The sequence below is a fragment of the Podarcis pityusensis genome (genome assembly GCF_964106645.2).
Source record: "Podarcis pityusensis genome assembly, chromosome: 16".
In the NCBI taxonomy this organism is placed as follows: Eukaryota; Metazoa; Chordata; class Lepidosauria; order Squamata; family Lacertidae; genus Podarcis; species Podarcis pityusensis.
This window is the reverse complement of record NC_138041.1, coordinates 2,172,616-2,244,488: the sequence shown is the minus strand read 5'-3', so window position 1 is coordinate 2,244,488 and position 71,873 is coordinate 2,172,616. Positions and strand designations below refer to the sequence as shown.

Here is a 71,873-nt window from a genome sequence, read left to right as displayed (position 1 = left end):
GCAGGGAGCCCAAAGAATTGGCGTAACCAGAGTCAATGAGAACCAAGGAGTTCTAGTTTTGTCCCCATCCTCCCTGTTCAGTTCTACAAGGGCAACATTGAAGCTAAGCCAATAGCGGCTGGTGCCCATTATGACAGGTGGGGCATAAAGCAGGGAGACAGTAAGGTAAAGGGACCCCTGACCATTAGGTCCAGTCGTAGCCAACTCTGGGGTTGCAGCGCTCATCTTGCTTTACTGGCCGAGGGAGCCAGTGTACAGCTTCCGGGTCATGTGGCCAGCATGACTAAGCCGCTTCTGGCACAACCAGAGCAGTGCACGGAAACGCTGTTTACCTTCCCGCCGGAGCAGTACCTATTTATCTACTTGCACTTTGATGTGCTTTCGAACTGCTAGGTTGGCAGGAGCAGGGACCGAGCAACGGGAGCTCACCCCGTCACGGGGATTCGAACCGCCGACCTTCTGATTGGCAAGTCCTAGGCTCTGTGGTTTAACCCACAGTGCCACCCACGTCCCTTTAGGGAGACAGTAGGGGGAGTCAGAAAGCCAATGGCAGGTGGAACCAAAAGTCTTTCTTTCTTTCTTTCTTTCTTTCTTTCTTTCTTTCTTTCTTTCTTTCTTTCTTTCTTTCTTTCTTTCTTTCTTTCTTTCTTTCTTTCTTTCTTTCCTTCCTTCCTTCCTTCCTTCCTTCCTTCCTTCCTTCCTTCTCTCTCTCTCTCTCTCTCTCTCTCTCTCTCTCAATTGCAATTATTCCAATGACTACCATTCATGCCGCAAAGCAACTTGCAACCACTTGCAACTTTTTTCAACTGGACTTTAAAAGCATATATCACTTTAATACCAGGGCCCTGTGGTGGCAGGGGCCCATTGGGGCTTGTAGGGTGGAAGGCAGGGAGCCCAACAGTAGGGAGCACCAGAGAGCCAATGGCAGGTCACACCAGCTAATTCTAATATTGTCCCCATCTACCTCCCTGATGGGTTCAACAAAGGCAACACTGAGGCTAAGATGCTGATAGTCTGGGCAACCACTTTGGACTGGTTGCAAGACAGAAGGCTTCATCTAACCCAGTGCCCTATAGACCACAATGATCAGTGATGTGCCTACACAGGAACCAAAGAAGATCCCTGCAGCATCCTGTTCTCACAGTGGCCACATAACCCTATGATCCTAGGAATCTAGATAGTCTGCCTCTGGACTTGGGGATTCCATAAGAACATGAGAACCATGATGGATCAGTCCAGTAGTCCATCAAGTCCCACATTCTGTTCTTACAGTGGCCTGAGTGGAACAGCACTCTCCTCACTAGTGATTCCCAGCAACTGGAATTTTTCAGAGGCATCCTGTCTCCAACAGTGAATGGAGAATATAGCCACCATAGCTGATAGCCCTTTGCTCAATGAATTTGTCCAATCCTCTTTTAAATCCAATCAACTACGGAGCGAGTCACTGATAGCTACTGACAGATCTCCTCCATGAATGTGTCCAATCCTTTTTCAGAGCCATCCAAGTTGGTGGCCATCACTACCTCTAGTGGGAGAGAACTTCATAGCATGCACTGTGTGAAGAAGGCCTTCCCTTTGTCTATCCTGAATCTTCCAACATTCAGCTTCATTGTATATCCATGAGATACAGTGGTACCTCGGGTTAAGTACTTAATTCATTCCGGAGGTCCATACTTAACCTGAAACTGTTCTTAACCTGAAGCACCACTTTAGCTAATGGGGCCTCCTGCTGCTGCCACGCCTCCAGAGCACGATTTCGGTTCTCATCCTGAAGCAAAGCTCTTAACCTGAAGCACTATTTCTGGGTTAGCGGAGGCTGTAACCTGAAGCGTATGTAACTTGAAGCGTATGTAACCTGAGGTACCACTGTAGAGAGAAAAACATATACCTATCCACTTTCTCCATACCCAATCAGCTGGTGACGCAACCTCCAGTCCTGAGGATGGGATATTTGCACCCAACATTCCCACTCTTGGAGGGAGTGACCTCAGCTTCCAGGTCTCTAAGGGCTGAACCCTGATAGACATGAAGTTGGCAGTCCTCTCCACAAGGGATACACCCAGATTCTGGAACTGAGTGGTATACATGACATGGAGTTGATCTTTAAGCATCATGGTTAAGAGATGAGAGACATCTCCTCTTCCTTCTCCTCCATGAACCTGTCGACTCCTCTGTTAGGATTGTCTAAACTGGTAGGTACTCCCAGCAAGATATGTCAGCCCTCTACTGATGGCAGCCATCAAGAATCTCTTAACAATAGAAACAGTAGTCTACTTACCCAACACGGTCCACTGAGGATGATGGAAGAAGGCAGAAGCAGAAGACTGGTTGGTGAAAGCTGGGAAGGGAAGATCTTTTATAGGTCTCTTGACCACTGCAGGAAAGAGATGTGAGTCTCCAGTGATTTAAGTCTGACGTGATGTGACTCTCCAGTGATTTAAGCTCATATCCACCCCGTTGTCACTTATAGAGTTTTATGAGAAGGATATGTTTCCTTTCCTGAAGCAAACACCCTTTTCTATGAGAATGTTCCCAATTTTATGAGAGAGCAGAACCTGCTTGCGAGAGGACAACGGATGAGGACGGGGTCTGGTCATGTCAGGTGATAATGCTGCAGCAAACTGCCATGGCTGACTTTTGCTGGTATCTGAAATATTTGGAGTCTTGTCCCCACAAGGTTACCTGCTAAAGGATGCCCATCTGGCAGAGGTCTTCTCCAGTGCTGGCTAGCTGAGATCCTTTTAAAATTTGATATGCCACTGAACGGACGTAGTACCATCTTCCTGGGCCCTCAGAAATCATATTGTAGAGTTGGGGAAAGAAATTACCAATGACTCCCTGATGAGGAAAGGTCACATCATTTGGGACTTTTTAGTTTAGAGTAAAGGCAAGTAGGATGCGGGTGGCGCTGTGGGTTAAACCACAGAGCCTAGGACTTGCTGATCAGAAGGTCGGTGGTTCGAATCCCTGCGACGGGGTGAGCTTCCGTTGCTCAGTCCCTGCTCCTGCCAACCTAGCAGTTCGAAAGCACGTCAAAGTGCAAGTAGATAAATAGGTACCGGTCAGGCGGGAAGGTAAATGGCGTTTCTGTGTGCTGCTCTGGTTCGCCAGAAGCGGCTTAGTCATGCTGGCCACATGACCCGGAAGCTGTATGCCGGCTCCCTCGGCCAGTAAAGCGAGATGAGCGCCACAACCCCAGAGTCAGCTACGACTGGGCCTAATGGTCAGGGGTCCCTTTACCTTTACCTTTTAAAGGCAAGTAAGATGTAACATGATAGGAACTAATGAAACCATGTTTGCTATGGAGGGAGAACTCATAGACATTCAGTGAAGCTGAACCTTGGAAGATTCAGAACAGATAAAAGTAAGTCATTTTTTTATACAACACATGAGGACCACCAACTTGGATGGCTTTGAAAGAGGATTAGACAAATTCATGGAAGGCAAGGCCATCAAAGGCTGCTAGCCATGATGACTATACTCTGCCTCCACAGTTAGAGGCAGTGATGCTTCTGAATTCCAGTTGTTGTGACTGGACAGTACAGGTGGGCAGAGTGCTGTTGCATCTCAGATTGGGCTTGCAGGCTTCCCAGGGGTATGTGGCTGGCCACGGTGAGAACAGCATGCTGGACTAGCTGAACCTCTGGCCCATCCAGCAGGGCTCTCCTTATATGCTCTTGAGCCAGACCATCTAGCTCAGTATTGTCACTGGCAGTCATTCTGCAGGGTTGGGGGCGGTGGTGGAGAGAGAAGGGGTTGCAGGAAGAGAAAAAGGAAATGGGTGACACATAGAGAGAAAGGGGTGGCGGAGGGAGAAATGGTGAGAGACAGAGAAGAGAGGAGAGAAGAGAGAGAGAGAGAGAGAGAGAGAGAGAGAGAGAGAAGAGAGGAGAGAAAACAGAGAGGAAGGAAGGAAGGAAGGAAGGAAGGAAGGAGGAAGGAAGGAGGAAGGAAGGAAGGAAGGATCCTGCTTACTTTTATTCTTCACCATTTTGGGCTTTAATCCTGCTTATTATTACCGCCAGGGCATAAGAACACGAAAGGTTCTCAAATCCTTTTCTGAACTAAAAATGCCTGAATACTGCAAGACTTGGCACTCTTAAGTTCTTAAACAATTCATTTGCTCCCTGGAGCAGTTCCACCACTTCCAACAGACTGCATCATAGATTTATGTATAAATGCATGAGAAGGCAGGCAGTTTTATTCTGAACTCTGCTTCCCAAGCTTGGGCAAACTAAAGACGTCTTCCCTAACTCAAGCACTCTGAAATGGGACAATTTTTGCCCCAGACAGCACCCAGCAGCTATACTCTCTCAGGGTAGTCTCCAACTAGGTTCTGCTTAGACTAGGCCCACTGAAGTTCATGAACCTCAGATTCATCAGGTCTACTCTGAGCAGGACTAGTGCTGATTTCATCCCTTACTCCGCACCCCACCGCAAGCCACACACTTTGGGAGTAGTCCAGTTGAATGTAGCAAGTTCCTTCTTCTGACAGCACTGGGATGGTTCTTCTGCCCATGAGTCCTGTGCCAGACAGGATGGCGGGGTTGTAAATCCTACATGTGCCCTTTCTTCAGGGATCTTTCAAGACATGAATTAAATTGGACATGTTGTTCTTGCAAAGGGTGGTGCCCCTCGTTATTCTTTTCTTCTTGGAAAAAGTAGAGAATCGGGTGGAAAAGGCCCTGACAATGTCAGAAGGGTGGATTCTCCATGTGTCAATCTCAATTGACTTGTAGGACCAGCGTCATCCTCATTTCCTGATGAGACGGTGCTTACAGGGCCTATATAAAGCCCTTCTTTTTCTCACTCAGAAAAGCACCCAGCTCTCCTTCTCAACTCACCTGTGTTGGCATATTGTCAGGTAAGTTGGTTCTTGGCTTGAATTTACCCCGTGCTGATAAGGAAAACTTTTCAACAGCTTCTTCTTGCCATTTCATGGAAGAAAAGAGAGCATGGCCACTATGCCTATGCTATGTTTGGAGGAAGCATATCAGTTTCTGAAACTTATGCCTTTCTGAATCTTAATCTCAGGAGAGAGAACAATACCACTTTACTTAGTTGTGGTTACTCCTAAAACAGAGCATTTACTTTTCAGTAAGAATGAGCCTGTAATTCTCCTCCTCCAAAATTTCTCCCTGGGTTTATTTATTTATTTTTAAAAAACATGGATATACTGCTATTTCATAGAAGTAGAAGAAGCAGAAATGAGCTCAGATGTCTTCTTACTTGTCTGCATAGGCCGGGTGGAATAGGAAAGTTCTCAACAGGCATTGAAAAGTTGAAACACAATGCCTTAGGGATAGATGAATATTTCATTTTCGTTTCTCTGTTTCTCATCCCTCCCCCCTTTTCTGCACCAGTTTGAAATTTTGTTTCGTTTAAATCACATGGAAATCCCTGCATTTTCCGGTGTGCATTTTTCTTAATACGTCAATTTTTGTATGCAGGTATTTGCAAGCATTTTCCGCCAATGTAATGTTTTTTTCATATCCTATTTTTACCAAAATATTTCCCTTGTGTACATTTATTTACATTTTTGTACACATTTTGCTGTTGGAGATCTTGACATTGCAAAATTCAGAAATGCATGAATTGTAAAGGTTGGCTTCCTTCCGGTTTAATAAGCAGTTCCACTTCTTCCCCCATCCCTAGAATTGGTTTCTGAAGCTATGCTGCTACATTGCAAACCCACCACTGTCCTTTTCGCTTGTTTGATTTGGAAGTTCTGAATTTTGCACAGAACAGAGTAATCCAACCCATCGTACAGCATCTACTTTGCATGCAAAAGGTCCCGGTTCAACTTGTGGAGTCCCCAGCAATGCCTGGGAAAGACTCTCAGCTTGAAATCTTGGAGAGTTTCTGCCAGTCAGTGTGGATGATGCTGAGCTAGACAGTGCAGTGCTCTAGCTTGATATAAGGCAGCTTCCTACAGGGCCGACTTACCCATAGGTGCTAGGGGTGCGGGGCACCCAGGCGCCGGGCTCTCAGGGACGCCAGGCCAAGAATCTGGGGCCCAAGAGTTGAGTCCAGGGAAGAATCCGCCCATCAGTCAGAGCGCTGTGGCAGGTTCTTCTGCTGCGGGTGGCTCTGCGCCGCGAGTTTGGGGGCGACCAAGCCAGCGAGATGCTGAGGCAGCTGGCCAGCTCTGCCCTCCTGCGCGCCTGGGACTGGGCAAGCTGGGGGGGGGGCATCTGGCAGATCTTAGCACCCCGGCGCCACATATGCTTAAGACAGCCCTGCCTTCCTATTTAAATCAGCTCCTTTTTTCAGAATCTTGAGGATTAGAACCTAACAGGGCTCCAAGAGCTTTTCTATGTGCCCTGTCACTCTGCTTGGAAAACCTCACTCTTTGCTGTTGAACTGGAGCAAACGTCATTCCGCAGAAAACTTGACTGTTGTTTGCTCCGATTCAGTGGTAAAGAGCATGTTTTCATAAGGAAAGTGGTGGGGCAAGTGGAAGTGTGGGTGAGCTTTATTTTTCAGGGAAAGACCATAGCTTGCTGATGGAGCACCAGCTTTCAATGGAGAAGGTCCCTGGTTCCACCCTTGGGCCTCTGCAGCTTTGGCAGATGATTTTCTGCTGAGTTATGGCCCTTTACAAATGTGTGGCTGGGGGGTCACTGTAAACAAAGATAATTTGATTTATTTCAAATAACCCAGGCTCACTCATTTCCTTAAGGAGACCCTTAGTTCCAAGGTGACTTATGTCAAGACATAGATCACTGCCTGTGACTGAGCGCTGCTGGAACTTACAATCTGGTTTCATTTCAGGTCTCCCAAAATCAGCAGAAGAAGATGTCACAGCAGTGTAAGCAGCCTCCTTCCTGCCCACCGATCTCCTGCGGGCCTCCCTCTTCAGGGTGCGAGAAGACGGGCCAAGTGCCAGCGTGCCAGGGGCAGGTTGAACCTCAGTGCCCTGGGAACCCATGCCAGGGGCAGGTTGAACCTCAGTGCCCTGGGAATCCATGCCACGGGTCCGGTGGTGGAAGCCAAGGCCACTGCCAGTCAGCCAAGGATGGCGGCTCTCATCACCAGCACCACCAGCACCACCAGCACCATCAAGACAGCCAACAAGGGAAACAGTGCTGAAGCTGTGGTTCCTGCATTGCGGGTGGTTGGACTTTGGGTCCGTCTCAGCTCTACAATTCTATGATTCTATCCCTCATAGCCAATGCAGTCTTCCAGAAATGAAAGCATATCAATAAAATGCTTCCTGGAGTCAGCTGCCCGCATCTGTGTCTCTTCGCTCTCTGTGTCATTCTTTGCATTCAGCACAGACCTATTTTCCTTCTGCTAGGTCGATTTCATGTGCATGTTATATGGTATGGTATGGTTTCATGTGTATGAAACCCAAAGGGCTTCTGAATTTCAGGGGCTCATTCTACACTCGAGTAGGACACTGGCAGAGACACATGCCAGACTGGCATGTTCCCTCCCTCCTGGTTGATCGTTCGGGAGCTTCAAAAGCTTTCTTCAGCCCGAACATCACAGCGACCGATGCCAACAGACACCGGCACACTTAGGGATCCACAGAGTCTTCACAACTTGCGTGACATACCTCAGCAACTCAGCATTTTGGCTAATCTACTTTATTTACATATAAACACACACGGAGCACTGCAACATGGCTCCCTCTCTCTCTAGCATCAGACAGCAAAGAGAAAAAGAGCACAACAGTCCCACTTCGCAGAACACAGTAATACAAACATCCTGTCTCCGTCACTTCCCACTCTGTGGAGTCAAAAGATATACTGTCATGTGAAAGACAACAATCCCATGACTGCAGTCATGGAGCAGGAATTCTAACACTGCAGACACACCAAAGGACTCTTTTACGCACATCAAAGGGCTGTTCTAGATACAACAAAGCACTGTTCTAGAAACATTATAGGGCTGTTCTAAACATACCAGGGGGCTTCTCTAGCCATACCAAACAGCTATTCTAGGCACACCAAAGGGATACTGTAGCCACACCAAAGGACTGTCCTAGATGCACCTAATGGCGGCTTTGGCCACACCAAAAGGAAGCTTTGGCCACACCAAAAGAGCTACTCTAAACACGCCAAAGGACTTAAGGGCACCCCAGACCCAGAAGGATCTTTACATCTTATTTGTCAACACTCACACCCAATCCCACAGTTCCTCTGATTCTGATCCACTCCATCAGCATTCGTAACAAAGCTAGGTCACTGACTGAACTGATGTTAAGTGTCTGCCATTTAAAGGTATTTCAGACCTTTTGAACCATTAGAGGTTTCAGCTGGAAGCAATGTGTGGAGACTTGCTAATAAGTTTTACTGGTTTTATTAATTATTATTATTATTTTAAGAAAAAGCAACATTAGAGCCTTGTTGGATCAGACCAACAGCTTGCCTAGTCCAATGTTAGGAAAGGGCTGAGGCTCAGCTGTAGAACATCTCCCTTGCATGCAGAAAGTCTCAAGTCACAATCCCAGGCATCTCTATGTCTGAAACCCTGGGCAGCCCCTGCCAGTCAGTGAAGGCAACACTGAACGAGATGAACCAATGGTCTGACTTAGTATAAGGCAAATTTCTATACTGCCATTGCAGCCTTGCAGTGCCAGCCCAATGCCCAGGGTGGCTTAACACCCAATCCCTCTTCAGAGGAATCTTTGCGAATTGTAGCACTGGAAGAGAAGTTTCCTAGTACCTCTCAGCATGCTTAGCAAACTATAGTTCTCATTATTTGTGGGAAGCCATGACAGCTTCAAGAGGTATCATCGTGCTTTAAATCCATGGTGTGAATGTGGCCTTAGCTGGACTTCAAGTCTATACCATTCTCCCACTCTCCCCTATTATGTGAAGGATCAGGTACTACACATGCTCCGGACGTGGGTGGCGCTGTGGTCTAAACCACTGAACCTCTTGGGCTTGCCGATCGGAAGGTTAGCAGTTCGAATCCCCACAACAGAGTGAGCTCCCGTTGCTCTGTCCCAGCTCCTGCCAACCCAGCAGTTCAAAAGTGCAAGTAGATAAATAGGTACGAATGCGGCGGGAAGGTAAATGGCGTTTACATGCGCTCTCGCTTCTGTCACAGTGTTCCATTGCACCAGAAGCAGTTTAGTCCTGCTGGCCACATGACCCAGAAAGCTGTCTGTGGACAAACACCGGCTCCCTTGGCCTGAAAGAGAGATGAGTGCCGCAACCCCAGAGTCGCCTTTGACTGGACTCAACCGTCCAGGGGTCCTTTATCTTTTGCACATGCTCCATCCATTTCACACATTCCTCACATCCCAGCACCCAACGATGTGCAGTCAGAGATCCTAGAATCATGGAGCCAGAAGAGTCCTCAGCAGTCAACTGCACTAATGCCTTTCTAATGCAGGAAATTTACAGCTATGTGCCAAATTTGGTGCCCAAGCAGATAGTAAACTATAGACACACTGGAGGAAAGAAGGTATACGTTTATGGGGCAGGGTGGTGTCCGTGGGGAAACGTTCAGGGTACCTGAAAGCTTCCTCTCTGTTCCAAAAAACAAAGTGTATCTGAAGAAGTGTGCATGCAGACGAAAGCTTATACCAAGAACAAACTTAGTTGGTCTCTAAGGTGCTACTGGAATATATATATATATATATATATATATATATATATATATATATTCCCGAAACACAAAAATTGCCTATGAAAATTCTGTAAGCTCCATAGAATACAGACATTATTTCAGCCAGTCAGTGAGTTAGTTTATTGTGTTTTAGCAGATAACAACAACAACAATAACAATAATAGAGATTTACATTCCTGCTCCTTTATCTTTAAAGGATAAATCCAGTGCTTTCCCCCCTAAAAATAAATGTTAAGGGTACTCTCATTTTGACTCAAGAAAACCACCATTTTATCGCTCAAATCCGGAAAAATAAATACAGTAAATGGACAAAAGCACCAAGATTCACAAAATGTTTAGGGGTATGCATACGCCTGCGTCCCCCCAGGAAAAAAGCACTGAGTAAATAATTTCCCATACCCGCTTTAAGTTTTATAGCACGGATTTGTAGAGGCTTAGCAATAAATCTAGATATTCTGAAGGATATATACTTCTTTACACCAGACAAATCTTTGCTAGGGATGACCTTCCCTTCTGCGATCTTAACAATCCAATCCAGGCTGCTGGTGGGAGAACATTTAATCTAGGGAGGACATTTTTTGCTGGTATTACTCTGCCAAGGGCCTCTGGCCATTGCTCAACTCATCCCTGGTGCATCTTCCCCTACCCAGAACAGTGGCTTGCATGACCCACTAAAGAATATAATAACCAAATTCTTAACAGTAGCAACTAATTGCACATTTATTCAAAATCCAGTGAAAACTACTCAGTTTAATTAATTAAAAAATAATAAAATATGAACTTGATCCAGCAGCTTTTCAAAGCAGCTTTTCAAAGTCTGGTAGTCAATTACATCTCCGAGCACAATTCAAAGTGTTGGTGCTGACCTTTAAAGCCCTAAATGGCCTTGGTCCAGTATACCTGAAGGAGCGTCTCCACCCCCATCGTTCTGCCCGGACACTGAGGTCCAGCTCTGAGGGCCTTCTGGCGGTTCCCTCGCTGCAAGAAGCCAAGTTACAGGGAACCAGGCAGAGGGCCTTCTTGGTGGTGGCGCCCGCCCTGTGGAACGCCCTCCCTCCAGATGAGAACAACAACTACCAGACTTTTAGAAGACATCTGAAGGCAGCCCTGTTTAGCGAAGCTTTTAATGTTTGATGCATTACGGTATTTTAATATTTTGTTGAAAGCCGTCCAGAGTGGCTGCAGAAGCCTGGCCAGATGGGCGGGGTATAAATAAATTATTATTACTATTATTATTATTATTATTATTATTATTATTATTATTATTATTACGGCATCCCATGCTGCCCTCTTGCCTCTTAGTACCTCCCTCGGGTAACCCCACAGCCACCCTGGGGCTCTACTGCCCAGTTTGGGAACCCCTGGCCTATATCCATTAATGATGCTGTGCAAAGCAATTAATGCTGCTATGCCTAATGCTTAAGAGGCTAGGCGTCTCTCAAGCCAAAATGCAAGAATTGCTGTCCATACTTGCCCGTTCTTAGAAAGACAGGGAGATGCAATTAAGAATTTGGAAGACATAGTGGTTCAGCAGGTTTGGGTAGTTCGGTGGAGTCTTCCTGGAACCCAGCACAAGCGAAGAAGCCAGTTGTCAGCTTTCTTCCTTTGCTCTTGACAAAGCAACTTTTGCCGCCACACTCTCGCCTCCCATGTTTCATCAGGAGAATATGAGATGATAGGGGTTGATAGGAATCCAGGACTGGAGTAATAAATTGGGTCCACTTCCCAGTGGGGCTGGGTTGTGGTCGGGCCACCTAGCCTCCTCCTGCCTCAGCATGGGGGTGGGACGGTGTCCCGTGTCCCATTGGGAGAGACCCTGGCCATGTCATGTCGCCAGACAGTCAATCGGGTCGCTTGGGTGTGTGGCCGGGGCCGATTTAAGCCGCGGTGCAACTCTGAGGCTTCCCTTTCAGCCTCGTGCCACAGATCTCCCACCCTTTTTTCGGATAGCGTCTTTGGCCTTGCTATGGACTTTGGTTGGTTGGCGTTGAGGGGCCTGGTAGTACTTTTTCCACTTGGCAAATTGGCACCGTGAAGTAACCCCCAAGAAGTGAAGTAACCCCCAAGAAATGTCAAGATAACTGAAGACTTGGCAACTGAATCTCTCCCCTTTCATTTCCACTGGCAACAATTCAGAAGGCTATTGGCACAAGGCAATTGTATATTGCCATTGTCCATGCTTCACCACACTTTCCCAGGCCATTGATTGTATTATTCCCGAGCAATTGACTCTGCTTGCCCATGCCACCCACTCTGCTTCTCCACACTTCCCCATGCAGTTGACCATGCTTATCCCCACATGGTGATGTGCAAGCTTTGGTGCAAGCAAAGCTGCATCATGAAGGGACCAAGGAAACGTGTGGGCGAAATTTCCATTTTGCAGATTCTCCCCTTTCACAAGGACTCCCACCATCCCTGACCATCAGCTATACTGCCTGGGGTTGATTGGGACATGGGAAACTGCCTGATACTAAAGCAGGAACTTTGCTCCATCTAACCCAACATTGTTTACTCTGACTAGCAGTGCCTCTCTAGGGTTTCAGGCAGGGTGCCCTTCTCAGCCCTCACCTGGAGGTGCCAAGGATTGAACCTGGAGCCGTTTGCATGCAAAGCAGGCTGCAACTCAGGTACAGCCCTTCCCTCTAATGTTTGCTGGCGTCAATGTGGTGCTAAACCAATTGTTATACCAATAATTGTGACCTTGTCCAAACAGTAGGCTTGTCATATTTCAAGAAGTGAAAAGTTGAGCTTTTCTTAAAAAAGAAGAAGTTTTGCCCAAGTTGGAATCTTCTGGAGGAACCGAGGAAGGCTTTCTTTGCATATAATTTATTTTATATAGGTATTTTTATACTGCCCTTCATACAGTCATATTCCCCACCAAAAACAAATCTCCAGATTCAAATTCATGTTGAGGCTTTTTATTTGTATTTCGGAAGTTCAGAGATTTAGGAACAATCCATTTAATCCCAGAAGAATATACAGACGGATGAATAATAAACAGTAAGATTTGGGACATGTCATCAGCTTCCTGGGGATGCCATGATCACCCCTTCGCAATCACGGCACAAAAGCCATCCAATAAAATCCGCTTCCTTTTGTGTCAATTACCTTAATTAAATTCACAGTAAAATAATACCCGGGCATCACTGGGAACAATTTCTTTTTGAAGTTTAATGTGTCACCTCAGATGAGAAGCTCTGATTATTACGTTCTCTGCCAACATCTCAATAAGGATGTATTTAATGAAGATAGAAACAGTCCTCGCTATTTGCCTACTATTCATTTGGGGTGGGTGGATAAGGAAAAGTACATGCAGGAAATGGGATTGCTCACGAATGTAAGGAAAACCCCGCTGGATCAAACCTAGTTCAGCCCCCTGATTCCCACACTAGTCAATCAAATCCCTTAGGGAAGCCAACAATTGGGCATGAGTTCAACATCCCTCTTCCACACCTATTCTCCAGCAACTGGTATTCATTTCACCATTCTAGGTAGGATGGGACTTATATGGCAGGGGTCTTCCCAATTTTAAGAACTGGATGATCAACAATATAATCATTAAACAATAATAAATATTGAAGAAACAGGGATACCCAGGAAAGGATGAGATGGCTTCTCCTATCCTTTGTACAGAATCCAACCAAACTAACAGTTTAATTTTACTTCAGTACTGACAACAGGACAATGTCCTCCATCGCAGAAGAGAGCACCACGCTACATTGGGTAAATCAGGGGAAATGGGAGGAACTTTTGCCATCTGAGGCGTCCACCAGGGCCAGCCCCAAGAAGGAAGAAATGAAGAGCTCATTGCATCTCCACCAAAAGCCAAATCTGACAGCCTAATTCCAAAACACTTCCTCTTGAAGCAATGTAAATGTAACTTGTTGGTGGCAATTATGCTATTTACTACTATTATCATATGGAGAACAACATGGGAAATATATTAACAGAAGGGTTTTTAAAGGAATTTAAATAAACAAAAAGGATGAGGTATATTGAAAGCTGCAGGTTGTGAGCTGGACGTGTTGATCATGCTGACTTCCTGCACCGTTGTTGTTGTTTCTCATGCTTGCTTACTTCTGCTGGTGAGGCCACTGGCAAGGTTGCTTCTTCTGCTGTTGATCACAAGGGGGTGGGCATTTTGCCTCAGGTGGGCAACATGGGACAGTGGTTGGCTCCTTGCAGGGAGGCTGCTTCTCTGGGCATGGAGTTGGGACAACCACTACTGGTGTCTCCTTGCAGGGAGGCTTCTCTTGACATGGTGTTGGCTGAGGGCATGGAGTTGGGACAACGACTACTGGTGGCTCCTTGCAGGGAGGCTTCTCTTGACATGGTGTTGGCTGAGGGCAAGGAGTTGGGACGACTACTACTGGTGTCTCCTTGCAGGCAGGCTTCTCTTCACATGGCTGAGGACATGGAGTTGGACAAATCACTGCTGGTGGCTCCTTACATGGCTGCTTTTGCTGAGGACACGGTGTTGGCTGAGGGCAAGGAGTTGGAACAACTACTACTGGTGGCTCCTTGCATGGAGGCTTCTCTTGACATGGTGTTGGCTGAGGGCATGGAGTTGGGACGACCACTACTGGTGTCTCCTTGCAGGGAGGCTTCTCCTGAGGACATGGTGTTGGCTGAGGACAAATCACTACTGGTGGCTCTTTGCATGGCTGCTTTTGTTGAGGACACGGTGTTGGCTGAGGGCAAGGAGTTGGAACGACCACTACTGGTGGCTCCTTGCATGGAGGCTTCTCTTGACATGGTGTTGGCTGAGGGCAAGGAGTTGGGACAACCACTACTGGTGGCTCCTTGCATGGAGGCTTCTCTTGGCATGGTGTTGGCTGAGGGCAAGGAGTTGGGACGACCACTACTGGTGTCTCCTTGCATGGAGGCTTCTCTTCACATGGTGTTGGCTGAGGGCATGGAGTTGGACAAATCACTACTGGTGGCTCCTTACATGGCTGTTTTTGTTGAGAACATGGTGTTGGCTGAGGGCAAGGAGTTGGGACGACCACTACTGGTGTCTCCTTGCATGGAGGCTTCTCCTGAGGACATGGTGTTGGCTGAGGACATGGCAACGGTTCTGGTGCTGTTTTGCACAGTGCAGGTGGCAAGGTGGTTGCCTGTTTGCACTGCTGCTGGTTGTTGAATGATGCCATTTCTACTGATGTTCCAGAAAGCCTGCAGGTAAGAAGGAATGGATTTCACCTGTCATTCAGAAATACCATCACACACACACATCTAAACCATTTGCCTTGCTTGTTGTATGTCTACAATTATTGACAAAGTCTCTCCAAAGATTTAAGACAAAGGTCCATCCATTGATTTCAAAGAGTCTATGCTGAGTACAACTAACATTGGATACAACCCATTGAATTTAATGGGTCTAAGTTAGTCATGCAAATAATAACATCAAAACAATAAAACTCAGGTTGAATAAAACTATCTAATCAACTAATAAAAGCATAATCTAAAATGACTGAGAAATTTTAAAAAGTTTTAACCTGGTGCTGAAAGGAGCATAGTATTGGCAACAGGCATCACTCCCCCAGGAGGATATTTCAGAATCTGGGAGCCAGCACAAAGAAGGTCCTCTCTTTTGTACATCGATGATGTATTTCAAGGGAATAATGAGTTTCATCCAACTACATGATAGACCCATTGAAATTAATTGACTTAAGCTAGTCATCTCCATCATTTTCAATGGCTCTACTCTCAGTAGACCTAACACTGGATAAAACTAATTGAAATCAATGGACCTCAGTAATCATGTCCATTAATTTCAAGGGGTCCACAAGTAGTGTTCCTAATGTTAGATACAACCCTGTGTTTCCCCACCCCCCCACCCCCCAGAATTTAACTCCTAAAGATCCGGAGGGGTGGGGAAAAGACCTGGGAAATGGCAGCTTTAGCCACTGGACCTAGCAAACATGTTAAGATCTTCCTGCTATTTCCCCCAATCATTCTTCCCCTGTAAGGAAAAGGAAGAACATGTTCCACCGAATACATTGAATATGTAAATTGGGACTGTTCCTGATAACTAGCGACTGTGGGAGGATGAGCAATTAGCAAGACTTACACAAGGGACAAGGGGCATTGACAAATTCGGAACACTGACGTAATGACAAGCTACTTTGAGGATGCAACGCCCCAGGTATTTTGACATCTCCAGTGCAGTCCAAAGCCAACACCTACTCAAACCCTCCACGTTGTTAAAATCAATAGAGGGCTCCATCTCATAGTTCTACCGCTCTCAGAAATTCAGGGTGGTGGTGACCTGGGAGAGGGCCTTCTCTGTGGCAACTCCTAGGTTGGAGAATTCCTTCCCCAAAGAAGGGCAACTTCAGCTTTTGGTGAATGCTGAAGAAGCACCTCTTTGCCCTGACCTTTGACCACTCGGTTGTGTTTTTTCAGGGCCCACCGCCCTATTCCTGTGATTGGGGTCTGCTTTAGCTGCTTTTAATTTCTCATTTTTCAATGGTTGTAACCTGCCCTCGGACCCACTGGTGAAAAGCCAGTAGTAAATTCAATAATACATAGAATCATAGAATTGCAGAGTTGGACGGGACCTTGAGGGTCATCTCGTTCAACCCCCTGCAATGCAGGAATCTTGATTAAAGCATCTGTGACAGATGAACATCCAACCTCTGCTTAAAAACCTCCAAGGAAGGAGAGTCCACAACCTCCTGAGGGAGTCGGTTCCACTATCTAACAGCACTTACTATCAGAAAGTTCTTCCTGATATTTAGTCAGAATCTAGACAGCATTATACAGGTGCCTCCCAAATTACGTATGATCGACTCACACATGATCGCATACATGTGAAATGCTGAGAAATAATTTATGGTAATTCAAACCCAGAAATGGCAGGAGGAAGCTGGAGCGTCCTCGTGGCTCATGAGGAGACCCTCCCTGGAGCCCAAAGAGGACGTCAGTGAGGGTGGAAGAAGCCCTGAAGAGACCTGAGATGCAGTAGGGCTTTGTTTAGGCTGCTCAGCCTCCCCGCCTAACAGCTGATGTGCGGGGTAGCACAGCAGCAGCAGCAGCACTTGTTCCCATGTTCTCCAGCCTCCAGACAACCCTAGAGCTTCAACTCCAGGTATTTTGGTCTGGACTGGGGAGAGAGCAGGAGAGGAGAAGAAAGCGGGCATTTGGAGACTTTTTAGAGGATGCTCTTCACTGCAATTTCAGTTGTGAGCCCTTCCCCATCTTGTGCGCCTCATCCAAGTTCCTATTCACCCTGTCATTCTATTCCTAGCATAATTTGAATGGCACCAGCCAGCTGTATTCAGATAATCTGCAGGGGGCTAGGGAAGAACTTTCAGAGCTTGCGGGGAGGATCTCAAGAAGAAACACAATATTTCTAATTAATTGAGAAGCAATAGAGGTGATGGTCTCCTACTGCTATAAGAACAGCTGAAATGTTGGCTTGCATCTCCAATGCTAGAGTAGATCCATTGAAACCAATGGACCAAAGTCCATTGCTTTCAGTGGGTCTACACATAGAACCAGCATTGGATACAACCCATTAACACTAACATTACTAGTAGTAGCAGTACAACTATGAGTAGTAGAGTACTATGAGGCTGAGGAGAAACACCACCCCTACATTTTATGGTTAGCAGAAAAAAGGCTTTTGGAAATAGCCTTGCTGGTATTACGCTACTATTACAGTCTTATCTAAAAACAGATTTGCCCAAAGGATGAAAGATATATCTACTACTGCTTTGACTAGTTACAACCACCACCATGCAGTTCCTTAGTGTCAGCTGTAAGAGACTTACCCAATTGGTCACTGAGACGCTGCTGGAAGGAATTAAGTGGCTCCAGGAACAGCAAGTGCTTTTTATCCTCTACTGAAGCCCAGCCTCCGGATACAGTGTGTAAATCTGGATGACTCCATCCTTACACAATGGAGTAGGCTCATCATGCATTTCTACATTTCCCCCATGCCACTCCTTTCTTAGACTTTGCTTCTGTGATGGCTGCGGGCAATTTCATGCCAATCTCCTCCTTGACTAAGATACGTGGCCAATGTTCTAAAAATAGACACCCCAATCCCCAAGAGGTCACAATCTTCACGGATGTGTCAGCTGAGCCTGGGTGGTGTCCAACTAAGTCCTAATCAGACCCATTGGAATCAATGGACCTAAATTAGACCCCTCTCTGTGTGATACATTTAGAACAATATCATGTCACTTTAAACAGTTGTGGCTTCCCCCAAAGAATCCTGGGAGGTGTGATTTGTTAAGGGGGCTGAGGGTTGTTAACTCTCCATTAGAGAGCTACAGTTCCCAGAGTTCCCCAGTGTCAAGGAATGGTCTGAAGACAAGGACTGGGAGATGCGTTCTATGGCAGACCAGCTTCTCTCTGTTGGAGAATTGGAGGGGGAAGAGTCACACCCCTTGTTCACAATGTGTTCAGAAGCAGAGAGAGAGACAGAATAATTGGGAGACAACAATTGGGTGCACTCTTCCCACCTTGGATCAAATATATCCGTCATTTAATTTAATGTAGATGGTCTTTATGTAACTTCATGTATTTGGCTTTTATTTTGCTTGTCCTTAATGGAACACTGCTGGGCTCCATCACAGAGTTGGGGGCACTGCTCAATTTTATTTGGGAGAAATTGGATGGTGGGGGCTGTTAAATAAACCCACTTATTAATTTTGGTCAAATCGCAAAACAGCAGATAATGGGACAATCACAAAAGAGGAAGTGGCTGGTCTCTCTCCATCCCACCTAGACTTTGAGCATTGGGTTGGGAATGAGTAGATCATCCTGATGTTTAGTTGGAATCTACTTTCTTGTAACTTGAAACCATTGGAATGAGTCCTACCCTTCAGAGTAGGAGAAAAGCTTGCTCCTTCTTCCATGTGACAGACCTGGGGCGGAGCTACCTGCCCCGGCAACCAGAGCGACGCAAAGGTGGGGCTAGCCACCCGTACAGCGAGCAGGGGTGGGATGGAGAGGTCACCCGCCCTCACGGCTGACACCCTCCCTGCCCGCAGACTGTCTCGCCAGAGTGGTGCATGCTCTAGTTATCTCTCGCTTGGACTTCTGCAATGTGCTCTACATTGGGCTACCTTTGAAGGTGACCTGGAAACTACACCTAATCCAGAATGCGGCAGCTGGACTGGTGACTGGGAGCGGCCGCCGAGACCACATAACACCTGTCTTGAAAGACCTGCATTGGCTCCCAGTACATTTCCGAGCACAATTCAAAGTGTTGGTGCTGACCTTTCAAGCCCTAAACGGCCTTGGTCCAGTATATCTGAAGGAGTGTCTCCACCCCCATCGTTCTGCCCGGACACTGAGGACCAGCGCTGAGGGCCTTCTGGTAGTTCCCTCCCTGTGAGAAGCGATGTTGCAGGGAACCAGGCAGAGGGCCTTCTCAATAGCGGCACCCACCCTGTGGAACGCCCTCCCACCAGATGTCAAAGAGAAAAACAACTACCAGACTTTTAGAAGACATCTGAAGGCAGCCCTTTTTAGGGAAGCTTTTAATGTTTAATAGATTATTGCATTTTAATATTCTGTTGGAAACCGCCCAGAGTGGCTGGGGAAACCAGGGTATAAATAAATTATTATTATTATTATTATTATTATTATTATTATTATTATTATCATCATCATCGTTTGGGCCCAGTTCTCCAATCTGTTACAGTTATCTTGAATCCTAATTCTGTCTTCTGCAGCACTGGCTACCCCTCCCAGTTTGGTGTCTTCTGCAAATTGATGAACATCCCCTCAATTCCTTCATCCCAGTCATTTATAAAGACATTGAACAACAGGCCCAGGACAGAACCCTGCGGCACCTCACTTGTCATTTTTTCCCAGGGTTATGAGGAAAAATGAGTACACTTTGGGTTTGGTTAGTTAAATGCCATCAGAAGTCAGTTGTCTTGCCCAGTTAACCTGAACCACCTGTTCATTATTTTTGTAGGCAAACCCTGTGATAGGTCTCAAAGCCTATCAATATAATTTTCTAGTTACAGTGGTACCTCTAGTTACGAACACAGATCGTTCCGGATGTCCGTTCTTAACCTGAAACTGTTCTTAACTAGAGGTGTGCTTTCACTAATGGGGCTTCTTGCTGCTGCTGCACCACCGGCAGACGATTTCCGTTCTCATCCTGGGGCAAAGTTCTCAACTCGAGGTAACTCTTCCAGGTTAGTGGAGTTTGTAACCTGAAGCATTTGTAACCTGAGGCGTTTGTAACTCGAGGTACCATTGTATGGGGCATCCACCAAGAAACCATAGAGCTCCAGGGAAGATGGTTTGCGGAGCTCCAAGCACAATGGTTCTTCAAGTTCCAGGCAAGATGGTTTGTGCATCTTCAGGTAGGACAATTTTGTGGAGTTGTAGGCAAAATGGTTTGCGGCGCTACTTCCATTTGGGTCCTAATTATTCTGAGATGTTCATTTTATTTTATTCAGTTGGAGGCAGTGATGCTTCTGAATAGCAGCTGCTGGAAGCCATGGAAGGCGAGATGTCTCTTGTGCTCAGGTCCTTTTTGGGGGGTTTCTCACAGGTATCTGGTTGGCAGCCATGGGAATAGGATGCTGGACTAGATGGGCCATTGGCCTGGTCTAGGAGGGCTCTTATGTTCTCATGAACTTAAAGGTATCATTGCTACAAGGTATGGTGACAGCCATGAGCTCAGATGGCTTTAAGGAGGTTTTTATCAATCCATGAATGGGTAGGGCATTCAGCAGCTCTTAGTCACAGAAGCTAAATGCAACATTTGCTACTTCATGTCAAACAAAAAGAAAGGGCTGAACCTTTCTCCCATGTCCTTTTTCTGACCTGTCACAGGGATTGGGGCCAGCTGCTCTTTGAAGGAGAACAGTTGACTCTGATCTGATCTGATGTGGGCATTCTGTGGCAATGTCTTCCGCGCAGCAATATACCAAAACGCTACCAGCCTGGTTTAACTGGATGAACTGTCAATCCTTAATGGCTTGGGACCCAACTACCTGAAAGAGCATCTCTCTCTATATGAGCCTGCTCATGTCTTGAGACTGTGACAGATCCAAGGCGTGTAATCTCTCCATGGAGAGGCAGAAGAACATAGTTTTGATGTCTCTTTGCATCTAGTGAACAGAGCAACATTCATGAGTATGTTTGGAGAATGACAGCGTGCCCTCCAACATTTCTCTGATGAAAATAGGGACGTCCTAGTCAATAATAGGGACGCGGGTGGCGCTGTGGGTAAAACCTCAGCGTCTAGGGCTTGCCGATCGTATGGTTGGCGGTTCGAATCCCCGCGGCGGGGTGAGCTCCCGTCTTTCGGTCCCAGATCCTGCCCACCTAGCAGTTCGAAAGCACTCTTAAGTGCAAGTAGATAAATAGGTACCGCTTTATAACGGGAAGGTAAATGGCGTTTCCGTGTGCTGCACTGGTGCCGGCTCGCCAGAGCAGCTTCGTCACGCTGGCCACGTGACCTGGAAGTGTCTCCGGACAGCGCTGGCCCCCGGCCTCTTAAGTGAGATGGGCGTACAACCCCAGAGTCGGACACGACTGGCCCGTACGGGCAGGGGTACCTTTACCTTTATTCAATAATAATAATAATAATAATAATAATAATAATAATAATTCTTAATCATTTTTCATTCATTTCATGTTTATACCACTTTATATTTTTATGAAAAAAATCTCAAAGCGGTTAACAACACATTAAACATCAACGTATACATTCAAGGTAACATACTGGTAATTAGCAGGAAACTAAAATATTATCTCAAAGATTTCAAAACCAAACATTGCAAAGGAGGTCAAGTACAGAATGCCCATTTAACACAGAAAAGCTAACAAAAGAAATCAAAAGAAAACATTACTGAAGGAAGTCAAGTATAAAATGCACATTTAAAACAGCATAGTTAGCAAGAGACTAAAATATGATCCTAAGCATAGAACATATCTTCTGGGCAGTGGCTGTGGTGTTAGGCTTGGGGCCATGATGGACTTTGTCTCCCTGGCAGTATCCCAACATGTGGAAGCTCAGGCTCAATGACCTAGATCTGCACTCAGAGACAGCCAGGATACCATCAAAATCACTGCAAGTCATGCTCAATCTCCTCATCTCTTTTAAAAGCTTTCAGCTGCGTATATCTGTCACATTTCTGATTAATAGAAGCACATTTCTGAAAATCAGCTGGAAAGAAAAATTGGCCAAAATCCATCAGAAAAACATGATTATCCTCAAATTCAAGTTACGGCTGGAGTCAGAATGGATGGGCGAGGGCCAGAGTTAAGGAACATCATAAGCAGCATTAAAGGACAGTACGAACTCTGAACAATTGTAATTCACAGCAAACCTTGGGCAGGCTCCTTCTGGTCTCATCCCACACACCAGGCTGGTATGAAGCCCTGGCGGAGCTGGCGAACCCCTGGTCGCTTATTGAGGCAGCTTTGTAGGCTGCTTTCTCACTCCACTTCTGGCAGATGAAAAAGATGATCCCAGATGCCAGCAGGATGGCAGCCACAACACCAAAAATGGCTCCCACAATGAGCCCCAGGTTGACAGCTCCTCCCAGGCCATGTCCAGATGCTCCTTTGGGCTGTCATGCTCCATGTGGCACCGGTAGCAGTCCTTCTCCTTGGGGTTGATCTTGACACTAAGCAAGACATCATAGGTCCCATCAGAGTTGGGGGCGACCACTCCTCGAGAGGTGCCCTCCTGCCCGACCTCCCTGACCTTCATCCAGTTGGCATCAGTCTCCTTGGCGTAGAAGCTGAGGACTCCATGCTGTCATAGTCTGCCTCCCTGGTCACCTTCGCCACCGGAGCCACTGTGCTTTGCAGAGTCTCCTTCCTGTGGTCCAGGTATCTCTGCAGCCACTCAATGCAAGTCTCCGCCAGACAGGCTTTCCGGTGATGGTTCTGGGCCAATTCAGGAGCCCACTTCCTCTTGCTCACTTGGGCCTCCATATCAGCTGCCATCCAGGTGAGGGTCTCCTTGTCAAAGCTGATAAAGTCCCTTCCGTCATAGCCGTACTGCCATTGCCCTCCGTTGCTCCTGCCTGGGCTCCACTCACAGCTGCACATATGACTGAAGAGTTGTAGCAATTCCACAGAATCTGCATATTTGCCCTGAACATAAGCCCAGTGCCCTGAATCTCATGAGTTTGCCTGTGCCAGTACTGAGGATTCACCTTTCCCGCCTTCCTTATCCCTTGGTGACACTGTCGTACTGAAGAAATTGCTGGTCATCCACGTACCCGACAACAATGAACTGAGGCAGCCCCTGACCAGGCGCTGATACAGCTATGAAGATAAAGGTAAAGGTAAAGGACTCCTGGATGGTTAAGTCCAGTCAAAGGCGACTATGGGGTTGGGGCACCCATCTCACTTTCAGGCCAAGGGAGCTGGCGTTTGTCCACAGACAGCTTTCCAGGTCATGTGGCCGGCAGGACTAAACTGCTTCTGGCACAACGGGGCACCGTAACAGAAACCAGAGCACATGGAAATGCCCTTTACCTTCCCGCTGCAGTGATACCTATTTATCTACTTGCACTGGTGTGCTTTCAAACTGCTCGGTTGGCAGGAGCTGGGACAGAGCAACAGGAGCTCACTCCGTCGTGGGGATTCAAACTGCCGACCTTCTGATCAGCAAGCCCAAGAGGCTCAGTGGTTTAGACCACAGCGGCACCCGCATCTACAGCTATGAAGAAGTAGCACAGGGAGTGCAAGGTGGCGCCAGCACATTCCTGGAGCAGCAGGTGGGCAGCTGCCCACAGGATTGGGGGGGGGCAACAGAGGACCCCCTATCTTGACAAAAACATCTGTCTGAGTCCCCAGTGAGGTCCTTCTTCCTCCACTCACTCTGACTAATAATAATAATAATTTATTTCTACCTCACCCATCTGACTGGGAAGCTTCCAACATATGTAAAAATATAATAAAACATTAAACATTTTTTTAAAAAAACCTACTCTATAGAGGGCTACCTTCAGATGTCTTCTAAAGGTTGTATAGTTCTTTATCTCTTTGGCTCGGGAGTTGCAAAACTCCCTACCCTCCAACATTTCTTCTTTGAAAATAGGGACATCCTAAAGAAAAGAGGGACATTCCAGGATCAAATCTGAAACCGTGATGGCTTCTGTAAATCAGTCCCTGGAAAATAGGGACACTTGGAAGATTTGTGACAGGTCTGAGTGTTTTGTTCATTAATTAATTAATTATACTTACACCCCCATTTCCCCCAAGGAGTTTAAGGGGCACATATAGTTCTCCCCACTCAACATTTCCTCCCCACAACAACCGTGTGAGAAAGGTAAGGGCAAGAGAGACAGGGTCACCTAATGAGGATTTGAATTATGGCCTCCCAGTTTTAGTGGTGACTGCTGAACCACTGTACTACGATGACCTATGTGGAATATCTATATTTTGCCTACCTGTAGAAAACCACCATCTGTGCCTGTCAAACTTTAGTTTCGTAACCTAGTAACCACAAGACCACAATGCGCTAATATTTCAGATTTGCCCCAGTCCAATCTGGGGTGATCCCAGGGTTTGACCCAACCTGGATCTGGACACATAACCAGTGAAATGCCCTCTCCTTATTCCAGCCTCCCTCAACCTGGTGTTTCCTTCCAGATGTTGTTGCTGGACTCCAAGTCCCATCACCCCCAGCCAGCCTGGTGAACAGTCAAGGATGATGGGAGTTGGTGTCTAGAGGCTGGACACCAGAGGTTAAAAGAGGGTATTTTACATTTGCAATGGGCTCAAATGGAGTTGCTTTGATTGTTATCTGAGAGCCTCGCTCCATGGGAGGTCTTAGAGGTGGCAATTGATGACTCCCTGCTTGTGAAATGCTCTTCCCAGGCAGACTTGCCTGGCACCATCATTACATTTATTTATTTATACAAATATTTAAATAGCACTATGTCACATGTCCTGCCAACCTAGCAGTTCGAAAGCACACCAGTGCAAGTAGATAAATAGGTACAGCTCTGGCGAGAAGGTAAACGGCGTTTCCGTGCACTGCTGTGGTTCGTCAGAAGTGGCTAAGTCATGCTGGCCACATGACCCGGAAGCTGTACGCCGGCTCCCTCGGCCAATAAAGCGAGATGAGCGCCGCAACCCCAGAGTCGGTCACGACTGGACCTAATGGTCAGGGGTTCCTTTATGTTACATGTAGTTTATAGCAGTAAATCATAAATCCATAAAAACCTTACAAGAAGATTAAAAACAGAGATCAATTCAGGCACCAGTAAAAAAAAACCCAACAACATTTCTTTCCCACCAGGCCATTGGCTTTTAATTACCTGCACCCTCATTGAGTATGCAGAGTGTTTAAACCCTGCCTTTTAAAAATAGGATGGCTTTTAGATTTTTCTAAAGGCTAATTTTATGTTTTTATTTATTGTTGTGAGTCACTCTGAGCTGCTTTTGTAAGAAAGTGACAAATAAGTTTAATAAGTATTACTACTACTACTAATTTCAGTGTTGGGTGAAGATGTTTTTATTTTCCCAGGCATTTTGAGTTTTGTAATTTGATTATTGTTTCATAATCTCTGCTGTTTCTTTAGCTTCTTTGTTTGATGGTTTATTTTAGTATGAGCTGTTTATTCTATGATTGGAATGGTTGTTTTAATTATGTGGGCTGTATCCTGCCCTGCTTGTTTCTGTATTGGTGAAGGACAGGGTGTGTATGTGTTTATTACAGTGTCCAACCCCCTCCCCCATTTTAAATTCTTACAGCAAAAAGCTTTGGCTTCTGCTGCCATCATTTGCTCTCATATAAGAGCTCAGATGCACCTTCGTTAAATGAAGCCAAGCAATGCAGCAGCAGCCAAAAACACGAATGCAATTCAAAGCTGCTTTAGTTGAGAAGGTCCCTTCAAACTCTACAATTCCATGATTCTGTCCTCTAGGTTGAGACCATGCAGTATTGATATGTCCAGTGTGTACATTCCAGAGGCAGTGTGGTGCAGTGGTTAGAGGGCTGCTGGAAAAGGACTTGGGAGACCAGGGTCTGAATCCTTACTGAGCCATGAAACTCATTGGGCCAGTCACAGTCTCTCATCCTTAAGCTACCTTGCAGGGTTGTTGCAAGAATAACATGAGGAGCAGGAGAACGGTGTGTGCCACCTTGAACTCCTTGGATGGAAGATGGATTATAAATCTACAGTCGTACCTCGGAAGTCAAACAGAATCCGTTCTGGAAGTCTGTTCAAATTCCAAAGCATGGCTTCTGATTGGCTGCAGGAAACTCCTGCAGCCAATCGGAAGCTGCGGAAGCCCCGCTGGACGTTCGGGTTCCAAAAGAATTTTTGCAAAACTGGAACAATCACTTTTGGGTTTTGATCATTCAGGAGCTGGAATGTTCAGCTCCCAAGGCGTTCGGGAGCCGAGGTACGACTGTATTTAACAAATAAATAATAAATAATAATAAACTAACCTCAGTGCTTTCTGATGCTTTCATTGCAGTGGTAACTCTGGTTGCAAACAGGATCCGTTCCGGAGGCCCATTCGCAACATGAAAAGAGCGCAACCTGAAGCGCCGTATCTGCGCAGGTGCGTGGCGCGATTTGGCACTTGTATGCATGCGTGAAGCACGAGCAGAGAGACCCAGAAGTAACGCTTTCCGGTACTTCTGGGTCACCGTGAGACGTAACCTGAAACAACGTAACATGAAGCAAACATAAGATGAGGTATGATTGTACTTTCATCTCTCTCTCTCTCTCTTGCTCTTTCTCTCTCTATATTGGCACAATTGGTCAGTGAATCTGGCCCTTAACCAGAAGGTTGGTGGTTTGAGCCCACCAAGGGACAGCTGTGGTTAGGATTCCTGCATCGCAGGGGGTTGGACTAGATGACCCTCAGGGTTCCTTCCAACTCCACAATTCTGTGATTCTATTATTCTGTGAAATAACTGAGGTGTGTGCAATCCATCCATCCACCCAGTCTGAATTCTGCTTCCCTCTTCCATCAAACTCTCTCACTTTGAGAAGGAATCTTCAAGTTCAAACTAATTTCCAAGTACTGGTTATTGGCTGTAATAAAGAGATCGATTGATTACCATTGCTACTGTTTGGTCGTCATTCCAAAATCCCCCCTTTTGCTTTCTCCTTGTTGTATCTCAAGGGGTGGGGAGTATGTAACCCCTCCAAAAGACTGTTGTGCTCCCATAAGTCCCAGCCACCGTAGTCACATGGTCTGGGATGATGGGAATTGTAGCGCTGTGACATATTCATATGGATGGCTACAGGCACGCGACCCGGATGCATCTTCATTAATGTTGTTTGCAAAGAGTGTTTTGCATTTTCCATACTAGGAGATAAACAATGACCTCACCTGGCGATAAGGGCAGAAATGCGTTTTGCCGCGTATCTGCTTGTAGATGCATTCCTTCAGCTTTTGCAACCAGCTTCCCACGTAGCCCACGAGCACAGCACCGATTCGTGCTGAGTCAACAACATCACCCATCCCCTTTAGGCAAGTCAGTGCAGACAACGCATTTCTTATGCCTCTGAGTTTGCACAATGATTAATTAAGCCCAGCTGAACAGTGTTCCCAATCAGCCAACAATATCCGCTGTGGCATTTTTGGGTGAGGATATTTACCTTGCCCGAATCAACTCCCAGACAGGACGTACCGGACTCTGAATTAGTAAAACAAGAGGAAGAGACAGGAAGCAGATTTCTATTGAATGCTGACTGGTGTGGATGATTTGCCTGAACTTCTTTCCAGAATGGAAACAATGATGGATTGAATTGATTAAAAATCCTAGCACTGGAACAGATCGTCTACAATTGTTCTGTTCCTTGGGACTGGGGACAAAATGAAACTCTAGCTAGCACACCAATCCCACCACTAGTGAACATGCGAGGACATAATATTTGAATTGGACCTCTCTGTGTTCTACCAATGCACTTACACTCGCGTCATGCAGCTGATTTCCCAGATAACGTCTGGAAACCCAACCTTGACCTGCATTGCATTGGCCACAAAATATTTCGCCTTTGCAGGGCCGGCACCACCATTCGACTTCAGGCGTCAAACGTTGATGGGTAACAGCATTTGATTTTTTTTTAATCAAAAATTTGTATTGCTTTTCCGCATTTGTAACAAATCTAACATATAAAAAACATAAAACAAAACACCTTGCAATACTAAAAGAAAAAGAAAAAAGAAAAAAGAAAAAAGTAAAAACAGTCATTACTTTCCGAAATCCAAGTTAACTTTCATTGTAGTCTGACTTCCTCAATTCCGCCCTAACTGAATTTCATTGTATCTCCTTTGTAGCAGTTCTCCAAAATCCTTTTTCTAATACAATTAACTCCTTCAACTATCTTCATCTCCTTTCTTTTTTGACTTAAATCCATATTACTATACAACATTCGTATTCCAGTCCTAGGCCTATCAGATTCTTTCAAGTATCTTCTAACTATCTTATATTACAATATTTAGCTAGATAATCTTTAAATTTCTTCCAATCTTCTTGGTATTCCTCTTCTTTCTGATCGCAGATTCTTCCAGTCAAGTCTGCCAGCTCCAAAAACTCCAACATCTTCATCTGCCATTCTTCTACCGTTGGTATTTCTTGAGATTTCAATTTTTTTGCTAATAGCGGTCTTGCCACTGTAGTGGCATACAAAAATAATCTAACATCTTTTTTTGGGCAATTCCAATCCTATTATTCCAAGTAAAAAGGCTTCTGGTTTCTTAACAAATGTATTTTTCAACATTTTTAAAAACTCATTATATATCTTTTCCCAGAAGTCTTTCACTTTAGGACACGTCCACCACATATGATAGAAAGTACCTTCTTTTTCTTTGCATTTCCAACATAAATTCATTTGTATGATACATCTTTGCTAATTTCACCAGGGTTAAGTACCATCTATACATCATTTTCATAATATTTTCTTTTAATACAGTACATGCAGTAAACTTAACCCCTTTCTTGATGGGTAACAGCATTTGAGCTGGTGCCACAGCACCAAATGTTTGTCTGCTGTTAGCAGTGGTGCACTTTGGGTTCTCAAATTTTAGCGGCACCCCGTCTGACGATAAAATTGTGTGCCCCTCTACCTCTTGCGTTCTGTTCTATGGCATTGTTGTGGCACCCCCTACAGCATGGCGCCCAGTGTGGACAAACCAGTTGCGCTACTCTGAAACCACTTCTGATTTTAGCCTTCATGCGTATGATATAGAACAAACATCCACAAGTATTTGAAACCTGACAAGGTTTTTATCACTGAGGGTTGTCTCCAACTGAGTCCTAGGCAGAGCAGACCCATTGGAAATAATGAACCTAAGCTAGGCAAGCTCATTAATTCCAAAGGTTCTACTCAGAGTAGGACGTACAATGTCTACAAACCAGGGTTGTTGTTTTATTTTTCAGATGGTGGCATTTCTCCACTTCATTTAAAGCAGTGGTTGACATCCAAGCGTTGGTACATTAGCTTTCTAAATATTTTAAGGAATTGCCAGTCAATTCATAGGGTTTCTGAAATCACCAGAGACTTAACCAAGAGCTTTCAGTTAGCCTTGAGATTTACTGGTATATTCTGAGATTTCCCACTGGCTTTCCTAAAAAATAATAATAAAAAGGCAATAAGCATGAATCTGCGTGGCTTCAGTGAAAACAGGATGCTTGCTAGATTAGATTGGCCATTGGCCTGATCCAGCCTAGCTCTCCTAATGTTCTTAAGCATGAAGCATTATCACATGGCCCCTAGAGCACTGGAGAAGGGAGAGCAAGGCTCAGGGAATTACTAAAAAAACCAAAGCTTACTCAGAGACATTGGAAAATTATTGTAGACTATCTTAACTCATAATATTGATGTGAGGCTAAAAGACGGAAGGGCCAGTTAAACGCTCCTGATCTCATTAGAGGAAGAGGAGTATAAATATCAATGTAAGAAGCGGAAGAGGAGTATAAATATTCAAATAACCATGTCAACATTCCTTATGGGAAATGTATTGGTCAGAGCAATATTCAGTTGCTAAATGCCCATATGATCTAGGCTTAACATCCAGCAGCATGCTAATTGACAGGGCATTTAAGCCCTGTAAACCAGCAAACAATCTTAATTTGCTCTCAGTTCAGATACAATCTTTACTCTGGCACATTTAAATGTTCTTCCAACAATGGCGGTGAAGGAAAATTCCATATTATCAACATAAATGCCTCTGTGAATCTGGAGAGGTAGAATCAATATCTTCTGTTCTTCTACATTGCTCTCTTTATCATGATATACATAAGATTTTTAATGAACTCATTTTTAATTGAAATTCCCAAAATGACTGGATGCATTTTGTGCTTTTTAAAAAACTCCTTTCAGATCAAAACACACATCTCCTCCAGGATGGCTAAAGGTTCTACTGCTCCCTGAAAAACTCACCACGGACTAATTTTAGTAAACTTATAATTTTACTTTCCATGTCTGATGTTCTATAGCATGAAACACTTCTTAGTCACTTTATTGTAAAGGTAAAGGGACCCCTGACCGTTAGGTCCAGTCACAGGTGACTCTGGGGTTGCGGCGCTCATCTCGCTTTATTGGGCGAGGGAGCCGGCGTACAGCTTCTGGGTCATGTGGCCAGCAGGACTAAGCTGCTTCTGGCGAACCAGAGCAGTGCACGGAAACACCATTTACCTTCCCGCCGGAAACGCCATTTACCTTCCCAGTACCTATTTATCTGCTTGCACTTTGACGTGCTTTCGAACTGCTAGGTTGGCAGGAGCAGGGACCGAGCAACGGGAGCTCACCCCGTCGTGGGGATTCGAACTGCCGACCTTCTGGTCAGCAAACCCTAGGCTCTGTGGTTTAGACCACAGTGCCACCCGTTATTGTAGTGGTTCCCTATTTTCCTTTGTTTGGTGTTATTGTTGTGGGTTCAGTCTGGATGATGCCTCTTTCAATTCTTGGGGTCCTCTGCTCAAAGAGGTTTAGAATCTAATAGGGGAAGTTGACAAATGGGTCAGACAAGTTTCTCTGTAAGACAATGATCTCAACTGGCCACTTCAATGTCCTCATCAGCATCCCAAAAGAATGAGCCAGGTTGCTGAAAGTACAACTAAGTGATGGTTACCTCTAGCCAAGGCACATCCAACTCTCAAGAGATGATGATCTCTTCCCAGTATAAAAGAACCTGGCTGTAACTACCCACAGTTGTTGAGGTTTTCTTGGGGTTGGGGCAGAGTTGTTCAGCTTTTGGGGGAGGGAGGCGCTGAAGCCTACTAACGTTTCCACAATCGTCGGCAGCATACGACAACATAGTGCACAATTTATGTGATGGTAGGACAAAGAGATGGTGGCGGGGGCAGAGACAGGAATTCAACAATTCCCCCCAAGATCAATATTTAGCCCGCGATCGGCAGTGATCAACCGCGATCTTCAGGGAATCTACCTGTTGATCACAGTCGACCAGTTGGACATTGCTGCTCTAGCCTAATGGCTCAGCTGATAGGTAGTGGAATAATAGCCAAGTCACGTGGCTGAACTGAGCTGGAATCAGGCTGGAAGCCGGAGGCACAGAGATGGGCTTGTTCTGTGTTGCACCCAAAGCTGTGACCAAAAAAGAAGCAAAATCCGTTGGGGTGTTAAGGCTGTGAGACCACCCTATGCCCAGGTTGTATATAAAGGTAAAAGGACCCCTGACCGTTAGGTCCAGTTGCGGATGACTCTGGGGTTGCGGCGCTCATCTCGCTTTATTGGCCGAGGGAGCCGGCGTACAGCTTCCGGGTCATGTGGCCAGCATGACTAAGCCACTTCTGGCAAACCAGAGCAGTGCACGGAAACACCGTTTACCTTCCCGCCAGAGCGGTACCTATTTATCTACTTGCACCTGATGTGCTTTCAAACTGCTAGGTTGACATGAGCTGGGACTGAGCAACGGGAACTCACCCCGTCGCGGGGAAACGAACCGCCGACCTTCTGATCGGCAAGCCCTAGGCTCTATGGTTTAGACCATAGCGCCACCTGCGTCCCATCCAGGTTGTATATATGTGTAAATAAAACCCTATATTCTAAAGACACCACCGTCTCCACTGACCTTCATTCCAAGGAACCCAAACCTGGGTAAACGCCTGGAAAAAAATCTCACACTCAGAGATTTAGTGACATGTGATATTGTTTTATAAATTTGTTCAAAGGTTCTGTTTGGGTATGGGTCATTGGCTGCAATAAAGAGATAGACTGATTGAATGAATGTCAGCATTCGTTGGTTTATGGGGAATTACTGCTAACGCAGACAAAATGTACACCGTTTTGTGATAACCATGAAAGGGAATGTTCAAATTGGGTTGAACAGTTCAGACTAATTCATGTGTTCGTCAGTCAAAGTGTGTGTGTGCCAGTTTATTCATAAGCGTCTTCTGTCTCGTTTTTTATGCATTGATATGTGAATTTTGAGGCAGTGTAGTAGAGTGGCTACTGTGCTGGACTAGGACCAAGGAGACTAGGGTTCATATACCCATGAATGAATGATTTTCTCCTGTGTCCCCATGTCCATGGTATGATAACACAGACAGTGCATAGGTTAGGTGCGCCACCATAGCCATAAATGTAAATGTTCTGCCCTATGAGAAACCTGATGGAGTAATTTATTTGATGGGTTACTCATTCCTGCCCTGAACTAATGCATTGTTTCACAACTGCTCGGCCTGAAGCCAGCGCATACAGAAAACTCTCAGGTGACTTGCAAATGTACCTACCAGTGAAACAAGACTGGCAAGATGAATTGGGTGGGGCAGCCATGGCCACCCCTGTGAAGGGCGCCTGGTCAAGCTTCCAATTGAGTGACATCAGCTTCCTAGGGAAATGGGAATGCCAGAATGGGGGGAAACACTTTTTGCTCAGCAGTGGGTGAAGGCGAGTAATTTCTGGCAGCCCCCAGCAGCTGCTGTGTTTGCTGAATCTCGGCTGCTCCAGGGACAATATTCAGGCTCTGAAGAGAAGTGGAAAATTTAGAAGTGAAGGGACCATTCAGAACAGCAACTGGTGAGAACCAGTGTGGTGTAGTAGTTAGAGTGCTGGACCAGGACCTGGGCAGAGTTGTTGTTGTTTAGTCATTTAGTCGTGTCTGACTCTTCGTGGCCCCATGGACCAGAGCATGCCAGGCACTCCTGTCTTCCACTGCCTCCCGCAGTTTGGTCAAACTCATACTGGTAGCTTTGAGAACACTGTCCAACCATCTCGTCCTCCGTCGTCCCCTTCTCCTTGTGCCCTCCATCTTTCCCAACATCAGGGTCTTTTCCAGGGAGTCTTCTCTTCTCATGAGGTGGCCAAAGTCTTGGAGCCTCAACTTCAGGATCGGTCCTTCCAGTGAGCACTCAGGGCTGGTTTCCTTCAGAATGGAGAGGTTTGATCTTCTTGCAGTCCATGGGACTCTCCAGAGTCTCCTCCAGCACCATAATTCAAAAGCATCAATTCTTCGGCGATCAGCCTTCTTGATGGTCCAGCTCTCACTTCCATACATCACTACTGGGAAAACCATAGCTTTAACCATATGGACCTTTGTTGGCAAGGAGATGTCTCTGCTTTTTCAAGTCCCCTCTCAATCATGAAACTGTGTGCGACCTCAAGGGAGAGCTGCTGCTGCCTCTTAGCCTAACCTCCCCTGCAAGGTTGTTGTGGGGCTTTAAATGAGAAGAGGGAGAACCACATATGCCACCTTGAGCTCTTTGGAGGAAGAGATGGTATATAAATACAACAAACAAACAAACAAACAAACAAACAAACAAACACATTTATTTATTTATTTGTCTATCTATCTATCTATCTATCTATCTATCTATCTATCTATCTATCTGACACACCCCTTCTAAGATTATTTAACCTTCCAAGATCATACAATTATATCTTATAATTACGCTATTATACAATAATAACAAATGGGGACGCATTGCAACACTCAATATAGAACTCCTCGTGTTCCCTTTCTGCTAAATCTGCCATGTTCTCTGCACATTCCTGGGCAAACGACTTGGAGTTCTTCAACATCGACTTCTGGAGTGACTTCTAGAGTTGTGTGGACGTTCCAGAACTTGCACGCCGTTCTCTTGAAGCTGAAGCACCTTGTGTTTCCGCTGTTCCCAAAGGCTTAGCTTTGGAGAATACAGAAAATCTGTTCCTCAGCAGCTTTATTCCTCCCCTCCACCTGCTCCAGAGTGGCCCTCAGAGCCGATCCTTTGTGACTGATTCCACTATTTTCAGTTGAATGGGCTCTATTCAGCACAAAGGGTGAGAAGAGTTCCTAGTGACTAAAAAGGTCCCTTTTCACGCTGATCTGGTGGCTGTAAGAGAATGGAGACAGGGACCTTGCTACATACACCTCCTAGTATAGCACAGTGTATAAATTGAATTATTATTATTAATAATAATAATAATAATATCGTAACGTGTCTTCAACCCCTTGTTCCCCTTGAACACTGCACCACTGTTTGTGCTTATTTTGTCCGTCAATGAAGAACGGAATCTTTAGTTGTCTCCAGCTAAGTTCTACCCATTGAAATTAGCTGAAATGAGTCCTGTCTATTAATTTCAGTGGGTTGGCTCTGAGTAAGACTGTGGGCTACAACCCAATGTTCCTAAGCACACAACCTTAACTGAACGATGACCAGTTCTTTCACCCTTGTCATAACCAGTGTGGTGTAGTGGTTAGAGTATCAGACTAGTACTTGGGAGACCAGGATGTGATTAATAATAATAATAATAATAATAATAATAATAATATTTATACCCTGCCCATCTGGCTGGGTTTCTCTCTCTTGGCCATGAAGCTGTCACTGGGTGGCCTTTGGCCAGTCACTGCCTCTCAGCCTAACCTACCTCCCAGGGTTGTTGTGAGAATAAATGAAGACGGGGGGAGAACCATGTGTGGCCCCTGGAGCTCCCTGGAGAAAAAGGTGAGATATAGATGCAATAACTAACTAACCAACCAACCAACCAACCAACCATGACTTTCTGACTTTACGATAGCATGCCATGAGATTCTATGGTGACTCAATAAATACTGTTTAAAAATGAGTAACATTTCGGATTTCACGACTTCTTCCTCTTCCTCCTGTCCCTCCCACGCGGCAACAGAGAAACCAGATCCCCAGAAAAGCTTAAAGCCCAGCCCTGCTGGTGCTTACTCAGAAGTCAACATCCACTGATTTCTATGGGGGTTACTCTTGAGGAGGTGTGTACAGGATTGCATCTGTCTCTCACACTGAACTCTTTCACCTTCTCCTTGGACAAATCTGGTACCCAGGAGAAGATGCATAACATTCATGATCTTGCACCAGGTTGCATCAGGCAACAGCAGCCATCTATTTAGGTCATCAGATCATTCATGAACAGTGAAACAATTGCCTTTCTTGATAATGTTATAGGTTTCTAGGTGTTAGCATTTCATTAAGGCTTGAGCGTTAAGACCATGTATCAGACCCCCAAATATAATTAAGACCCGTGTGTATTAAGCTGTGTGTTAGCCACTTTTAATCCTCTGGAATTAGCATGTGTGAAAGGCTGATCAAGCTAGGCAAACTTCTTAAACTGTGTATTAGACAACTCGCTAATCCCTTGGAATCAGCATGTGTTAGAAACTAATTAAGTCGGGTAATTTCCTTTTGAGGGGCGAGCCTGGAGATGAGCCATTTAGGCAACACAAAGGCTCAAAGTGAATCTCGCTTGCAAATGAGTGGGTTTTCTTCCTCTCTCACCTGAGAATTTAGTTTAAAAGACAATGCCCGTGTTTGGGGTGAGTGTTTAGGGATGGCAGTGGGGAGTTATGCGAAGGAATAAACACACAAGGGGCTGGAGGGAGAGTAATAGTTTTTCTCTCTTTCTCATTTCCCTCAAGATCTCTTCTGGTCTTTTCCACACTGAGGAGACAGTCCCTACTCTCCATGCCAGTGAGTTGCTGTTGCAGGCTTTGATCCAGCCAAAAGGCCATGTCATGCTCAATGTGGGTGGGTGGGAGAATGGGGAGGCTCTGGGTGGGTTGCAGCATGGAGGCCCACAGGTGGTCCCAGTACACCATCTGGGAAACTCAGAATGGGATCTTTGGAATTCCTTCCATTTCCAAAAGATGCATTGACACAGCATTTAGCTTGAGCAATCATGGAAAGTTGTGAGAGTCAGACTGGTTCTTCCTTGGAGAACATCTCAGAGGCATCCGTAATTATACCCTCTCAGCCAATAGGGCTTGTTCTGTCATGCATTTTGTAGTCAAGCACTCCCTCTGGTTTTTGGAAGCCAGTACTGTATTTTTAAAACCCACACAGGCCATGTTTTGACCTGGTTGATATTCCTGCATTGCAGAGAGCTGGACTAAAGGACCCTTGTTAGCCCTTCCAACTCTACAGTTCTATGATTCTATGAGATAAGTTTGGTTTCTTTGCAATCACAACGTAATATCTTCCAGGTGCTTGAATTCTAGGTGTGGAACACCTTACCAATGTGGGAAAAGTATAGGGAAGTAGAAAGTGGCCTTATCGTGAGTCAGAAGGTTGGTGGCTCAGTATTGTCTACCTTGACTAGCCGTGGCTTTCTAGGGCAGCCTTTCTCAACCTGTGGGTCCTCAGATGTCATTGAGCTACAACTCCCATCACTCCTAGCTAGCAAGGCCAGAGCTCAGGGATGATGGGAGTTATAGTCCAACAACATCTGGGGACCCACAGGTTGAGAACCACTGCTCTAGGGTTTCAGACAGGGGACATTCCCAGCCCTGCCTGGAGATGCAAAGTACTGGGACTTTCTGCCACTGAGCTACAGCTCTTCCCAGGAACAAAGGAAGCTACCTTATCCTGAGTCAGACCCCCCCTCCCTTTTTTTAAAAAAAAGCAAGATTCCAGATCTCACGATTCTGAAAAAGAAGAAGTACTGTATGATTTAAATAGGAATCTGACTTTATCGAAGTCAGACCATTTCTCAGTCTGGCTTAGCATTGTCTACACTCACTAGCTGTGACTCTCCAGAATTTTGGGCAGGGTTTCAATCATGCAATTATTTTCCGAAAGTTAATTTCTTTTTTTTTAATATTTATTAAATTTTCCCTTTTAACAATCCAATAAAACCACATTAAAACATTCCAAATTATAACACAATAAAAAAGCCAAATATTCCATGCCAAATTATGTATCTTTTGGGTGACTTCCCATGCTCTGAAGTTCTGAATGTTAATTTCACTAATAGTAAAGGTAAAGGAACCCCTGACCATTAGGCCCAGTCGTGGCCGACTCTGGGGTTGCGGCGCTCATCTCGCTTTACTGGCCGAGGGAGCGGGCGTACAGCTTCCGGGTCATGTGGCGAACCAGAGCAGCGCACAGAAACACCGTTTACGTTTCCGCCGGAGCGGTACCTATTTATCTACTTGCACTTTGACGTGCTTTTGAACTGCTAGGTTGGCAGAAACAGGGACCGAGCAACGGGAGCTCACCCCATCGTGGGGATTTGAACCGCCGACCTTCTGATCAGCAAGTCCTAGGCTCTGTGGTTTAACCCACAGCACCACCCGCATCCCAATTTCACTAATATATTCATTTTAATGAAAACTTCCCACTAATACGTGCATCTTTGTAAGCATTTTTTGTTTAAATTTGAGAACTGCTACGTTCTACCTCCACTGTCGGAATGCTTCTGAGTACCAATGGCTAGGAATCACAGGTAGAGAGAGTTGCTGTCTTGCCTGTTTGCAGTCTTCCCATCTGGTTGGCCACTGTAAGAAGAGGTTGCTGGACCAGATGGGCCACTGGTCTGATCCAGCAGCTTCTTCCTTTGTTCTCATATATACACACCAGTGCTTCAAAAGTTCATTTTAGAAAGCAATTAGTTCCAGTTCCTTCTGCTCTTAATGTGTGTGTTGTCATGTGTGGGCAAGGACACAGAAGTAGATGGCTGACAAATCTCCAAGAAAGGTCTCTGCCACAGAAGCTTAATTAAAATGCACGTGGCTTCCTCATGGCCAGGTCCGTCTAGTTTTACTAGGTGCACACAGTGCCAGAGAGAAATGGAATCTGGTCCAAAGGATGAGCCACAACAGGTGGAATGCAGGTGTGTGCACCTTGAAGTCATGTTGAACAAATGAGGACAAGAAAGGGTGGGGAGAAGTCAAGGATAATAACAAAAAGGAGAAGAGGGCAACCCATAATCAAGTAATCTAGGGTGAGGCGCGCCCTGGAAAATCTCGTTCCACAGTTCCAGGTGGTTACAAGGAAGCTCATTCCAGGGCTGGGAGCACCTCATTCCCTGCCCAGTCCATGGCTTCCCTAAGGGAACGCGGATTTGGAGAGGTCTGCCGAGAAAGAGTGAGAAGGCCGAAAGGAAGTGGAGGCCAGAAGACAACTTGAGTTATGTCACAGGAGAAGCTTGGTGCTGTTTCGCAAGGTGTCTAGCATTGTTGCGTAGAAAGAACCAGACACACAGAATCGTGGGGAGATTGCCCAAGTCCCGGCATCAACACTAAAGTAGCCTTCCAGGATCAGATCTGGCCCAACATCCTAGAATCATAGATCACATTCACACTGTACATTTAAAGTGCTGTGATCCCACTTTAAAAGGCTCCCCTCCCCCAGTTCGTAAGTTTATTGTTTTAGCCAAAGGTCAAGATAAACACTATTAAGCAATGGTATTAATAAAATAATACAAAACTTGCATCCACAATAAAAACCTGCAAAGACTTTGAGTATTAAAATACGGCTTCCCTTTGCACATCTCTGACAGCTGCAATTCTAATACTATTTTGCATTTTGAAAATCCAATTGCCAACATTCATGCTGTAAGAAAGAGAAGTTTGCAGAGATGCCAACAAACTCAAATCCAGATTCATTTCCGATTAAACCTCTGAAGCGCCACAACCATTGACAGCAGCGTTATCTAACTCCCTTTTCCAGATTTTTTCCCAGCCAGTACAGTGGTAGCTCTGGTTACAAACTTAATTCATTCCAGAGGTCCGTTCTTAACCTGAAACCATTCTTAACGTGAGGTACCACTTTAGCTAATGGGGCCTCCCGCTGCTGCCGCGCTGCCACTGCGTAATTTCTGTTCTCATCCTGAAGCAAAGTTCTTAACCTGAGGTACTATTTCCAGGTTAGCGGAGTCTGTAACCCAAGGTGTTTGTAAACTGAGGTACCACTGTACATAGAAGGTAACTCTCTGTGTTACAAAGTTATCATTGTCACTCAAAAGAAACCAATCTACAGTGGTACCTTGGTTTATGAACTTAATCTGTTCTGGAAGTCTGTTCTTAAACCAAAGCATTCTTAAACCTAGGCGTGCTTTCCTAATAGCAGCAGGGGACTCCATTTACAAATAGAACAAACTTAACATGTTCTGCTTCCAAGGCAAAGTTCACAAACCAAAACACCTACTTCCGGGTTTGCAGCTTTCTTAATCCAAGTTGTTCATAAACTAAGCTGTTCTTAAACCAAGGTACCACTGTATTTCTGCCTGGGTGTGCTTGCTTGCTTTGTGTGGACAAAGGCCTCAGAAAGTGATCTCTTGGGTCTCTATATAAGGGGCAGGTTAACAGAAGATCATGTCTTCCACCTGAGGTTGACCACAAACACAAAGTATTTCTGTGATTCCTGCAACAGACTCTGGGAAGTGTAGTTTGTTGAGAGTTGTTATGAGACCCTTATTCCCCCCCAAAAAACTACAATTCCCAGAGCTCCCTGTGAAGACGAATTGATTGCTAAACTACCCAGGAAATTGCAGCGCTGTGAGCGGACAGGTTTTTGTAGCAATTTAAGAACATAAGAGCCTGCTGGGTCCACCTAGTCCAGCCTCCAACCAGATGCCCCAATGCCCCAATGGGAAGCCCAACAACTCTCAGTAGCTTCAATGAACTACGGTACCCATAATTCTTTGAGGGAAGCCATGACTCTTTAACATGGTATTATAGGGCTTCAGGTGGATGGCGTGAATGTGGCCATGGACTCAATGAGTTGCAAGGGGGCTTTTAGGCTATCTAAACCATGGGTAGGCAAACTAAGGCTCGGGGGCCGGATCCGGCCCAATCGCCTTCTAAATCCGGCCCGTGGACGGTCCGGGAATCAGCGTGTTTTTACATGAGCAGAATGTGTTCTTTTATTTAAAATGCATCTCTTGGTTATTTGTGGGGCATAGGAATTCGTTCATTATTTTTTTCCAAAATATAGTCCAGTCCCCCACAAGGTCTGAGGGACAATGGACCAGCCCCCTGCTGAAAAGGTTTGCTGACCCCTGGAGAGAAGAGATGATTGGGGTCGGGGTAGAACATAAGAACACAGTCGGCTGACTCCTAATGACTTGGTCCACAGGACCACCCAACTCCGCTCTGTCTACCCCAGAGGTGGCCAATGTGGTGCCATCCAGATGTTGTTCTTAGACTCCAACTTCCATCAACACCAGCCAGCATGTTGGAAGTTGTAGGTTAACAACATCTGGAGGCTGCCACATGGACTGCCACTGAGGTCCCTCCCCATTTTTTCTACATGGTGGTGGTGTTGTTTAGTTGTTTAGTCGTGTCCGACTCTTTGTGACCCCATGAACCAGAGCACGCCAGGCACTCCTGTCTTCCACTGCCTCCCTCATGCTGGTAGCTTCGAGAACACTGTCTAACCATCTTGACCTCTGTTGTCCCCTTCTCCTTGCGCCCTACATCTTTCCCAACATCAGGGTCTTTTCCAGGGAGTCTTCTCTTCTCATGAGGTGGCCAAAGTATTGGAGCCTTAGCTTCAGGATCTGTCCTTCCAGTGAGCACTTAGGGCTGATTTCCTTCAGAATGGAGAGGTTTGATCTTCTTGCAGTCCATGGGACTCTCAAGAGTCTCCTCCAGCACCAGAATTCAAAAGCATCCATTCTTCGGCGGACAAGCATCCATTCGTCGGCAATCAGTCTTCTTTATGGTACAGCTCTCGCTTACATACATCACTACTGGGAAAACAATGGTGTATTAACTTTATGAAACAAACAAGCAAGCCATGATAGTTAAATGGAACCTCCATGGCTAGGGATGGTCTACCTCTGCAAACCTTTGAGTGGCGGGTGTTCCTCTGATGTTCTCATGACAAGAATCTCAACTTATTTTTATACTGTTTATTCCTTCCAGCCTCTTTGAATAATTCAAAATATGTGTGTGTTTTCAAAGAAGACCTAGGACTGTTGGGTGGTGGTTTTTGTTTTAGTGGTGGTGGGGGAACTACTGGGTGGGGCGAGGCAGATTTTTCAAAGGTGCAACTCAGAGACTTAAGTTTTCTAAACATGCCACACTTGGGAGTTTTCTGTCCTTGGAATGGCCCAAACTGATAATTTGAATGAGCTGATGGGGTTGCAATGCATTCCGAAGCAAAAGGGTATGTTTGACTCACTGCAATGGCACCCCAAACCCCAAACTATATAAAAAGGACCAGTCTCTTATCTTCCCCTCCAGAAACAGCTTTGCAGTGACAAAGGACTCCCAGTTTGACTTGAGGGTTTGGGTAAGTATGATGCTATATACCTTTTGCCATTTATTCTAAGGTCAACTTTGGACAACCAAATGGGGAGGAGAAGGGAGCAACCCAACACTGTGTCATTGCAGCCTGGTGCCCTCCATATATTCTTGGACTTTGACTTCCACCAGCCCCTGCCAGCGGTCCAACACTCAGAGATTCTGGGAGTTGTAGACCAGTGACATTCGGAAGGCCCCGGGTTGTGGAAAGGTGGACTAGACTAGCGCTCTTCAACTTTGGGTCCCCCAAATGATGATGGACTACAGCTCCCACCATCCCTGACCATTGACTAGAATAGCTGGGGATGATGGGAGTTGTAGTCCAGTGAGGAGCACACCAGGTTCTGGATAGGTGGGCTAGAGCAGAGGTCGGCAACCTAAGGCCCGTGGGCCGGTTCTGGCCTGAATGGGTTCTGGATCCGGCCCGCGAACGGTCCAGAAATCACCACATGGTTCTGATTCATATCGTTCGGGCTGCACCATTTATTCTCCGGAAATCGCTTCTTCTCATATCCGTGACACTGGAAATTGGTTCTGCACAAGTGTGAGAGAAAAAGAGGGGGGAAAGTTATTAAAAAATTTTTTCTTAATAAATTAAGAAGTAATATCTTCTGTTCTGGGTCTCCTCTGTCGCGCGGCCTTCCTCTGGGTCCTGGCCCGATCTCTTGGAGCTCTATCTGCCGTGGAGTGGGCCGGGGCTTGGCCACGTGTCCTTGCCCTCCCAGTGCTCTCCTACCTCTCTTCCTCAGCGGCGGTGGTGGCAAGGTCGGGGCTCCCCTCTTTTTTCTCTTTCCTCTTCCTCTCTTCCTTCTCCTTCTCCTTTCCTCCTTCTCCCTGCGTCAGCTCCGGGGTTTTTACTGGCCCTGGAGTGCCGCTGGGCAGTCAGCCAGGTGGCTGGGCGCTCTTGCTCCCGGCTCAATTTGGGTCATGGGCGTGTGTCAGCGGTTCCCCCAGTTGACGCGCTGGGCGTCCCTGGTTCCCCCTCAGCAGCAGCAGTCTCAGCAGCCCGGAGCCAGTCTGGTAGCGCAGGTGGTTCTGGCTGGCTTCAGGAGCTGCCCGCTGCCGTGGCACCCGCCATTTTGCCTCACCGGAAGTCCCCATATAATGTGTCTTGTGCCATTGACCCAATCACACAACATTCATTCCCTGCTAATAAATCTACAACACTTAAAATATAAATCCGGGGACATTAAATGAAATCTGGGGACATTCTGGGGACGGATTTTGTACAGGGGCAGATTTGTAAATCCGGGAACTTTCCCCGGGAAATGGGGACACCTGGTAACCATAATCCAGATAGCTCTGTTTCTCAGCAACTTAAGTTTCTGAACCACCTTCCAAAGCAACCCTGTGTAAAAGGCATTGCAGCAGTGCACTTTGGAGATAACTAGGGCTATAACCCTGGGGAAGGTCTGTAGCTTGGCGGTCAGACATCTGCCTTGCACACAAAATGTCACAAGTTCAATCCCTGGTGTCTCCAGGTGTGGCTGAGAAGTGTTCTTTGTCTGAAAGGCTGGGGAGGCACTGCCAGTCAGAGTAGCCAGCACTAAGCTGCAGGGACCAAGAGTCTGACTCAGTGTAAATCAGCTTCTTACGGGGAACTGAGATCAGCTTGGGCTGATCCAGATTGAGCGCCTCTAGATATGTCATTGCTCTGCCAAACCGGTTGGTTGCACGGCACTGTGACATCACCCTGTTCGCTCTAGGATCCCTGACTGGTTGGTATCACTTAAGTGACTAATTTAGGAAAGAGGAAGATGTAGTGTTTCAACAACTTGGCCGATGAGGTGGTTCAGGGGTGGGCAGGTGGATATTCAGATATCTTAAGGTATTGGTCTGAAGGCCGATGGGGTTATCCTCTTGCTGAAGTTAAACTGTGCTGGGTCTGGTCAGTGCCTGGATGGGAGACCACCTGGGAAGCACTTGCATGGAAGAAGGGCAGGATAGAAATATAAGGAAACAAAAATAAAAGAAATGTGTGTGTGTGTGTTATTTTGTTAGGAGATACAGTCTCTGTTAGTAGCACATGTTCACACACACACACACACACACACACACACACTCATGAGATGCTTGTCATTTTGACTCTGGGCAAAAAGATTTTTGCTTTCTAGGATTTGTGGGCAGCACCAACGACATGTTGTTGTATTGTGACATTTAGTATTATTAACCATTCATTATTAACGATTGATTACTAATTGTTAATTCTTTCATATCCCACTCAGAGTGTGTGCATAAAAACTAATTGACCTATTATTCATGTCTGTTAATTTCAGTCAATCAGCTCCAACTGGGACTAGCATTGTATTAGATCTATCATTATTATTTTTACTTTATTTAGTTGCTTTTTCATGGGGCATGACTCCAAGTGACTTATAAAATCATATAAAAAATTGAAACCGAGTATAAAAGAAACCCAACACTATAGTGTGTGTGTGTGTGTGTGTGTGTGTGTGTGTACTAGAACACAACTGATCTACGGGTATAGGGTGATATACAAATTTAGTAAGTAAAAAATAAAAATAAATAAAAATTAAACAATAAGCAAGAAATAGGCTCAAATACTTTTTTTAGAACAATCCTGATGTCATTTTATTATTGCATTTTCACTTGGTTGCAAATCACTTAGAGATGTTTTGTGGGTATGTTGCCGATGGTGGGAGTGACGTCCACATTTAATAAACTAAACTAACTAAACCACCATGTTGATATTTCAAGTTTTTATCCCCTCAAAAAACAGATTTGGAAAATATTTGGTGCAGCTATCCATGATTTGCACTGCCCTGCTTGCTCATTGGGGCAAGATTTATTTATTTTTTACTACCAGTATTTACAAAATGTTGTTGCTGCCTCTTCCAGGCTGAAATAAGAGTTGGAAGATGTCGGCAGAGCAAAGTCATCAGCAGCGGAAGCAGAGCCCTGCCCTGCCCCGTGCCCTGAGCAAGATGGTTCCAGAACCCACCCTGGAACCAGAACTGCTCCACAAACCTGAAGAAGACCAGGAACGTGACCCCCCAGAAACCAGAGAACCAGAAGATCTGCTCCAGGGAGAGAAGGAGCCCCAAGAAAGGAAGGAGCCATCTGACAAGCCTCCAACATCTGACGTGGTCAAGGAAGATAATCCAGAGTCCAAGCAGGGACCTCCATCAGGAAAGGAGAAGGAGGCTCCACCCCAGACTCAGCAGGAGCACAAGGATACTCCAGCTTTGCCCCGTGCTCTGAGCCAAGAGTCCCTGAAGCCAACACATCCTCCTCTCCCTTCTCCTAAAGAAGCTGAAGGCCACCTCTACACCCAGCCTCCTCCTCCTGTGGAACAGCACCAGCACCAGCACCAGCACCAGCAGAAGAAGCAGCCATCCCAGTGGCCCCCAAAGTAGTTCTCCTAGAAGGGAAGGTCAACAGAGATCCAATGTACACATTATGATTTCTGATATGGTTGATTGCCTCTCCTTAGGTGTTCCTTCAACTGTTTTTCTGTTATTGCCATCTTCTTAAGGCAATGCTGTGGGGTGGGATTTCTGGAAGCTGGTGATGTGGAAAGAGATTCCATGGACAGACCATTCATGGAGCTGTCCAGTGCAGGAGACTCATAGGAAAACCCATACAAGCCAGTGGGTTGTGTGAATCTGATACTAAATGCAAGATTCCACCTTTGGCATACCAAAGTGGAGAACGTTCTCCCCCTCTATTTGATGACTTCTTCTTCTCCCCCCCCCCACCTTTTCCCCCCAAGGTGCCCAAGGTGGTATACATGGTTTTTCCCTTCCTCATTTAAACCCCCACAACAACCTGTGAGGTAGGTTAGAGTGAGAGGCAGGGCCTGGTCCAAGGTTACTCAGGTGGCTTCATGTAGCCAAGTGGGGATTTGAACCCTGATCTCCCAGGTCCTTGTCTCAACACTCTAACCACTGCACCACACTGGCTCTCCTACACTACAAAAGCTCTCATAATGGGTTCTTTCACAGGATCTTCTCCAAAACACTCCTTGAGTAGGGAAACTTTACACCAAAACTAGTCTGATATTGCTTTGCTACCTGGCTACCCAACAACCAAAGCAAGTCTATTTTGAAGAGACCTATGAACAAGGTGTGATTTGACCTCACTGATGTTCAGTTCAGAGTGTGATGCGTTATCTCCCTCTAGTGTCCATGGTGGATAAATTTATATTAGCAGAATCTACTTGTTGAAACTTATCCCGTTCAAGCAAATGTATTGTGGCACCTGAAAGACTGACAGATCAGTGGTGGCCTGGAAATAACTTATTGCGTTCATTTTGAGCTCGGTCAAGACCAGTTTTTCCCCCCTCCCACTCTTAATTGTGGCCTAAATAAGTTTCATTTTTAGGACTCAGTCAAGATCAGGAATGTCTTCTATGGGGTGTTACACTACAAATGTAGCAGTAGCAGTGGTGATAACATTAAAAAATAATAATAGTGAAAACATCTGTTATCACCAATTACAGCTGTTGCAATTGGCTGCTATGCTTCTCTGTTATGTACTTGAACTTTGCATATAAATTGAATAGACTTTAGCCCTTGTCAGGCATTAAATAAATGTGTGAGGGAGGTACAAGCATGCTAGCTTTGCCTCAGTCCTGTTGCAATAGCTCTCCATGATTTGGAGGGTATATCAGAGACTGATCTGTTAGGACAAATGGGGCACTGCCCCACCAATCTCAGTCTGCCCTCATCCAGACCCCACTTGCCTGCCTCCTGCCTTGCATCCAGTCCAGGAGGTGGCACTGCTGCTCACGTTCCTCCTCCTCAGTTTCAGTGCTGCCCTTGGCAGAACTCAGCACTGAGGGAAGGAGCAGGATGGGGAGAAAACCACAGTTAGTTGGCCCTGCCTGCCATTGGCTCTGGTGCTATCAACTGCCACACTCCTTTCTCAACACACAATGACTCTTAATTGAAAGTAAGGAAGAGATCTTCAGGTTAATAGGAGTATGGGATCAGCAGCAAGTGCAAGATGCAGAAGTCAAGATTCCAGGGAACATGAGCAGGGCAAGAGGTCCATCACCGCAAAGAAGCTACGAAGACGTCCCAACAAGTTGACACAGCCCTCCAGCCAAGTTTTTGAGGGTGAGCTCACTCTCTCGCCTTATGGTCTTGCTACACACACACACACACACACACACACACACACACTCCATCTGGATGGATGCATCTGATCTCACCTACAAAGGTTGCACCAGGCTGTGTCCTGCCCCTATTCCCCCAGCTCTGTAGCCACCTTCTCCTCCCTGTCATGAGACTCTGCACAGTGCAGGAGGGGAGACAGAGCATCAGAACATAAGATGAAACTGCTGGATCAAACCAATGGCCCGTTTAGTCTGGCATCCTTTTCTCATGGTGGCTAACTGGATTCCTTTGGAAAACTTGCACAGGGGCCTCCAGAGGGTTCTTCTCTATGTCTCCCATCTTCCATGGGAATGATGGATGGTGCCAATGATAAGAGAGTGCTTTAAATTGTTAAACTGGAGCAAGCAGATTCTTAGAATTTCATAAAACACCCTCTACCATATTCTTCCAGCTCCCCACCCCCCATAATACAGAGGCCACACACCAGTTCCTCTCCATTAATCCATCGATCCAGAGTGAGGCCTAGCAAATGCTGGTTCATGATCCTAAATATGGCCTTCAATGGGGACAGGAAATTCTGTGGCTCTGCAGTTGTTGGACTCAAACAGCCCCAGACAGATTGGCCAACTCTTGGAGATTTGTTTTTTTAATTACATGTATATCCCAAAGGAGCCCAGAGCAGCAGCTGTACTTTGCTCCTCTGATGAGCAGGTGGAGCTGAAGATGAGAACTGGAGTCTAGCAACATCTGAAGGACCACAGGTCTAGAAGAATCCCTGCTTCACAGATAAGAATGCCCTGAGATGAAGCAGTAGATATATAACCCAGATTTGCAATTACTCCCCGAAGGTACTGGTCCCACAAATCATTTAGTGGCTCATCCACTCACACCTTCCATTGGTGGCCTGTGTGATTGGTGGTTGCTTGGAGGTGATCTTTGATCTGCACAGGTGACCAAATTAGCATCCATTCACATGCTTAGTAGAACCCCCATTTTCAATCGCCCTCATTGGCTAAATCCAAAGACCGCCATTGTGACATGGGAGATACTTCCATGGGTTATGTTCTCTGTCTCCCACAACACACTGGGAATAAGTGCACAGAGGAACCTGTACTTGAAGGAGAACTTCCTCCTGGCTCTACCTGCTGGTCAGAGGAAGGAACTACAATCCATTCCATCCAGCAGCCCACAAGTCTTTTTGGTCCTGGGAATCAGGTGCAGTGGGAGAGCCAATTGGATGCAACTGAAGGATTTAAAGACTCACTTATGAAGTAGGCTGTTGTGAGCATAGAAGGGGAGCACTGATGGGGCAGGGAATATGCAGGTGAAAGGTTTTGACTCCTACAGACCCCAAATCCCCATAATCAAAGAAGCAATACACTCCTAGCAGTGGCGGAGCTTCATGCTGGGGCACCTGGAAGTGGAGACCAGGCGGGGGCGGGGCTGGCCCAGCGCAGGTGGGGGGACAGCCACGATGGCACCCCACTGGGATCACGCTTCCTCGGGCAGTGCGCTTCCCCTGACCCCTCCAGTGACTTCTGGTTCAGATGACGCCTAATTGAACCGTCCACCTCCCCCCAGATGAAAAGTCAACCCACAAGCTGGAACCCATTTAGCTCCACTGAGATCCATAGAGAACTTCAACACCATTCGTGCCTCCATAAAATTCAGTATCACAACTTTGACCCACCCCTGATGTTCTGTCTGCAGATGTATCTCGACTCTGCTAAGTTATCTCGGGATGAACACATGATGACAACATCAGTGCCTTCGTCTTTTTTTCCCTATCCAGTGTTATTTATTGTTTCCAAGAAGCGTAATCATAAACTCTGTAATTTAATCTACCCTTCCTTCTGAAAGAATGATCAATAAATCACAGAGTATCACTTCGTTTCTGTCTCTCTTTGGATGCACGTCATTGCTTTGTAAGCCACGGTCATGCCAAAAGCTTGGGACTCAAGGTGCAGTTTTGCTCCTGTTCCCCTCCCACAAACTGAGACTATACCCAGGGGCAGCTTCATTTGAGCATCAGAAGATAAGAGTCTGCTTGGTCACCTGATGCCATGCTAATCCGGCATCCTAGTCTTACTGTGCCCACCCATTCTGTGTCCAGGGCAGCTGTCTATCAGTTTCATCTGGTACGCAGGATGAGACCCTCCCAGCCCACAGACTGTCTCGCCAGAATGGTGCATGCTCTGGTTATCTCCCGCTTGGACTACTGCAATGCGCTCTACGTGGGGCTACCTTCGAAAGTGACCCGGAAACTACAACTAATCCAGAATGTGGCAGCTAGACTGGGGACTGGGAGCAGCTGCCGAGACCGCATAACACCGGTTCTGAGAGATCTGCATTGGCTCCCAGTACGTTTCCAAGCACAATTCAAAGTGTTGGTGCTGATGTTTAAATCCCTAAATGGCCTCGGTCCTGTATACCTGAAGGAGCGTCTCCACTCCCATCGTTCTACCCAGACACTGAGGTCCAGCTTTGAGGGTCTTCTGGTGGTTCCCTCACTGCGAGAAGCCAAGTTACAGGGAACCAGGCAGAGGGCCTTCTCGGTCGTGGCACCTGCCCTGTGGAATGCCCTCCCATCAGATATCAAGGAAATTAACAACTATCTGACTTTTAGAAAACATCTGAAGGCAGCCCTGTACAGGGAAGTTTTTAATGTCTGATGTTTTATTGTATTTTTAATCTTTCATTGGAAGCCGCCCAGTGTGACTGGGGAAACCCAATTATTATTATAATTATTATAATAAATTATTATTATATATGCCTGTGGGAAACCTACAAGCAAGACCTGATCATAAGTGCACTCTGCCCTCCTGTGGTTTCCAGCAACTAGTATTCAGAAGCATTACTGCCTCTTGGGCTTGCCAATCAGAAGGTCGGCGGTTCGAATCCCCGTGACAGGGTGAGCTCCTGTTGCTCTGTCCCAGCTCCTGCCAACCTAGCAGTTCAAAAGCATGCCAGTGCAAGTAAATAAATAGGTACCACTGCGGTGGAAAGGTAAACGATGTTTCCGTGCACTCTGGCTTCCGTCATGGTGTCCTGTTGCATGAGAAGTGGTTCAGTCCTGCTGGCCACATGACCTGGAAAGTTGTCTCGTGGACAAACGCCAGCTCCCTTGGCCTGAAAGCGAGATGAGCACCTCAACCCCATAGTCACCTTTGACTGGACTTAACCATCCAGGGGTCCTTTACATTTTACCTTCCATGGAGGCAGATCATAGTCATCATGGCCAGTAGCTATTGATAGCTTTCGCCATGAATTTGTCTAATTTTCTTTTTAATTCCAAGTTTGTGGCCACAACTACCCGCTGTGGCAGCGAGTTCCATAGTTTAACTCTGTGCTGTGTGAATAAGTCCTTTCTTCTATATGTCTCGAATCTTCCAACATTCAACTTCATTGGATGCCCAAAAGTTTTAGTCTCGTGGGAGAGGGAGATAACCTTTTCTTTATGCACTTTCTCCAGGCCAGGGATCACTTTTATAAACTTCCACCATATAAGCTCCTACTTTTTGTCTAAACCAAAAAGTCCCATTGGACCACAGAGCTGGGATCCTTATTTGTTTTTATCTTTTTTAAAAAAAAAACCACTACATTTAAAAATTTGGTTTTTAAACAAATACAAGAACAAGAACTTTTTAAATACTGAAGTTCTTTGGCTCCACCTTCCGTCCAGACCTGGTAGCTGATGTCAGACTGGGATATCTGGATTCCCAAGGTTATGTGGTTGCATCATAATTTTCAATTACTCCAAAGTTGCTGATCCCTTTTTCTCAATTAAAAGGGCGGTGGCAGCTGATGTTCTCAGATCTTGAAGGACATCTCATCACCTTCTGCCACTCCCCTCTCAGGGGCGTTTTCACAGTTCTGCTTCTCATGGTTTGCACAGAAGATCAGCTGTGCTTTGATCTGCATTACACTGGCTGATCTCCTTTTCTCTTGTTGTTGTTGTTGAGTCGTTTAGTCGTTTCCGACTCTTCGTGACCCCATGGACCAGAGCACGCCAGGCCCTCCTGTCTCTCACTGCCTCCCGTAATTTGGTCAAACTCATGCTGGTAGCATCGAGAACACTGTCCCACCATCTCGTCCTCTGTCGTCCCCTTCTCCTTGTGCCCTCCATCTTTCCCAACATCAGGGTCTTTTCCAGGGAGTCTTCTCTTCTCATGAGGTGGCCAAAGTCTTGGAGCCTCAGCTTCAGGATCTGTCCTTCCAGTGAGCACTCAGGGCTGATTTCCTTCAGAATGGAGAGGTTGGATCTTCTTGCAGTCCATGGGACTCTCAAGAGTCTCCTCCAGCACCAGAATTCAAAAGCATCCATTCTTCGGCAATCAGCCTTCTTTATGGTCCAGCTCTCACTTCCATACATCACTACTGGGAAAACCAGAGCTTTAACTATACGGACCTTTGTTGGCAAGGTGATGTCTCTGCTTTTTAAGATGCTGTCTAGGTTTGTCATTGCTTTTCTCCCAAGAAGCAGGCGTCTTTTAATTTCGTGACTGCTGGCCAAATCCCAACATGCCAGTTTCCACACAGCCACAAAAAAGATGTGACAAAACTACAAAATGCACAAGGATTGTTCCCTCTATGGGGAAGGGTCAAAGTTCAGTAGTAAAGCCTTTGCTTTCTGTGAAGAATGTCCCCGGCTCAATCCTGGCATCCCTAAATAGAGCTGGGAGAAACCTCTGGCTGAAATCCTTGAGAGGCTGTGCCACTGAGTGTAGCGAATACCTGGAGATGCTGGGGATTGAACCTTTGACCCTCTGCATGCTGTGCAGATGTCATACCACTGAACTCCAACCTCAAGACTTGCAGGACTCCATCCTCCTCCCTGCCTCCACTGCTGTGGTCCCTAATGCTCAGTAGGGTTACTGCAGATGGTATCTTGAGCTGGAAACAAATCTTCTGCCAGTTACCCAGCTGGTATAAACATGCTTCTTAGTATTTGTACTGGTAATGTATTTGTTAGAAAATGTACTTTACAAAGAATAAAGTGTACTGGGTAAAAGAGAACCTATGTAATGTAACAGCTGCAAATCTTGTGACTCTAATTAAGGACACAGAAAGGCTGAATCATTGCATTGTCAGTTTGCTTGCTCTCTTAAAAGTGAGCATGTGTGTGTCATAGGTAGTGGTAAGAGGGGTGGGAGTTAGAGGTTGGCTGGTAGTTCTTTTGAAGAAGAAGAAGAGTTTGGACTTGATACCCCGCGTTTCACTCCCCTTAAGGAGTCTCAAAGCGGCTAACAATCTCCTTTCCCTTCCTTCCCCACAACAAACACTTTGTGAGGTGAGTGGGGCTGAGAGACTTCAGAGAAGTGTGACCAGCCCAAGGTCACCCAGCAAATGCATGTGGAGGAGCGGGGACGCGAATCCGGTTCACCAGATTACGAGACTACTGCTCTTAACCACTACACCACAGTGGCTCTCTTTTGCCATTGTTTTGCTGAGTGTGGAGACTCCAGTAACATAGGAATTGGTGAAGACAGACAAGCTATAATTTATGGACTGCTTCTTGGAAGTTTTGGAAGCAAGAAGCAGGAAAACCCTCTCTTGGGCTCAAGGGAGAGAAACGCGTTGCATCGGACTGGATATGCACAAATAATACTGTTTGTAATAGTTGCCGTCCTGCAAGTAAAGAGCCATCATTCAAGTCTTGTGTGTGCAGCCTACTTCATCGCTAGGGCTTCGGGGGCGAAACTGCTGCATCACTTTGCATGACTCAGGAAAATAGCCAACACTGCTGACCAAACATGAAGCAGACTTCTGGTTGGAAGTGGAGAGTGGCTGTGTGGTAGAGCGTTTGCTTTATATGCAGAAGGTCTCAGGTGCTATCCTTCCCATCTCCAGGTAGGGTTGGGAGAGGCTTTCTGTCTGAAATCCTGGAGAGCCACTCCCAACCAGTGTAGGCAGCACTCAGCTATATGAACCATTGGTCTGACTTGGTGTAAGGTGGCTATGTTCAGAAAGGGTGGCATATCAAGGCTAGAGCAATTTATTTAGCAATGGGACAGTGTAAGCAAACATTTGCAGGGATGAGCTGTCACTCAGTGGCACAGCATCTTATTTACATGCAGAAGATCCCAAAATCCTGGACTAGTAGGGCTGGTTAGGACTGCTTCTGAAACCTTGGAAAGCACCTGCAAGTCAGTGTCATGGAATCATTTGTTGTTGTTTAGTTGTTTAGTCGTGTCCGACTCTTCGTGACCCCATGGACCAGAGCATGCCAGGCACTCCTGTCTTCCATTGCCTCCCGCAGTTTGGTCAAACTCATGCTGGTAGCTTCGAGAACACTGTCCAACCATCTCGTCCAACCATCTCATAGAATCATAGACTTATAGAAACATAGAACCTGTGATGGCCTGGGATTCCGATTCGGAGGATGAAACAGAGGAATCCCAGCCTGCACAGGAGTCCCCGCCTCCAGGGCCGGCTGAACTGGGGCAAGGCCTAGATGCTGAAGAGCCTGCACCTGTGGCAGTGCATCAGGAGCTGGCCCCAGGTGAAGCCCTTCTGGCCCCAGAGGGGCTTGATGACTCAGTGGCCACAGGTGAGCCTCCTCCAGGGCCCAGTAACCCTTCGGCCTCTCCTGATCTGCAGAGGCTTAGGGCAGAGAGGCGAAGGGAACTGGTTGCCCCCAGGAGGAGTGCTCGCCTTAAGGCCAGAGGAGGCGGGGCTCCTGGGGACCGGGACCGCCCCTGGCCTTAGAAGAGGATAAAAGCCCAGTCAGCCCGGCCCCAGGTTGCGGGAGCAACGTCGTTGTTGGCTTCGGACCTTCCTGTGTTCCTGATCCCTGCTCGGCCTCCTGTTCCTGACTATCCGGTACTCCTGTTCCCTGCTCGGCTTCCTGTTCCTGACTATCCGGTACTCCTGTTCCCTGCTCGGCCTCCTGTTCCCGACCATCCGGTGTTCCTGTTCCCTGCACAGCCTCCTGTTCCAGCATTCCTGTTCCCCGCCCGGCTCTCTGCCTCAGACCTTGCCCCTCTTCGTGTGGACTCTGCTACACCCAAGGTACCTTACCCCCGGGACCAGCACAGAACCATAGAACTGTAGAGTTGGAAGTGACCCCACGGGTCACCTAAGTCCAACCCCCTGCAATGCAGGAATCTTAGCTAAATCATACATAAAAGATGACCATCCAACCTCTACTTAAACACCTCCAAGGAATGAGAGTCCACAATCTTCCACTGTCAGACAGCTCTTACTGTCAGAAAATTCTTCCTGATGTTTAGTCAGAATCTCCTTTCTTGTAACTTGAATCCATTGTTTCAGGTTCTAGCCTCCAGGGCAGGAGAAAACAAGCTGGCTCCATCCTCTATGTGACAGCCCTTTAGCTATTTGAAGATGTCTATCATATCTACTCTCAGTCACCTCTTTTCCAGTCGAACATACCCAGCTCCCTCAACCGTTCCTCATAAGTCTTGGTTTCCAGACCCTTGGTCATCTTGGTCCCCCTCCTCTGCAAAAAGTTCCAGCTTGTCAATACCCTTCTTAAATTGTGGTGCCCAGTACTGGACACAGTGTTCCAGATGTGTCAACAGCTCTGAGCTAGATGGACCAGTTGTTTGACTCCCCAGCCTCCTATGTTCCCATGAATTTTCAGTTGGAGACAGAAAAAGGAATTGGGCAATATGGATAAATGGCCTAAACTTTAACATGACTATGTTCACCATCTGCCTGTTCCATGGGCTGGTCTCTCACATCTCTGTCCCTTTTTGTGTCTGAAGAGGGTGCTGGGCGTGATACACATTCCACAATGTACAGAAGTCACAGACCCATCAAAACATAAGGGAAAACTGGTGGATCATGCTGATGGCCCATCTAATCCACCATCCTGTTTTTACAGTGACCAACCAGATACCCCTAAGAAACTCTCAAACAGAGGGCTCATCTATACCTTTTATGTTGCAATTCTAGGCAAAGCACTGGTCCAAGTGCTCCCCCCCCTTTTTTTTGCCACAACACTTTCCCTGCAAAATCCTGCTGTTTAACACTGGGTCAGAACAAATGGCAATTCCGGTTTTCTGCAGTTTGCAATTTCCTCTGATTCACCAGTAAAGAGCAGGTTTCCATGGGGAAAGTGATGGCGTGGGGAGTGCTCAGTCACAGTGCTTTGAAGCTTGGATCCTGCGTCAAGAAATGCAGCAGAAAAGGAACTCTGGATGACCCCAAGGCGTTGTTTTTTTTCAGTGTCCTTGTCATCTACTGGCAAGAAGCTGAAGTGTGTGGAACTGAATGGAATTGCACATTATTTTGCTTCTCTCTTGTTCTCTCCATCCCATCTCTTTGTTGTCACCTAAAAACATCAAAAGAATCTCAAAGGTTCAGGTCAAAGAGGACCTATCTAGTCCAGCATCCTGTTCCCACAGTGGCCAACCAGATGTCTTTTGGAAGCCCTCAAGCAGGACACAAGGGAAACAGGTCCTGGCTCAAACTCCAGATGTCCCTCAGGTTCATCAGTAGGCTGGTGTAAGAGCTGCAGATCTTAACTGGCAATGTACTCCGTGTGCCAGTGTTGTAATCTCAGCTGATGCAACCTAATGATTTGGTTTGTGCCTCACGCCGTGACATGAGATAATGGCAGCTCCTGAGCCACGTGGCCCTTGCATTCCAAACCAGAGCATCTTGGGATGAAGCCATACGGACATGGCAACCATACCACTCAGATAGCATCAATAAGAGGAGGGAGGAAGCGGCCAGTTGGTTGTGGGTCAACAGCCAAGCACTTCCTTCCTGTTCTTCTTCAGATCTCTCCTCCACCTGCACATGCAAAAGCAGTGGTGGTCTAAGTAGTGCCCTGCAGATGTTGTTGGATGTCTTCAGCTCCAGTCAATATGGACAAAGGTCAGGGGTGTTGGTAGTTGGACCCAAAACATTGGATGGTGGGGGCAGCAAAGGTCTCCCCACATGTGTTCTGGACTATAAATTCCTTTTTGAGATGAGTGGTAGACTTGCCTAAGAGATAGTAAAGGTAAAGGGACCCCTGACCATTAGGTCCAGTCGTGACCGACTCTGGGGTTGTGACGCTCATCTCGCTTTATTGGCCAAGGGAGCCGGCGTACAGCTTCCGGGTCATGTGGCCAGCATGACTAAGCCGCTTCTGGCAACCAGAGCAGCGCACGGAAACGCCGTTTACCTTCCCGCCGGAGCGGTACCTATTTATCTACTTGCACTTTGACGTGCTTTCGAACTGCTAGGTTGGCAGGAGCAGGGACCGAGCAACAGGAGCTCACCCCGTCACGGGGAATCGAACCGCTGACCTTCTGAACCCACAGCGCCACCCGCGTCCCCTCTAAGAGATAGTAGTGTTGGCCTATTTCAGTCAGCCACTGACATTATTATTATTATTATTATTGTTATTATTATTATTATTATTTCAATTTCTATCCTTCCCCTTATCAAAAGATTTCAGTACAACAACAGCCCCACAGCAGATGTTAATGCAGGAACGGGCAGCCTCTGGATTGCCAGATGCTGTTGAACTAGAACTCCTACCAGCCCAATCCAGCGTGGTCAAAGGTAAGGGATGTTGGGAGTTGCTGTCAAACAAAGAATGTACTCCTTCATGCAGCACATCGTTAAGCTATGGAACTCATTCGCACAGAGAGCAGTGATGGCCACCAACTTTAAAAGTTAATTAGGCAAATTCATGGAGGATAAGGCTTTCAATGGCTAGCAGTCACAATGGCTCTGCTCTGCCTCCATGGTTGGAGCAGTAATGCTTAATAATAATAATAATAATAATAATAATAATAATACAGTCATTCCTTGGTTGACGAACGCCTTAGCAGTCGAGCATTTTGGCTCCCAAATGCCACAAACCTGGAAGTGAGTGTTCCCGTTGGCAAACGTTCTTTTGGAAGCCAAACATCCGGCGGGTCTTTGGCGACTTCCATTTGGCTATAGGAAATCAAAAGCTGCATCTTGGAATTCGAACGTTTTGGAAGTCGAACAGACTTCTGGAACGGCTTCCGTTCAGCTTCCAAGGTACGACTGTAATAATAATAAGCCACCCATCTGAATGGGTTGCCGCAGCCACTCTGGACGGCTCTCAACAAAATATTAAAAACACAATAAAACACCAACCATTAAAAACTTTTCTGAGCAGGGTTGCCTTCAGATGTCCTCTAAAAGTCAGACAGTTGTTTGTCTCCTTGACGTCTGATGGGAGGGCGTTCCACAGGGAGGGTGCCACCACCGAGAAGGCCCTCTGCCTGGTTCCCTGTAGCTTCATGTCTCGCAGTGAGGGAACTGCCAGAAGGCCCTCGGAGCTGAACTTCAGTGTCCGGGCTGGAATACCAGGAGGGGACAGAGTGCCTTTGTGCTTGAGTCCTGCTTGAGAGTGTTATAAACAAAAATCTGCCCTTTCCCCCCTTATGGGGTATCCAAGAGCCCATATAGAGTCCTTATGTAGGTTCCCTATTGGTAGGAGAAAAGAACAGAGGCCAACCAGAGAATATTGAGAAGCAAAGCAGCTAGTAAGCCTGATCTTTATTGATCTGTTGCAACAGGGTCCTCACTCACCACACGTAGGAGGGAGGAGGAACCCAGAACCAAGGTGTGCCTGCCCTTATACAGACATTTTAAATTACCTGCCTTGGAGCTTAAGACCACCCCTCCATATATCATACATACATCACAGAAGGAGTGTAACCCAAGACCACCACCCCACAAACATCATACCCACATCACAGAAAAGGTGGTCTACAACAGAAATTTGAATGTTGTTTTTCCTGTCTGCCAGGTTATCTGATTACCTTTCCTGATAGTTTGTCATCCATTAAAATGCTGATTACTCAGTTCCTGAGACAATGGGAAGGCTCCCTGACCCCCCTCCCTCCTTGCAGAGAAAACATTTGGTCAGTTTGGGAATCAAAAATGGTTTCAGGTCGGTCTTCCTGAGCTGATCTATGTACGTGCTTGGTTGGTACATTTATGAACATCTATTATATATCTAAGAGCTTAAAATTCTTACCACAAGAGTTTCCCATCCCTGCTTGGCCAGGATGCTGGACTAGATGGGTCATTGGACCGGATCCAGCAAGCTCTTTTCTTTTGTTACGTTAACTTCTGGAGATCACCATGTTGGCTAACCATGCTATATAGATGTGGAGAAGCCCAGAGCAAACACATTCCTCAATGACTTACTTCAACGCCATTTAAATGTCGGATTATCCAGATGCCTTTGCCATCCTTCACTCAACAAGGAATACAGTCCCTCTACCCTCAAATTGTGAATAAGCTCTAGGTTATTATTATTATCATTATAGCGACTTACAACCAAAATAACAGTTCTGAAACTTCTTGCTCTTTGAGGCACACAGGGCAGCTACTGGATTGGTTTGGCATAGTCCGCCATTGATCAGCCCAATAGACTGTGGACTGGAATTTTCCAGGGAAGCAAAGGAATGATGGCGGCTAGCCAAGCATGGTTTCATTCCCCTTCTTGAAAAATTGCTTCACATCCTCATCTGAATGTGATATGTGCCAAAAATGGTTGGCACACAGCAGCACAACAAATTGATGTCCCCGCATAATTGCCAGGGCACGAAATTCAAGTTGTAACCCCAGTTTAGCATACAGAATAATGTCTCTTCAAGATAGTAGCCTGACTACTGTTGCCTATGCTCTGGTAACCTCAAGGTTAGATTACTGCAATGTGTTATATGTAGGGAACTCCCCAGGGAAGTCTGCCTGGCGCCTTCATTATGCACCTTTAGGTGCCAGGCAAAAACGTTCCTTTACTTGATTTGATTGACATCCTATGCCCTTTTAAAATGTGGGTTGTTGGCTTTTTTGCACAGGGGGTTATCGGGTTATTGTTTTTATTTTGATTGTGTATTTTGTGGTTTTATATTTTGATTTTATTCTATGAACCACCCTGAGACTTCCAGGTATAGGGTGGTATATAAATTCAAAGGAGAAGAAGAAGAGGAAGAGGAAGAGGAAGAGGAAGAAGAAGAAGAAGAAGAAGAGAAGAAGAATGCCCTCTTTTTGCTTGCACATGTTTCTTGTAAATTTACCCTGTTGTGAGATTACCAAATATCTTGCCTTTCAGGATACAAACCATTCAAAGGTATCTATCAAACTAAACTACTTTTTTTTTAAAAAGCAACACAATAAACCAGGGGTGTCAGCTATGGGAGTCAAGGTGCCCACTAGAATGTCCTGGGAAAGGTCACAGGAAATAACACGAGAGATAGTTTGCTCTTTCTTCTAAGTTCTGTTAATCCATCTGGGAAAACCTGTCGGAACAGAAAATATCTTTAATCATTTCCAGAAAACACAGATAGTCAGTGTCTGCTATCTCTTGATAGGGACGCTGTTCCATAGAATAGGGGCAGCCACACTAAAAGCCCTGCTGTGAGTTGTTGCTTAGTGGGCTTCTGAAATCTTTGGAAACTGCAGGAGATACTCTCCTGCAGACAGCAGTTATCTACTGGGTGTATCAACATCAGCTTCGTTGGACTGGTCGTGTTGTGCGGATGCCTGATGATCGTCTTCCAAAGCAACTACTCTATTCCGAACTTAAAAATGGAAAGCGTAATGCTGGTGGTCAACAAAAGAGGTTTAAAGACTCCCTCAAGGCAAATCTAAAAAAATGTAGTATAAACACCGACAACTGGGAAACACTGGCCTGCGAGCGCTCCAGTTGGAGAACAGCCTTGACCAAAGGTGTCATGGGCTTTGAAGACTCTCAAACTCAGGACACAAGGGAGAAAAGTGCTAAGAGGAAGGCATGCTTGGCAAACCCTCACTATGATCAACTCCTGCCCGGAAACCAATGTCCCCACTGTGGAAGGACGTGTGGATCCAGAATTGGCCTCCACAGTCACTTACGGACTCATTGTTAAAACCGTGTTTATGGAAGACAATCTTACTCAGCTACGCGTGATCACCGAAGAAGAAGAAGAAGAAGAAGAAGAAGAAGAAGAAGAAGAAGAAGAAGAAGAAGACTGGGTGTATAAAGGATAAGGCAGTCTCTTGGGCGACCGCACTCCCATGAGAGCTATTTTGTCACTGGTGGTCAGGGCAGTTTCTCAATATTCAAAATATGCCCCCCCCCCCAATTTGCCCACTGGCCCTTGCAACCACATCATAGTGGTTGTATCTACTCAAAGTAGACACACTGGAATTAATCAACATGGTAAACAGAGGTCCATTGGTTTCAATAGGTCTACAATAACAACAGTCCTGCTGGATCAGGCCCATCGAGTCAAGCATCCTGTTTTCATAGTGGCTAACCAGATGCAGATGGGAAGCCCACAAGAATGACTTGGGTGCAACAGAAGCTTTCTGCATCTGTGCTTCCTAGCAATGGACATTCAGAAGCTTACTGCCTCCGACAGCGGAGGCAAAACTTAGCTACCAGGATTAGTAGCCATGGATCATCCCATCCTTCATACATTTATCTTATCCTCTTTCTAAAGCCATCCAAGTTGGTGACCACCTCTAGGGTTACCTCTAGGGTTGGTGACCACCTCTAGACCACCTTTAGGGTTATATTTTCCAGTTAAGTCCTACTCAGGTTTGACCCCACTCAAACCCATGGGCATCCCTAATTTAAGGCCATTGGTGTCAATGGGTCTGTTCTGAGTAGGACTTACAGAAAGCAATCAATTCTGATAGATAAATAAGTAAATTAACCGCCAATGTTTGTCTGGGCTGTTTATGGAGTCCCATTGTCTGGAAGCCTTTGATCTCCTGCCTCTTTCTCCTGCTAAACAGCTGCAGGGTGTGACCTCTGCAGCACCTGCCAATTAGCTGTGACATGATAATTAACGATAACACAAGTTGGGCTCCACGTTCTCTCTTGGCGAGTCACTGGGTCTACAGCAGCAGGTAAAAATGTCTGTGTAAGGCTGAGAGGAATCCCATTTACACATGCAATCATCTCTGCCTCGTGGCCACAAGACCGTTGCAGGAAACTGCATAAATTCTCTGCCCCTTCACCTTGCTCCTCTGTTCTGGTCTGTGTGTCCTGCTCTCCTCTCCTCCTCTCCTCTCCACTGAGCAGGGTAAGTGTGATCTTTCCTCTACTCTTAATTGCTCTTCTGCGCCAGGCAGACTGTTGGATGGGGGTGTGGAGCCGTCCAAATGATATTTCTGCTCCATTTGACTTTGTAATGTCTGTCTGGAGTTGCAATGAGAGCCACAATCAGATGGGTCTGCTTCCTTATCCACACAAATGCCTTAGACAGAGGTTCCTTCCTCTGGGATAGCCCCAAGCTTCAGGGAAATGAGCATGTCCAACCGATTATGTATTGGTAGTGGCAAAAAGTTCTGTCACCAGGATGAGTTTTTGTGAATTGGGTTTTTATGACAATGGATTGGTATATAAACCCTGGAAAATATACAAGATAAATAAGTCAGTAGGGTGAGTTTGGTGTAAGGACTGGATCCTGCAAAATGATCTTGGGGGTGGGTGGTGATGGAATAAGTTTTCTCCCTGACCTTGGTGTCTTCAGGCATTAAAAATTGCATCTCTTCTCTCATCTACATAGCCTGAGTTTTGCTTCTTGGTCACATAGGTGTGTGACAGAATGTTGATAGTCCTCTCTCTCTCTCTCTCTCTCTCTCTCTCTCTCTCTCTCTCTCTCTCTCTCATTCACGCTTGCCCTCCATCATATAATAAATTTAACCCAACCAATGGAATTATATTAATATATTTCTTAATGATTTAGAGTGTTATCCATCAAGTAATTCTCAGGGTAGATTTGAAATACAGTCGTACCTCGGTTCTCGAACAAGTATGGCTTCTGATTGGCTGCAGGAGCGTCCTGCAGCCAATCGGAAGCCACCGAAGCTGCGCCGGACATTCAGCTTCTGAAAATCGTTCAAAAACTGGAACACTCCCTTCTGGGTTTCAAATGTTTGGGAGCCATTTTGTTTGGGAACCAAGGCATTCAAGGCTCTCTCTATTTGTTAGGAAAGCTGAAGAGTCTCTTTCTGTTCTTCCCTTGGGAAATATTAATACAGGGACAGATTTGTCCAGTTTTCTAAGCTATTGCTTGTTTACTGCTTAGACTTCATTGTACAGCTTGATTTTTAAGCCCCTTTGTGGGAAGAAATGCTGAGTTTACCAGAACAGCATCCGGGTCTTGACTTAAGAGTTGATGTTCCTTCTATGAAATAAACGAGAGATTGTAAAGAAAAAGACTATGTATATTTCTCTGCTTATCTATTCTGCTTATTGTGGTCCTTGGTGATATATTTCCCTGTGACTTTGCATTGTGCTATTATATCATCACCCTCTGCATTGTCTGTCGCAGTTCTTAAGGGTTTCAGGCAGGTGGTCTCTTCCTGGACGTGAGAGGTGTCCTCCTGGGACCTTCTGCATGCAAGACAGATCCTCTACCACCGAGCTGTGGCCCTTCCCCACTTTAATGGCAGATGGGTTTTGTGGGTTGGGAAAGAGTTGATGGAAGATATTAGGGGGGGGGGACCCCATTAAGGTGCAGGGAGAGAATTTTAAATTAAAAGAATATAGGAATATTTGCCACCATGTAGTGGGTAGCTCCTAGCTTAAAGGGACCCCTGACCATTAGGTCCAGTCGTGGCCGACTCTGGGGTTGTGGCGCTCATCTCGCTTTATTGGCCAAGGGAGCCGGCGTACAGCTTCCGGGTCATGTGGCCAGCATGACTAAGCCGCTTCTGGCGAACCAGAGCAGCGCACAGAAACGCCGTTTAACTTCCCGCCACAAATCTTCAGCTTCAGTGCTTGCCTGGGTCAGCAAAACAGGATATAGGACAAGTGGGCATTTTGCATTCCTGTGCAGGGTTTGACACCCATTCCCAGAACAACAGAACAATGGGTTTCAGCATTTGAGCTGTCCTGCCTGTGACGCACATGAGTTTCTTCACCTTCTTCCACTCTGCAAAGGCAGGGGGTGAACCCATGAACCCTACAGGGGAGCAAACATATTCAGACACTTCATAGATGAGATCGGCTGGTGCCGGGGAGGAAAAGTGGAAATCCACACAGGAAGAGAGGGAAAGGAAGTAGTGTGCTGCAATGGTTGGAGCATTGCCCAAAGCTGAGAGGAGGACTGAGTTGAAATCTTCATTAGAACATAAAACTGCGGCTAGGATTCTGCTAGCACAAAGATGGAAGAGTGCGGAAATACCAAGTAAGGAAGAATGGCAAAGAAAAACTGATGGAATATGCTGAAATAGCAAAATTAACAGAAAGGCTTTGAGATAAAGACAATAGAGATTTTAAGAAAGACTGGGAACCATTTATGTTATATATCTACAGAATCAATGTAAAGAAATGGGACTCACTTACAGGGTTTGAGCAAACATTTGCAATTAACGAAACAAATATAGAAATAGAAATATGATGTTAGAATGATAAGAGAATAATAATTATTTTAAAAATCTTAAAGGATAAGAAATAACCAATAAGCAGGGAGAGATAATTCATCAAAAACCAGAAAAGGAAGTTGATGGAAGTCACTGGGGGGTTGGGTTTGGGGACCTGTTGTTGTTGTTGTTTAGTCGTTTAGTCGTGTCCTACCCTTCATGACCCCATGGACCAGATCACGCCAGACACTCCTGTCTTCCACTGCTTCCCGCAGTTTGGTCAAACTCATGCTGGTAGCTTCAAGAACACTGTCCCACCATCTCTTCCTCTGTTGTCCTCTTCTCCTTGTGCCCCAAATCTTTCCCAACATCAGGGTCTTTTCCAGGGAATCTTCTCTTCTCATGAGGTAGCCAAAGTCTTGGAGCCTCAGCTTCAGGATCTGTCCTTCCAATGAGCACTCAGGGCTGATTTCCTTCAGAATGGAGAGGTTTGATCTTCTTGCAGTCCATGGGACTCTCCAGAGTCTCCTCCAGCACCATAATTCAAAAGCATCAATTCTTCGGCGATCAGCCTTCTTTATGGTCCAGCTCTCACTTCCATACATCACTACTGGGAAAACCATAGCTTGAACTATACGGACCTTTGTTGGCAAGGTGATGTCTCTGCTTTTTAAGATGCTGTCTAGTTTTGTCATCGCTTTTCTCCCAAGAAGCAGGCGTCTTTTAATTTCGTGGCTGCTGTCACCATCTGCAGTGATCATGGAGCCCAAGAAAGTAAAATCTCTCACTGCCTCCATTTCTTCCCCTTCTATTTGCCAGGAGGTGATGGGCCCAGTGGCCATGATCTTCGTTTTTTTGATGTTGAGCTTCTTATCTTAATTAGTATTTCCCCCCTTGAAATAATGATTGTGATGATGATAAAAATGTAAAATCCAATAAAACTATTTTTTAAAAAAAGAAAAAAAGGAAAAAAAAGTACATAAGAAGAGTGCTGTTGCGTCAGACCAATGACCCATCTAGGCCAGCAACCTGTTCTCAAAGTGGCCAGCCAGTTGCTTCAGTGGGAAACCTGAGTTCAAGAGCCCTCTCCTGTGGTTTCCAGAAACTGGTTGTTGTTTAGTCGTTTAGTCATGTCCGACTCTTCGTGACCCCCTGGACCAGAGCACGCCAGGCACTCCTGTCTTCCACTGCCTCCCACAGTTTGGTCAAACTCATGCTGGTAGCTTCGAGAACACTGTCCAGCCATCTCATCCTCTGTCGTCCCCTTCTCCTTGCACCCTCCATCTTTCCCAACATCAAGGTCTTTTCCAGGGAGTCTTCTCTTCTCATGAGGTGGCCAAAGTCTTGGAGTCTCAGCTTCACGATCTGTCCTTCCAGTGAGCACTCAGGGCTGATTTCCTTCAGAATGGAGAGGTTGGATCTTCTTGCAGTCCATGGGACTCTCAAGAGTCTCCTCCAGCACCATACCATTCTCCTCCACTACCGTTCTGGTAGTTTCTAACTACCAGAAACTGGTAGTTAGAATCATTACTGCCTCAAAGCATGTAGCTCAAGGGAACCACTTGAAGCATCCATTGCGTTGAGCTGTTTCAATTGCTTTTGTTTGATTTCCTCATTGCAAATAGCTAGAAGTCCGCCCATTTTAATAATAAGCCTGATTTGCAACGGGCTTCACATAATTCCGATTGCAACTGTATGTTCTGACTGTCTCCTGTTTTCTCTCTCCCAGGTTGCCTCCCGTTGAACCACCAGCCCCCTAAGATGTATTGCTACGAGCAGCAGTGTAAGCAGCCATGCCTACCACCCCCCATTTGCCAACAGAATACTGGCATCAAAGGCACGAAAGGGTACAGACCTCAGAGCCAGCAGCCATACCTCCCACCATGCTCTCCCCAGTGGCAAGATTCCTGCACTCCTGGGTACCTCCAGTCCCCTTATGCTCCACAGAGCCCCCAGAGCTATGCGCCAGAATACATACAGCCATGCTCTCCTCAGTCCCAGTCATGCTATGAACCTCAAAGCACCCAGTCTTGCTCTCCGCAGACCTATGGCGCACCATGCATCCCAGTCTGCTGCCCACAGGGCCAGAAGTGTGCACCACCTCAAAGCATCCAGCCGTGCTACCCGCCACAGCAGAAATCGCTCAGATCTTCGCAGTGCGCCCAGCAGACCTGCTGCCCCCCGTGCAAATCGGCCTCTTTTAGCTGCCAGCAGTCATGCGTCACCCAAACCACACAGCAGTGCACTCCGAAAGGCGGTGGGCAGTGGGTTTCCCAGCAGAGCACAATCCAGTGTTTGCCGGCATGCGCAACGAAAGGAGACTGGCTGTGCGCGACCAAAGGAGGCCAACAGTGCGCGAGTCAACCGTACATCACCAAAGGAGGCCCCTGTAGCCAACAATATTCAAGTCAGTCTTCTTTCTCAAAGGGAAGCTCTGGCTATGCAAGCAAGGGCCAGCAACAGTGGTCAAGTGGTGCGACGAAGGGAGGGCCGGTCTACTCCACAAAGACCGGCCAGCAGTATTCGAGAAAGGGAGGCCAATCGTTTGGGCCACAGCAATGCAAAACCCAGGTGAAAATATCAAGCAAGGGTCAGAAATATTGTTCCGCTGGTAAGTGGCCCTTTTAAGCAAAGGCAGGCTGGGAACATTTGCAGTCAAAGGTGGAACACATTACTATGCACATGGATAAGGGCTTCTTCTTCGCATGACGCATGATTCGCTTGTGGAACTCAACACCACAGGATGGGGCAACAGTCGCTGGCTTCAGGGTTGTTGTTGCTTTTAAATAAATGAGTATTTTAATAAATACTCATGATATTACAATAGGTTGAAAGCAGCATAAAGTTTATCATTAAATGTATCGTTCTGAAACTTTACAAAAATGTCAATTTTCGCATAAGCCTGTTAGGCTGGTTTATATGTATTGTTTTCTAATAAGTTAGTTTAATCATAGTTACTATAGTCCAGATTTGGATACAGCAGGAGATATAGGCTTCCCCAGTTTTTAGCTGTCTTAATCTTAGCAGCAGATTAAACACTGCTTCTGACTGGCTTTGGTGGTTTTGAAAAGGGATTTGACAAAGTCTTAGACAGCTTTAAAAGGGAATTAAGCAGATTAATGGCCACATCTTCATCTCTGTTGGCGGTGATAGTCAAACTGAGCTTCTATGTCAAAAGGCCTGTTACCTTTCATTATCATATGCAGGAGATAACGGAGGGATGACTTGATACTTTCACAACTGGCTTGTGATGTTCCCAGTGGCACTTCTCTCCTCTTATACACACTGTGGCAAGTGGACTTGTGTTAGGAGGGGAAATATGAATTATTCCATTGGGCCATGACAGGTTAGCTCATCATCTAAACCAATAATGGGGGATTTGTGTTCCTCCAGATATTGTTGAACTACAATGTTCATGTAGGGAACAGATAGACAGTTTTGGTTTCACCATCCAACGGCTGTTTCACCATTGGGAATGTGGATTCCACCATAATAATAATCTATTTATTTATTTATACCCCACCTATCTGACACCCTGGAGAGCTGATGCTAGCCAGTGTAAGCAATACTGGTCTATATGGACCAATAGTCTGACTTGATATGACACGGCTTTCTGAAAAGAGGTTAGAAGATGGAAGGCTATTCTAGGCCTCAGGAGTGGTTAAAAGTGGGGTACACACAGGCAGAAATGGGTTATGGGGTAAAGAAGGAATGTGAAGAGTAAGAAATTGAGAGCTGGTAAAGTCTAGATGTTTTGTATGATGAGATAAGGCATGAATTCAGAGCTTAAGAAGAATTCTCATTTTCTTTTTTTGACGTTCATGTTCTGGAAAATATAAGAACGTAAAGACATCCCTCTTGCATGAGAATAAATGCCCATTTAGTCCAGCATCCTCCCTCCACACTGGCAAACTAGATTATGGTTACCAGGTTTTTTCCAATGATTCCTGGGACACTTTTTATTTTTATTTTATTTTTTTGAAGCTGAGTAGCAACAGGGAGTCAGTGGTGGGGATGGTGAGGCAAAAGACCCTGGGCCTAAGCACACATGCATATTGTATAAAGGTGCAAAGCCCTTCTTTCTCAGCCTGTGAAACATAAATGTGCAGAGTTTTTTTTAAAAAAACTGGGCAATGGCGTGCCACCCACCTGTGTCTCCTTCCCACTTCCCCCTTTGTTTTGACAGATCAGGGAGTCACAGGCGGGCAGTTGTTGCTCAGGAGGGGCCAGCCTGGTAGTGCAGTTGGCTCTGGCTGGCTTCAGGAGCTGCTCGCTGCTCGCTGCTGTGGTGCAGGAAGAATGGCAGGCACCACGGCAGCAAGCAGCTCCTGAAGCCAGCCAGAGCCAACTGTGCTAACAGACTGGCTCCAGGCTGCTAAGGCTGCCGCTGCCACATTTCCCGGGGACAGATTTGGAAATCTGGGGACATTCCGGGGACGGAATTTGTCCGGGGACAGATTTGCAAATCCGGGGACTGTCCCTGGGAACCGGGGACGTCAGGTAACCCTAAAGTAGATGCCCCACTGGGAAGCACCTGAGCACAAGAGCGCTCTCCTCACTTGCGATTCCCAGAAACTGAGACTGAGATTTACTGCCTCTGAAGCTGGAGGTTCTACTGGGCCAGAAGTCTCTCCTCCTTGAGTTTGCCTATTTGTCTTTTAAAGCTCTCTGACGCAGTGAGACTCTGCTGCATCGAAAGGCCAGAGGCTTGTCTACACTCTACACTCTCTTTTTAAAAATAGTTTTTATTAAGTTTTACAATTTTATATTCATCACATTCATCATGTTCACAAACAAAGGGAGGGGGAATCCCAATCTCTCCCCCCCCCCCCAGTGACTTCCCTCAACTTCCTTTTCTGCTTCTTTAAATGTTTGTTTCTCCTGCTTCTTTTATTTTACCTTAATATTGTAGTTGTTAAATTAAGGAATGGTAAATTCTTATCATTTTTGTACCATATTCCCCCCCCCCCCAAATTACATCTTACACTTTGTTATTCTCCAGTTCTTACATCTTAGCGTCTGTGTTTGTTTCTGTTAATTGTAAGTGTTTACTCAAAGTCTGCTTCTTTACAGTGTTTTTGTAAATACAACATAAATGGTTCCCCGTCTTTTTTAAAGTCTCTACAGTGGAATCTTGGGTTGTGGACGTAATCCGTGATGGAGACACGTCTGCAACCCACAGTGTTTGTAACCTGCAGCGCCGTGTCTGCGCACGCGCATGTGACGTTAACATATATGAGAGAGTGCTGGAGGGGAAATAGTTAAATAGGTTGCACAGACAGGACCCAGGGGGGTGGAGTCACTGGTTTATAAAACCAGTTCTGGGAAGAGTTCTGGGAAGAGTTCGTTGGGAGTTGTGGGTGGGTAGTTGGTTGGATTTAGTGGGTTGGCTGGTTGGGAAAGGCAGTTGGTAATAGAGAGACAGGGCAGTGGGTTCTTGAGTGTGGGGAGGTAGAAGAGATAGAGAGAGGAACATAAGACTAAGAAAGTAAAGAGCAACACCGTTTGGAATGCTGTAAAAGTTTTGTTTGTGTCTGAAATAAAATACACTCTTCTTTATTAATTGAAAAGCTGAGTGAGACTGAAGTGATTTTACCAGGGAGGACCTGGTTGGTGGCAGTGGATTAGTGGTGTATGGGTCAATAGTCCATGAGACGACCGGGGGCTCCGTACGAACGCCACAGCGCATGACGTGATTTGGCACTTCTGCGCATGCGCGAGTGGGAAACCCAGAAGTAACCCTTCCCGGTACTTCCGGGTTTCCCGCAGTCCGCAACCTGAAAACACGTAACCTGAAGTGTTTGTAACTACTGTATTGTCCTTGTCTCTGTGTCTGCACTCTCATCCTGTGGTCAAGCAGTCGCTTTTGGGAAACCACAAGAATGAGACGAGCGACACAGCTTGGCTTCCCATCTTCAGGCTCTTGAAGTCAACCAAAGTCAAGAGAGCAGGACACCAGCAGACGAACACATATTCTTGGGTGGGGGAAGGAGAGAGGATCTCTCCTTGCTGTAACTTGCTGCTACATCAATGGGTTTCCTTTGGCTAGGATATCTGGGTGGTAGACAGCTGCCCATCACACTGCAGAATGTTATTATGTGAATGCTGCTGGGCTGGGCTGGGTTGGGTTGGGATGGGATGGAAGGTCAAAGGCAGCCAACCAGCTGATAAACAACTGATAAAAGAGGAAACTGATACAACGCTATATTTTATCAGCTACTTTAAAATGATTTATCAGCTACTTTAAAACGAGGCTGCATTTTAAATTGCATTTTAACCTGTATTTTAAATTGATTCCCCCCCTATTATGTTTTTACTGTGATTTTATTGGTGTTAGCCACCCTAAGCCCAGGGAGGGCAGAGTAAATAAAATGTATTATTATTATTATTATTATTATTATTATTATTATTATTATATTCTGTCAAGAGGCACACGAGGGGTTCATTTTGTAAGGGAAAAGTGCATGTATTTGTGTCTGCATTCCTGTTTTGACTTTTACTTTTCCTGTTTGTGTCTCACCTTCCCGTACTACTTTGTGCACTAACAATGTCCAAACCAGTGTTAAAGTTAATTTTATTCAAAGCCCATTGTTGTTATTTTTAAGTCCCTTCAGAATGTAATGTTGGCAAAGAGTCTCAGCAGCAGTTTTGCGGTTCTTGTTGTTACCACCACTATCACTGTGATGCATCCCATCTTTCCATATTCATGCAGGCAAGAACATGGGTTGTAAAACACATTCCTTACACACAGATGGTTCCAGGTTTGATCCATATTATATTATATAAATATTATTATTATTATACATAGCAGGTAAGGAGCGTACGCCTGTACTTAGCCTAGTCCAAGGTTATTTTTTATCTTTTTTATTATCAAAAACAAGAACAGCTAAAATGTAAAAAATCCTATTTGTTTTAATCCAGACTACAGGACCCTTTCCAATTACAGACCACACATCTTTTCCCTATTGGTGTGTTTTATTATTATTAAAATTCAATAAAAAATCTGAAAAATGAAAAAGTAGAACATCTTGGCCATTATTATCATTATTACTATTTTCTGTAAGTATTTCTTTGGTTGTTCAAAAGAGTTCACTGCTCTGCTTCCCTACTCATTTAATTACCTACGGGCAGATCAATGCTATTTATTTGACAGTTACAAGCAAAGGCATTCTGACCAGTCAAGGTCAAGCCCATGATATTCTTTCAAGGTCTCTGGTGTTGGCTGAAGTCTGGGACATATTTTGAGTGGGAAAATAGACTCCCTCAGAGAACAGGCTCAAGGTAATTGGAAGCAAGATACATTTGGCCAACCAAAACTCTCTCTCTCTCTTTTCATCCACATTTACCAACTTCTGCATTTCTTGACACAGGTTCAGGCTTTCCAGGTCTGTGTCTGAATGCTTTTGTTTTGTTTTTGTTTTTTTGCTCCATTGTTTTCCGCGCTGAACTGGAGCAACCGGCCACCTGCAGAAAACCCAAATTGCTTTTCTGATTCAGTGTTAAATAGCAAGTTTTCCTGGGGAAAGTGGCAGGGCACTGACTGGGAAAGTGTGAACCCGTGCCTAGAAAGTATGGGATAGAAGATAAGTGTGGATATTATATTATATTCTTATAAAATCCACTGGATCACACCCATTTTTTTGTTTTGTTTTGCTATTAAGTTGATTGCATCTCTTTCCACTTATCTGTGTGTAAGAGCATTTGTAGTTGTGATTCGAGTCGTCTGTTTGGTAAGAGATGAATCAGAAGTTCATTGCTGTCCTTCTTAAATGATGGCTCTTAAATGATGGTTATCATTACTGCTTTATTGTGGCAGGAACACTCTTTTATATTTTCATCTGATCTACTTTTTTAACACTGGTTATGTACTTGAATAAAAAGAGGGCTGTATATCTGCTATTAAATGTTGTCTCACACACACAACGCCTGCCTCCTGGGAGATATTTTGCCAGATACTATTTTATATAATAATACCTGGACTGATTTTTCTGGAACATCACAATATCACATTACTTCCCTTCTGGCAATTCCTGTTTCCTATTCAATCTTTATTTACAGCAAACACCCATCTGAAAGGAGGACAAAATACATAAATGCCTTTTTTGCTGCTTAGGCTCATTGGGTCTACGAGAAAGGAAATTAGCTGGAAGACGAAGGTTGATAATTTTGGCAAAATTGCTCTTGACTGGAATGCCAACCGACTTAAGATGTCTGCTAATCTGGCCCAACTTTATTTTCTAATGGGAAGCAGCCTTGGGGGAATATCTCTCCCAAACAGGAGTTTTTACAAGCGGGGTTGGGTAGGTCATGACCAAACGAATACTATCTTTTGCTGGAGAAAACAGGAAGCTGTTATGGCAATGCCAGGATCATGATTCCAATGAACCAGAACATGGAACAGGGGCTAGAAATAAGGTAGGTATGTTAGTAAATCACTCCATCGAGGCTACATTTTGTGATTAGTGGAAATCACACAGTCTGTCTGAGAGGAAGCGTGAGAACTGGATATAGTCCTTTCTGCATGTATTATGTGATGTACTTTCACTTTTGCCCGTTCTCTCTGGACAAGAGAGAGCACCACGATTCTGTGTCTGTGTAATACAGTGTCAATAAATAGTAGTTTAGAACTACGACGCCTCCTTCTTTTGCTTTGTCAAGAGAGAAGGTTAAAAGGTAAAGGGACCCCTGAACATTAGGTCCAGTCGTGGCCAACTCTGGGGTTGTGGCGCTCATCTTGCTTTACTGGCCGAGGGAGCCGGCGTACAGCTTCCGGGTCATGTGGCCAGCATGACGAAGCCGCTTCTGGCGAACCAGAGCAGCACACGGAAACGCCGTTGACCTTCCTGCTGGAGCAGTACCTATTTATCTACTTGCACTTGATGTGCTTTCGAACGGCTAGGTTGGCAGGAGCAGGGACCGAGCAACGGGAGCTCACCCCGTCGCGGGGATTTGAACAGCCGACCTTCTGATCGGCAAGTCCTAGGCTCTGTGGTTTAACCCTGGAGAAGGAGGGGGTGCCTTTTCCAGAGCTTTGTTTGTTTTTTTTAAAAATGATATTTATTGAAATTTCAAAAAATACAAAGCTTACACAAAAACAAAAAATACAAAATACAAAAGCTTACACAAAAAAATACAAAAAATAAAAATAAAAATATGAGAGAATAGAAGATACAGAAGAAAAATAAAAGAAAACAAAACAAATTCATTATTTTCAGATCCTTAACTGTCATTACCTTCTTTCTTAGACCTCCTCCTCCTCCCTTCCTTTGTATTCTAGTTATTAATTATCCCAGCAAATCCTTTCCTTTCCATATTTCAAAAACAATAAAACATAAAAGGAATTCTCAACTAATTTAATCCTATCTTTCTATAATAAAATAAACCTTAAAGTTTAAAATTTAAGTCTTAAGAGCTTTGCTCACCGGAGGACGCTCGGAGATCTGGAGAGCTGCAGATAGCCCGGAGCGCTCTCCCAACAAGGTGCTCACA

The 71,873-nt window shown here is 45.8% G+C and overlaps 1 protein-coding gene, 2 long non-coding RNA genes and 1 pseudogene across 4 annotated transcripts; 2 read left to right on the top strand and 2 right to left on the bottom strand.

Annotated features, from left to right (window-relative positions):
• Window positions 1–12,487: 12,487 nt before the first annotated feature.
• LOC308465814 (uncharacterized protein) lies at window positions 12,488–17,505 on the bottom strand. Its single transcript, XM_080986092.1, has 2 exons — window positions 17,364–17,505; window positions 12,488–14,760 (listed from the first exon to the last, which is right to left on the bottom strand). The coding sequence occupies exon 2, from the start codon at window positions 14,736–14,738 to the stop codon at window positions 13,659–13,661; it is 1,080 nt and encodes a 359-aa protein (XP_080842218.1). The 5' UTR covers window positions 14,739–14,760; window positions 17,364–17,505; the 3' UTR covers window positions 12,488–13,658.
• A 4,123-nt stretch (window positions 17,506–21,628) lies between these two features.
• On the bottom strand, window positions 21,629–27,015 carry LOC308464772 (major histocompatibility complex class I-related gene protein-like; annotated as a pseudogene). The gene is made up of 3 exons: window positions 26,884–27,015; window positions 22,766–22,879; window positions 21,629–22,674 (listed from the first exon to the last, which is right to left on the bottom strand). The product of its transcript is annotated as a major histocompatibility complex class I-related gene protein-like (transcript).
• Window positions 27,016–47,046: 20,031 nt separating this feature from the next.
• Window positions 47,047–47,965, top strand: LOC308465461. Its single transcript, XR_013980461.1, has 2 exons — window positions 47,047–47,403; window positions 47,790–47,965. It is a non-coding gene; the product is annotated as an uncharacterized lncRNA (long non-coding RNA).
• Window positions 47,966–59,914: 11,949 nt separating this feature from the next.
• Window positions 59,915–66,201, top strand: LOC308465840. Its single transcript, XR_013980576.1, has 2 exons — window positions 59,915–60,097; window positions 64,114–66,201. It is a non-coding gene; the product is annotated as an uncharacterized lncRNA (long non-coding RNA).
• Window positions 66,202–71,873: the final 5,672 nt, after the last annotated feature.

Bases quoted from the DNA above. Each gene is read 5' to 3' on its own strand.
- LOC308465814 (XM_080986092.1), bottom strand. From the start codon at position 14,738: ATGGCATCATTCAACAACCAGCAGCAGTGCAAACAGGCAACCACCTTG.